We start from the raw sequence: 72,089 nt of genomic DNA, 5'->3' as shown, positions 1-72,089 counted from the left end.
CAAAACCCTAAGGATACCAGCCGGTCGACCGGCGGCCGGTCCCAGACCGGCCCAGACCCCTTACCCGGCTCCTTTTCTACTCTCCACCACTCTTTTTCTCCTCAGTTTCTAAAAAGCACACACACACACACACACACACACACACACACACACACACACACACACACACACACACACACACACACACACTCTCTCTCTCTCTCTCTCTCTCTCCTCTCTCTCTCTCTCTCTCTCTCTCTCTCTCTCTCTCTCTCTCTCTCTCTCTCTCTTCAAACATAAACACAATCACCATCTTTTCTCCTCACCAACTCAACCCCAAATTGTAACACCCCGGCCCAAACCGGGTCGGGAGCGGTTACTTATGATAGCTCACCAGGTTGTGTACATGGCCCACAGATCAACACGGGTCCTTTATAGCGCATTTTGTCCTCACTCATGCGCATCCTAAGACTACTCCCAGTCAAGCACGCTTAACTTTGGAGTTCTTTCGCATGGATGACCATAAAAGAAAGTGCACTTTGTTGATATGAGTAGTACTTCCAATCCCTTTAAGCACTAGACATTTAAGCCTATCACTGGATCTCTTCAATTACCGTGGGGTGTTACACAAATCCTTAAAAATCTTCATCAAATCATCAATATTTTGAGCTCAAACTTCCTTTTAACCATATAGTATCACTCCAAGCTCCATTTTTCATCACAAAAACACCAAAAAAACACCAAACACCATCACTTCCAAGTCTCCGGTTAGAGAAATCCGAAAATTCAACATCAATTTTTTGGTAAGTTCTATACTCTAGCTTTGTTTATTTAAGGTTTATTTGTCTTTTTTAAGCCTTTTGGTGGAAAATTGGGGTTTGACTTGGATTATTAAGGTAAGATAGCTATTTGAGATAATGGCACCAAACAAGAGGGCTAGAGCCGATGCAAGCACTAGTGGAGCCGAGATAGCACCCGACCCAACCTTCCCGGAGGTCACTTTCATTTACGAGGCACATAAGGTAAGGTTTTCTCACCTTAAATCTAGTGAAATTATCCCTACTAGATTTATTTGTTGCAATACCTTGAGAAGGCTTGGATGGGATACCGAATGTGAGAGTCTATTTAATGGGGTCGGGATGGGAGCTATGTACAAATTGCATCGCCAAACTTTTGCTAGGATTACACTTGAATTTTTGTTCTCCATTGAAGTGGAGAAAAATAAGAATACAAGTAAGATAACCGGTATTTCTTTCCCGTTAATGAACAAGACAATTCAAGTGACCCTTGAGAGATTTGGGAGAATTTTTTGGTTGCCAAGTACGGGGAGCCACCTTCCCCCGACTAGGTATGATCAAAAGGAGTTGTGGAAAGCGATTTCGGGTGAAAATATTGATGATGAACCAAAAATGAAAGAAAGTCATATTCATAGCCCTATCATCCGGACTTGGCACCTCTCTATGGGGTGGACCATATTTGGGAGGCATGAGCCTCACAATATGCGCTCCGATAAGCTCTACATTCTTGGGAGCTACCTTAGGTAACACCCCAAGGCATACCAAATCAATATTGCCCACCTATTGATCCTCCATTTGCAAAAGCTTAGTAAGAACATCTGGAACAATTCACCGATCGTGGTAGGGGGTTTGACAACCCAAATTGCCAAGGAGACGGTAGGCTTTGTAGAGTCACGACATCGACCGGTAGAGGGGGTCACCATCATAGATAGTAACCATTTGACCTCACTTTTCTTTACTCGGTATGATTGGGATGATAAAAAGACTTACCTCGTGATTCGCAAGAGCTTGACTTCAATTGCTCTCCCAAATGCCGACATGCTTACCCTTGAACCGGACAAAGACAAGTATCTCCTTCCTATTGCAAACCCCACCGCTCCTACGACCCGACAAGTAGCCCGTAGCACTCTCTCCTACGGAAGAAGAAAAGCCCAAGGGCCAACCAAATCATCGTACAACTATGATGTCCCAGCTTCCACCGACACCTATTCCTCCGCCCCACCCTCCCAATACCAAACCGTAGATCCCAAAGTAATGGAGCTCATGGAGAGAATGAACCTCGGGATTGGGAAGGTGAAAACTTCTCTAGATGATTTTCGCACCCACGTCGACAAACGCTTTGAACAAGTCGATGACTCCTTGGGCCGAGCACACCAAAAAATTGATAGAATCTACGTGGATCAAGCCCTAGGAAACTACCCACTCTATGAGGACTACGCTTCCCGAATCATGGTCCCTTCCCCCCCCCCCCCCCCCCCGATGGCCCTTTTCCCTCTTACTTCAACTTGACAAATGGAGGGTACACCGGTCCGGGAATTCATGGCGGGCTCAACTTGCACCCCGACTACTATAGCGCCCCTTCCTTCCAAACTAGTGGAGGATATGATTAGAACCAAGGAGGCGGCTACGGTGGTTTTGGGGGAGGGGGGGAGGGGGCTACACCATCACCATCGGTATAGATGCTCCATACAACCCTCATGACAACCTAGGAGGGTTTGGCGGTAGTGGTAGTGGGCAAGGAGGTATTGGTGGTGGATTTGGGGTGGAAGGTAGTGGCTATGAAGGTAGTAGATTCGATGTGGGTGATGATGGTTATGGCGGGAGCGGATTTGATGCTCATGATAGTGGTTATAATGGTAGTGGAAGTGGATATGGAAACTTTAGTTACCAAGGCGGCTATGATGATGGGGGCCGCGACAAAGGAAAATGTGTTGTTGATGTAGATGATTATGATGATGAAGATGAAGAAGAGGAAAGAGAACTAGTAGACTTTGGCTCAGATATCGAATGAGCCTCGATCTTTGCTCCCACCTTGAAAATCCAAAGCCAAGTATGATCTCTCCCTTAATCCAAATTTTCTCATTCATATTTAAATTTTTGTATGCATTTAGCTTACATGTAATATATTTAGATTAGAAACTCATTTAGTTGCATTCATTTAGGCTTGCATTAGATTTAAAATTTGTAATATATCGTCACATAGAGGAATTGCATTCACTTAGTATACTTTGCATTGTATTTCAATATTGCATATATATTAGATCATGCATTGCATACTTATTTGAAAATCACTTAAAATTTGAAAAAATCAAAAAATTCACCAAAAACATGTATTTCATTTCCGAATTTTCTCCACACATTTATTCCCATAGGAAATATGTAAATAAATAAGTGTGGGAAGAAAATTCCATCATTTAAAAATAGAAAAACATGTTATTTATTTTTATAAATTTGCCTCCTACCCGCACTTCCTCCTTCACCAGAAGATGTATATAACAAGTGTGGGGAGGAGGCCCAAAAAAAATCAAAAACATGTTATTTAATTTAAAAAAAAAACCCACAAAATACAAAAAACATGTTCTTTATTTTGCAAAATAACAAGAATCCAAAAATATGTTATTTCTTTTTCCATTTCCTTCCTACATCTCGTTCCATCGACGACGATGTAAATATTAAGTGTGGGGAGGGAAATATCCACTTTGTGCATATTGTTTATATTTGTATATATAGTTGTTAATTTGAGAAAATTACAAAAATCCCTAAAAATCGAAAAATTCAAAAATTCCAAAAATGTTGCATTGTATATATATATATATATATATATATATATATATGTTTGGCTAACCTTTGGCATAAGCATTGACCATTTGAGGTAAAAAGGAGCTAGAAGACCGCTTGGTAAACTCGTACTAATCTCTTACTCCCTTACCGTTCTTTCTTTATATATCTTGTATATTTGAAGGAGGGTGGGATTTTGTGTCTTGGATGTTCCTTGGGGGAACATTTGGATTGTTGGTGTTGATATGCTGTTAGGTTTAGTCAAATTGTTACACGTCTCCTTTATGTCATTTCCATTTCTTGCATGCACTGTCACATGTATATATGTGTCGTATTTCCTTCTTGTTGCACTTAGTTTGTATATAATGTTTTGCTTGAAACGTGGTCAAGGGAGGGAAGCATATACCCCAAGGATGAGTCAAGTCCCAATCGTGCCTTCCTCCTCCCCGTGGCTTCCACCCATGCCCATAGGTTAGCCGTGGGAAATTTGGGACGGACTAACGAGTCTAGGCCACCCTGTGAGACCATTGACCGTAGGCTAGACCTAAGTATCGACCTAACTACTCATATGTGAGGATTAGAGCCTCCTAGGGTTGGTACATTCATACCCAACCCTCATTTAGGATTGTGAGTAGGTTTCCTCGTGGGACGTGTCATGTCTAGACGCATAAGTGTGTCATTCCGTCCTTAGATTGTGATTTGCAATTCATTTTTTTCCACAAGTTATGAAATAAAATTTGTTTTCATATGCATATGAACCTCACATAGCCAAATTGCCTTATTTTGTCCCTTCCATTATCTCCCTTTTTTATTCACCCCCTTTGAGCCTTAGCCTTTCCATTTGGCAAACCCAGTTAAAGAGCTACAATCCATAACCACCCTTCCTTGATCAAGAATTGGTCAGTTTTGTAGTAGTGTTTTAGGAGGTGATTTGGGTCATAATAGTGGATAGTGTACATGCCCACTTGGGTCAAAATTTGGTGTGCATTTGGCATTGTATATGAATAAGAGGTGTTAATGTCGAAATGAAAAACAAAATAGGAAAGTGAAAAAGTTTCGAAAAATTCAAAAAGAGTTAGTTGTGTTGTATATATATATATATATATATATATATATATATATATATATATATATATATATATATATATATTTGTGTGTTAGAAAAGAAAAAGGCAAGCAACACCCCTCCTCATCATTAAAAGGGGTAGAAAAAGCCGTTTCTAAATATAGGGGCAATTTGATGTTTTTCCAAAGTGAGTCGGGTTTACACAATTTTTGCATAATTTTGGAAACCGAGTTTTTGTTAGGGTGTAGAGGTTGCTCATTTGTTCAAATAAGAGCAGTATTTTCAAATTTTTCCAATTTGAGTTGGGTTTATGCAACGTTTGCATAGTGTTGGTCTTCAATTCTATGTTAGGGCATAGACGTGTCACATGTGTTGCAATAAAAAGTGGGATGTGATGTGTCGACAATTCTTGATTTGAACTCCACATATCCAAACGGTGCTTGCACCAATCCCGTTTCGTCCTACTCCCTAGCCCCCTTACAACCCTTATTTCACGATTTGTGCATTGTTACATTTTGCATCTCATTTGGACATAGGACGGTCTTACACATTAGATTGCGGGCACGTTCTCACGAGTCTAAGTAGGAGATTGGTTTGGCTCCTTTTGGTACAAAAACACCCGAAATTCTAATAAGAGACGAGTGAAAACCATGAGGATGTCGTTGACTTAGGTCCCCTTAGTCATAGGTCTTTTGGTTGAATCTTGTGTCAGCTTTATAATTCTCGGAAGTCTAGTCCTTCTTTCCCCTTTCCCGCTCTAGAATCCGTTTCTTGAGCTTTGTTGGACACATTAGGGTTGCCTAGGCCATGTCTAGGGGGTTGGCACCTCCATTGAGACCCTGAGATGGTATTTCCCCGACCGAGACCATGTTTTTGAGCTGAAAATTCGGCCACTTAGATGAGGAAGTGGACCATTTTTACTAGAGGCATTCTATTACTTGCTTTTTGTGCTTACATGTTGGAAGCATCGCATTTTTCTTGCAATACCTCACTTGCCTCATGAGTCGTGCTTTACCTCATAAGCACAACTACATGAGTTGAAAGCGTGTAGAGTGCGCTAATACTCAATCGGCTTATATAGTAGAATCATTGAGTGATGCTTATATCGTGCACGCACTCTTGATACTTACCATAGTAGCGTCTTGCATATTGATTTTAGACTTACTCGGGGACGAGTAAGAGTTAAGTGTGGGGATGCTTGATGAGTGCCTATTTTGTGTCAATTTCTCCCTTATTCTCTATGCATTTTTCCCGAACCTACACAGTTTTTGACCCTTATAGCTTGCATTTTGTAGCTTTAGTCCCGTACTACGAGTTTTATGTCCCTCCTTGTAGGTTCTGCATCGGGAAGAGGACTAAAGAAGCTAGCAAAGGACCTCACAAGGCAAGCATAGGGAAGAAGATTGAAGGGAAGCGTAACAGGACTCCCAGCAGTCCGGCCGACAGCTGACTCACTGGCTGAGAGTCCCTCTATACGTATATTGGAAAGAAGAAGTGAAAGAGGACTCCAAGCCGGCTGGCCGGCAGCCGGTCAACCGGTTAGTAGTCCTTCCTTGGAGCCGGTCCAGAGCCGGCAGCCGGTCAACCATCTCATCATACCTGGCAACTTAATTTGCATTGAAAAGTTCCAGCGGGTTTTCAACCAGTCCCAGGACCCGCGGCCGGCTGGCCGGCTTAGACTCCTCCTCCCCGCATTTGTATTTCCTTGTAAATTTTAACCTAAATGTTTGTAAAACTATAAATACCCCTCTCATTATTCATTTTCGACACACAACCCTAGATCTGAAACTTTCCTTTAATTTATACAATCTTTTCTTAATCAAAGCAGTAATCTTTCCTTAATCAATATTAATTACTTAGTAAAATTAGCTTAGTAGTAGTTATCATCAATTGTTTACATTTGGTTATTGGGTTGTAATTGTGAGATATTGAAGAATCTCTTCATTAATTCAATCAAAGCAACCATCTTTCCTTATTGTTGGTACATTTCTCTTCTTATTTACTTTGTTTAATCAATAGTTTACATATCAATTTCTTATTTTCATTGTTATAATTTACACCATGCTTTCCATTGTGTTTAGTTATTTATCTCAAATTGTTTGCATTTACTCTTTAATTATGTGTGAGTAGTGACCCCTTAGGGTTTAGGGGGATTCTAAGTGGGAATTAATGGAATGATTGGGTGATGAATTTGTGGGTTGTGGATAAATTGTTTAGTCCTCCTACACATGCATATAAGGTGTTTGATGATTTGCTTGAGTGAAAGCTCTTATCTTTCTTCATTATTTGCTTAAGTCCTTTGTCTATGAAAGTTTATGAGGGATTTTGATATCATGATTAGGAGAGGATTGTATGCTTGATGATAGTTAGGTGTCATCCTTAGGAAGGCCAAGACTTTGTGCCAATTACCTTGACTAAACCTTACTCTCAACCCCTTCATTCACCCATGATTCATTTTTACCTACTTAGATGAACCCAAAGACCCTAGACTTTAAATCGATTGTTTACACCTTTTGTTAGCTACTCATTTTAGTTTATTATTAGTTTAGAATCAATCCTTCTTGTTTTCCAACTAGACTAGACTTGCATTGAACTCAATATACACCCCTCCATCCTCATGGTTCGACTCCGATTTATACTACTAAATTGGGTTATAAATTTTATTGGTGATAAGAAACTACGACACTACATACACCATATTTCTTACTCATCAAATGCACTGCAGCCTCACCCCTCAGATAGTACACCATCTGTTCGATAACCAACTCCGGCGGACACTTCACAATCTCAAGGAGACTCTTCATCTCATGGTGCCAGTTATCAAGCAGCTTAGGTTCTCCGGTGCCCTCGTAAGTCGACGGGTTAAAGCGGGCAATGATAGTGCTCAGGTGGGTTGCATCCACCGGTTTCTCAGCCCCCTTACCCACATTCTTAAGAGCCTCTAAGAGTTCTTCCTGCTGCTCAATCATACGGGCTACCTCATCTGTGGTCATCTCAGATGCTTGGATATACGCTGATGACCTCTTTGGCGGCATTTTGAGTTGATAAAAGCAGGGAAACGTAAGCACATAGCCTATGACTCAAAATAAACATGACCCTCCGCCAAAGAAGTACTCAGCCGAGTATGGTGAGATACTCGGTCGAGTATGGATTGCTCGGTCGAGTATTACTAATACTCGGTCAAGTGTTCCACTTCAGTAGCCAACGTTAAAAACACAGAAAACATACTTGGTCGAGTATAAAGTATACTCGGTCGAGTATGCTCTATTACTCGGTTGAATGATCACAACCAGTAGCTACTGCTACCAATACCCCAAACAACACTCGGTCGAGTGCCTGGTTACTCGGCCGAGTACCCCCTAATCGGTCGATTACCCGCCCTGCTCAGCCGAGTCATGCCAAAAACGAGCTGTAAACTATCGTAAACATATGTAAACATGCTTTTCTATCAAGATATATACATATGTACCACTACCCTTTTGAAAGCCACGTATTAAACAGGTAACATGCTCAACATTTTTCATGCTTAAGATCTATCATATACGAATTCACAATTCTCCTTTCATATATTACCATGTTCCAACACTTTCACCATTCATCAAATAACTTCACAAGATTCAAGTTATAGGCATCACACACACATGACTCAAACATACAACAGTTCCTAAGACTTCCCCATGTGACCGGCTTGAGATTGTAAGGGTCTCAATATGACTTCAGGACGTCTCCCAAGTCTTTTCGGTAGCTCCAAACAACTCTCCCCGGGTTCATTGTATTTAGACTCCCTACATTCATTGGGTTCATTGGTTTTAGGTTCCGGAATCGTCGCTCTGATACCACTTTGTGACACCCCCACATACCAAGGTTCCTTACCAGGACCACCATAACATGAGAGACCGTCACCATCTCGGTTGCCCAAGGTTAGTATATAAAAGTTACCCATCCAAAACACAATTATTAAAGTATAAATGATTAATGGTTACATGTTCCAAAATCAAAAAACTAAAGTAAATGTTACTAATGTTCAATAACTAAAACTGAATGATAAATCTCTTGACAGCGGAAGCTAGACTTGAGTGATGACTCCCCATGACGGCCCCATTGCTAGTAAACATCATCGCCTGTCACATTCTGCTCACCATCCCCGAATGGATCACCACAGATTTTATAAACCAACAACGGGGTCAGTTACTGTATAATCAAAATAAGACAAGTACGAAAAGATAAACAACTGATTATCATCCACCTCCAACTCCCAATCACAACAATTAACCGACTACACACTAAAGTGTGTAGCCCTGCCAGTGGGGGACCGCAGCCGTACCCACCTAAGCCCCGCTCATCAACGAGCGATAACCTTGTTCATTAATGTGCACATCTTCTCCTGTGGCGGGTTCCACAGAGGCGAAACTAGGGCGTGAAGCCACTCCCGCAAGTGACTCCACCCACCCGAGGACGCACCTCGCGAACATCACCATCAACCATCATAACTCCAACACCCAAATCCAAATCAACAATCAACAGATAATCACAATATCAAATCGTACAACAATCACAATGAAATCTTATAACAATTAAACAGTAAACTGAGTAGGGAAACCCTACCTTAGCACAACTGCAATGAGACATACAAGCAAGCTAGAATGGCTCCTCTACGAAGTCTTCACCTAACAACAATCACATAATTCCAATTACCATATGCAAAAACCCCATTTTTCCCCAAATCATAAATTAAGGCAAAACCCTAAAAGATAAAATAATAGAATTAATGAAATCAAAGGCTTACCTACACGAATGATACAATGAATGATGAAGAAGACTTGCTAACGATCCACACACTTGAGAGAGATTTGGACCGGATTCGAGTGACGTTGTATTGTTAGGTTTTGTAAAAGTGATTAGAAACTGTTAAACGCATCTTAAATAACACTAATCATCTCTAAATCAAACCGCGGAATTAATACCTGTTAGACCGGATACTCGGTCGAGTATAGAGTATACTCGGCTGAGTATCCTCTACTCGGTCGAGTATTCCGATACTCGGCCGAGTATTCCTGGGCAGTAAACTGTCCAGAAACACACGACATCCTTACTCGGCCGAGTAAGCCATATTTGGCCGAGTAAAAGACGTAGAAAACCGTGGTATTACAGACCCAATAAAATTGGAACTCCATCGACCTCCTGTGCCATATCCAAAACATAGAAATCAGTTGGAAAAACCAGCTGATCTACCTTAATCATTACATTCTCTACTACTCCCTTAGGGTGAACACTAGACCTATTAGTAAGTTGGACTACCACCCTAGTACGCTTTAAAGGACCAAGCTTATGAGACTCATATACATGGAAAGGGAGGACATTTATCGACGCCCCTAGATCTAACATGGCTCTTTCAAACCGTGTATCACCTATGGTGCAGGGTATAGTGAACACACTCGGATCACTACACTTGGGAGGGGTCTTACTCTTAAACAAAGCCGACACAAATTCATAAGCTTTGCCCTTCGGCTTTTTCAAACTTCGTTCCTTTTGATTTCTTTTAATCGTACAAAGTTCTTTTAAAAACATTGCATGCCTAGGAACACTCTTAATCAAATCAAGTAAAGGAATATTTACCTCGCATTTACGAAAAGTTTCGTAAATATCGGTGTCATGCTCCTTCTTCCTTGTGTCCTTCAAAGCCTCGGGAAAAGGTGGGCGTGGCTCATATGTAGGCATGGATGGTATCACCTCCTTTGAATTAGATGCATCATCTTTTCCTCCATCTTTCAGTAGCTTATCATCTTCCACCACTAACTCCTCTTCTTCTTGGATAATCACCACCTTAGGCTTAGCTTTTGGCTTTTCAATCTCTACCAATTGTTTTCTGTTTCTCGATGACACATCACTCACATTCTCTCTAGGATTTAGAACTGTCTGAGATGGTAAAGCACTCGATAGTTTAGCTTCCAACCAATTGACCGTACTAGCTAATTGACTAACTTGATTCTCAAGATTCTTGAAATTCTGCTTATTTTCTGCTCTATCTTGAGTGACACTAATGGTAAGAGCCCGAATCATGTCCTCAGTAGACATTGATGAACTCGGTGTAGCTTGTTGTGGTGCCTGATGTACGGAGGTTTGCTCTTGTGATCGCAGAATAAACTGACCTCTAGGAGGGCCAGATGATGGGCTAGCTTGAGAATTTCCCCAACGGAAGTTGGGATGAGCTTTCCATCCCTCATTATAAGTACTAGAGTATGGATCCCATATCTTGTTTGGACTACTCTCCCATACACCATTTACTGTCTGATAACCACCCTCTTGCATTTGAGGGCACAAATCGCTAGGATGACCCTCAGTAGAGCAAATACCACAAATAACAGCCATTTGTCTGCCAGATAACATATTACGGAGTGTGGACACAATATTATCAACTTTTTCCTTCAAGCCAGGATTATCACCCATAGCACTCACTCCTCTCCGTGAATGTCTTCTCTCAAACTGTCTAGAGGTCTCAGCTAGCTCTGTGATAACCTCCCAAGCTTCATCTGGATTATTGTTGGCTATATTTCCTCCACAAGCAAAGTGGATCATACGGCAGTTATCTTGGTTCAGTCCACCACAGAAATACATGATGAGATCATGTTCAGAGTAACCATGTAGGGCAGCTGGCACAGAGCTGCTTAAACTTCTCTAGGAACTCATACATAGTTTTCCCGTCTTGCTGCTCAACATTACTGATGGCTCTTTTCAGATGAGCTGATCGAGAAGGAGGAAAATATTTCTCCAAGAAGGCCTTCTTCATACCTACCCAAGTAGTGATACTCTCCGGTGGTACATAGTTTAACCAGTCTCTCGCACTTCCTTTCAAGGAGAAAGGAAAGGCTCTCAATTGCAACTGCTCGTCTGTAATAGCAAATGGCTTCATACTAGTGCACACAATATGAAAATCCGACATATGTTTATTCGAATCCTCAATACTCGTCCCACTGAAACTTGGTAATTGATGTATCAAACCAGATTTCAGTTCAAAGTAACTCCATCATCCAATGCTGGAAAAGTGATGAATATTGGCTGAGCAGCAAGATTTTTGAGCTGTGAGCTCCTTTAATGTGCGGGTCTCTCTAGCCATATTCAAAGACTTTTTGGATTCTTCATAAATTTCAGAATTGTTAGAATCGGAATGCAGATCAACGAACTCGCTGCCTTCAGGAATAGCCATTATTGCACCTCGTTTGTTCTTCCGTAACCTGAAAAGAGTATGCTCAATTTCTTGGTCGAAAGGCTCGAGGTTCAAGTTAGAAGAACGAGTACTATGCATAAAATAACTAAAAAAACAATAAAGACTCTACACTAACACACAAAAATTAAACTATTGCCTTCCCCGGCAACGGCGCCAAAATTTGGTGAGCCGAAGTAGTATGCTCCCAAAGATAAATAATAAGTCCTATTACCTTAATCTATATAGTAGAGGTAAGTCGGGTGTCGAATCCGCAGGGAAGGCGATGTAATTAATGTGTAGAAAGTAAAGAGTACAAGTAACAATAATATGGGGTTTTGTTAATTGAATAAGCTAATGACTAATAAGACAAAGTAATAAAGATGATTAATTCAGATGATTAAAGGTCTTGGGTCAACAAAAATCCACTATCAACAAACTAATTGGTCTTCGATTGTCTTTAATCCAATTACTCTCAAGTAGTCTATTGCAGAAATACAAGTTTCCTTTTTCCTCTTAAGTTTAGTCAACTAACTCGAAACGCGATATTAGAAGACCCTAATTATTGAACAATCTAATTCACGCATCTAGATTTAATCCAACAACAGCATTAACAATCCAAGGAAGCAATAAAGATAACGATCTTTAACACACGCGGTTAACGATTCGAATTCTATGTTTAGTCTCTACTTCGTCCTAATAACGATGAAATAACGCATATAAATTATTACGTTAAAGTTTGCTACTTTAGTCTAGATTAATTGAACAATTACGGATTCAATTTCTAAACATGCAATAGATTGATAAAAGCAATTACTAATTGATCAGATCAGCAAAAGAACAATAATCATAAAATTAGAGCAAGAGACATAAATAATACACGAGAAATAAAGAAAGAAAGAACAATCTCACAATTAATTAGTCGATAGCTTCAATTGTTGATCCAAGAAAGGGAGGGTTAGTTCCTCAGATTTTTCTAAGTAAAAGATGAATTAGGGTTCTAAGAGTTCTCCCCAAATTACAAAGTATGAATGATAATATGAATGATAATAACTAAGTAAAACAAATAGGTCTTTTATTAAAACAAATAACAAAACACGGAATTAAAGTTCCCGTCCGTCTTCAATACTGGGCGGCTAGCCCAGAGTCAGGCGGCTCTCCCGCGGCTCGCCCATTGCTCACCCGCGGCTCGCCCATTGCTCGTCTATGCTCCGTACACGCATCTTTCTTCACTTTGGTTCCTAGTCATTGTCAACAAACTTCACTCGGTGCCGTTTCACTTCCCGCACTCGGCATAACTTTGGTGTAAATTGGCCATATAAGCATGATATAAACATGAGACATAAATACATATTACGTCTCATGAAACACCGGTTTTAGCTCTTGAAATAGCACTTTATCAACCGACAAACCATGTACAAAACCCGTCTTATCATTCTGCTACTCTTTTTTATATTCTAAATACACTCTTGATTAGTGTTTTGGTATTTTTCTACCGAATTAGGTTAAATTAGGTGAAAGTGGTCTTATGCGTTATTTGTGAGATTAGCGATATTTGTATGGACAATACGTAACTAAATAAATATGTAAATAAGAGATTAGCGCAAGAACTTTGGTGACGCGAAAAACCCAATATGGGAAACGTCCGCAGGAAGAGGACAGTACCCTTCCAAGGATTGCACTAGCTTTTTAATATGGAGGACGAATACAATAATGGAAGCACGGCTATTTTGCTAGTACAATGTATAGGGTTTTGTATGTGAATGAATGTTCTTTCTCCCTTTCTTTGCTTTATATAAAGGACCCAAACCCTAGTAGGGTTTAGGTTGCCTGCATGATAAGTTAGCCGAATTACATCATCGTTGGGCTTCTCCTGCTGCCAGGTCACGGCTTGCTAGCTGAGGCCCAATGTTCTTCATTCCGCCAGAAGTCCATCTGGCTGCTCCATGCTTAGGGGCTCCTCAAGGCTGTGAGACTATCTAGCCCAATTCGTCATACATGATCATCGTATAATCTGTATTATTAATATACATCTTACAAAAATAAGAATAAAAATAAACAAACGAATGAGACGGGAAGAGTATTTATTATGATAACGAACGAACCATCGATTAATACTAATACAATTGTGTTTATGATTTCTCCCTAACCTACATTCTAAAGGAGGATCCATACTCTGTGAATAAAATCTAATCGTTGGGTATGGTATCTTAAACCATACTTTGGCCCTGTTCTTTTGGACTTAAAGTCACTTAATTTTAGTTCACTTCAGATCCTATAAGTTTAATTCAGTTCAGTTCAGATCCTATAAGTTCAGTTCATATCCTATAAGTTCAGTTCAGTTCAGATCATATAAGTGCAGTTCAATTCAGATCCAATAAGTTCAGTTCAGATCCTATACGTTCGATTCAGTTCAGATCCTATAAGTTTAGTTCAGATCCTATAAGTTCAATTCAGAAAAATTCAGATCCTATAAATTTAGTTCAGAAAATATATATACGGAGTATTATTTTTAAAGACCGATACAAAAATATTTGACATTAATTATTCGATACATACATTATTATTTCAAACAAAAAATCACTCATCTCATTAATAATTTCAGCGTCACATTAGATTCGGGCATGTTTGATAAAAAGCGGAATAAGATCATATATTAGGTACAAAACAACATAGTCAAAAACATTTGACGAGGTAATGGATCTGCTGTTGAGAGTGATAGTGAAGATGAAAGTGATGAGGATTATGATAATATGGAAATAAATGGTTAGATAAAAAGATATAATATGTGATTTATTTTTTATCGTAATGTAATTGTAGTATAATGTATGAATAAACCAATGTATATAAAGCGGAATAATGTTATTATTTTACCTTGTGTTTTAGACTATAATTTTTTTTATCAATGTTCTCTCTTGGCAAGTAATAATATTATATTAATAATGATACTAATATTATATCGTAATAATTTTTTTTTCTTCGCTGGGAGAGCTGGATACGGATGTTGTGGCTTTGCTCAAGCGGATCCAGAAATTCTCTGTTTCTCGGGATGCAAGGGCTCGCGCAACCGCTTACATTTTTACTAGATTTAGCTTTGTTATCGCTAAGGGAGTGGGGGGCCAGATTGTATCTCGGCTGCCCACTAATTTCTTGTAAAATTTTTGATTATTTTTAATACAAGTTCCGGTTTATAATAAATAATAATAATAATAATAATAATAATAATAATAATAATAATAATAATAATAATAATAATAATAATAATAATAATAATAATAATAATAATAATAATAATAATAATAATAATAACAATAATAATAGTTAAGTTAAATAAAATTAAATTAAACTAAATTAAGTTAATTTAAGTTCGGCTCATATAAGTTCGGTTCAGAAAAGTTCAGGTCTTATAAGTTCGGTTCAGATCTTATAAGTTCAGATCCTATAAGTTGAGTTCAGTTCAGATCCTATAAGTTCAGTTCAGATCCTACAAGTTTAGTTCAGTTCAGTTCAGATCCTATAAGTTCAGTTCAGTTCAGTTCAGATTCGTTTCAATCCAAAAAAAAGAGGGCCTTTATCAGTAACTTAGCTGCGATGAATTGAATATGGCAGTGTATATAAACTAGTATAAACAAAGTAATTTCATAAATCAAGTTGCTTGATTAAGCTAGTTGTTTAATTGGGTTGCAACTTCCAAAAATTGTTAGAATGGAATATGCCTCAGTAAAATTGAATTTGACCAATCACTTACATCAGCGACGACTCTTGATCAATCTCAAATAATATTCCCTCTGTCCCGTTATTTGTTGTTATTTTCTATTTTGGGTATCTCAGTTATTTGTTTTTCTTTTTATTTTAAGAATGAATTTGATAAGTAATTTGATCATTCATACTCAATTTATTCCACTTGTCATTTAGTAATTGGCCCTCTCATTTCTTTGGTCTTTATGCCAAAATCAAAGGACAACAAATAACCGGGACGGAGGAAGTACGTTATTACGAACAATAATTTCTAAAGTCTCGATGAATGCTATAATGCCACTTTATTAGGATCATGTTCTCAATTTAGGTCAGATTGATAATTGGGTTTTTCATAATTAAAATAGTAAGTCTCCTAATATAGTAATAAAGTGTTATTTCTTTTGCGTTCGAAATAATCTAGGTCATTATTAGTTTGTGTATCAACTAGACAACTAGTTATTTTGAAATTCCTAGCACCATATTTATATAAAATTTTATATTGATAGATTGAATGGGTTTTAAAATTTATGTAGTTTCGGTATGGAGTATATTAATCTTCTGCATATATTGCATGGTTGAGTTTTTTTTTCATTTTAATTTAATTTGATAAACTAATTGTTGAATTAGTGCTTATCTGGTATTCGTTCGTGCTAATTATTTATTTACTTTTGATTAAACTACCATTCACAAACAATAAAAAGAAAATAAGAAAATAATTGAGACAAAGGGATACTAACTTTCGCAAATTAGTAAAGTACCCTGTAATATTAAAGATGCCAACATAGCACATACTACCTCCAATCCGCATCAAACTACCAATTCATTTCTTAAAATCAAACTTGCTCAATGTTTAAGGAGCTTCTTTGCCTTCTTATATGTTTTAAACTTATATTTTCACCATTACTATTGCCCTAATTATAAGTCTAATAATAGTAAGTATTTTTACCCCGAATACTATGGAGTGCGGAGTATATTTTATTTTAATTTATTATTTAAATATGAAAGACGCAATACCATCAAAACATATATAGTGTGAAGTAAGGCTCTTTATTGTACATAGATTAGATAGGAGGTTGTGATATTAGTATATACTACTCCGTATAAGTTAAGAATTTGCTTCAACACCTATAATATTCCCTTTGTCCCGGTTATTTGTTGTCATATGTTATTTTGGGGTGTCTCAGTCAATTGTATCCTTTTTATTTTAAAAATGAACTTGATAAGGAATGTGATTATTCACACTCAATTTGATCCACTTGTTATTTAGTAATTGATCCGCCCTCATTCTTTGGTCTTTGTGCTAAAACCAAAGGACAACAATTAACCGGGACGGAGGAAGTATAAAATTAAGGAGTTACTCATTCTCTGTCATCAATTGATTCATGATCTGATTTTAGCGTACAACATCCTTAGGCTTATGAAGTGTGTTTTATTAATCTTATATGTTTTCATTTGAGTGCGGTTCAGACGTATTTTCATAATTTTACTATAAATTCATGGTTAATGAGTAGTCTCTTAGTCTAGGGTTTAATTAAAACCTAAATGTACCATGTATGAATTGATCTCAGTTAATTTCCCAAGTTGTTGATTCACATGCCTGTACGTTTAACTAGGGCTTCTTAATTCTTAGGACTATTCTCTATTGACAGCCAGTTCTAAATTACGAATTGATTATTACTTCCGATATGATTGTAATTAATTAATACTCGCTCCCGGCCTCAGTTACAATTATTTGTTTATGTTCGATTATATGCTAGCGGAGATGTCAAACTCTAGGCCGGCTTTGTATCCGTCATGGATTCGCGTGTAGCTCAACTACCGCATACTGTTGTGATTGAGTCATGACTCATGAGTGTAAATAAAGAGATAAAATAAGAAACAAGTCTCAGTACCAAACCCAATTACAAGGACGGAGCTTAACGTAAGGTGCATTATAGAAAGACAAACATACGTAAAAGCTAGGGTTTAAGTAGATAACTAGATATGCATGCATGGCGGATGGCAAGACACAGTAGTACGTACCGCCATGCATGCATGCTTGGAAGACTTCATGACACGCATTATTATTTAGGTTGATAACAAAACTACGTAATTAAGAAGCTTGTAATTGTCCATTCATATGATTACGAATGGACATTGTATGTTAATCAATAAGGGCGGGTGAAGTTGGGGATGTTACAGGCATTGATGAGAACAGCCAGCTCTTTGTTAAGATCGGCGGTGCTAAGTAAACCGCCAAGAAGGCCTCCGAGGCCAAGAAGGCCACCAAGGGTAGAACCAAGAAGGGAACCAACGAGGCCGGTGCATATGCAGACTTGTGCATTAGCAGCCACAAGCCCACTGTTAAGGCTACAACAAGGAGTTCCGGCTTGGTAACCCAAAGTCACACCCACCAACGGTATCTGTACACATACGTCGAGTGTTGGGCACGGTGTTGTTGTCAGGGGCGTCTAAGGCCCAGGGCAGCCCAGGGTGGTCGAACTGGGCCTCCAAATTTTTGGCCCAAGTTCATAATCCTTCTCAGTGTAAAAAAAAAAAAAAAAAAAAAACAAAAAAAAAAATTACAACTGAGATATTGGTAAAATCACTCATTCACTCCTTAATTTTCTCCTTCCCAATATGTCCTTTGAGATTTCCACGCTTCTAATTCCCAAATAATAACTCCAATAAATTTCTGATATATTATATCTTTTGAGTCTTCACACAAATATGATGACAGAGATTTGCCATCACTTCTCATCTCTCAATTACCCTTCAATCAAATTACCCGCCGGATAAAAGATCTTGTTCATCTATTTCAAGTCGTATGGTTTACAAAGACGAAATAATCTGAAGATAAGGTAGAAATTGCTCTCTAATTTTATGAATTTTAGTTTTATTTTGTTTGTAATTTAAGATTGTTAGTAATTTAAGATTATTCGGGTTAATTCATTATAATTTTGGTCGATTCTTTATCAGATGGATCAAACCAAAATTTAGTTTGTAATTCATACAAGTAATTATTTTGGTTAATTCTTTATATTGGTCTGGAAAATTTAGTGATGGCATGGAGTCGGACCGAAATCTGCTCCTCCACTGTTGCAATGTTGACCACATGACCTTTAAATTGCAGTGATAACATTTTAACGCCTAAAGTAATTAGGCATACTTTCAGTTTTCAGGCATATCTCCTTCTATTTTCACTAATTTTGGATTAATTATGCTAATCAAAATAATTGCGAGTAGTTAGATTTACTTGAGCATTCTCATAATTCTGTAGATATTGGTTGATTTCACTGAATTATTTATGATGTATTTTGTCGAAGGTTTTCGTAATTAAATTTACAAGTTTTATTGACAGTATGTTCATTATTTTTATAAAGTTTCGAGTGTAATACTGTAATTTATAGGGCCTCCTTTTCTATTTTCGCACCGGGCCTCGGACGGTTTTGAGACGCCCCTGGTTGTTGTTCCTGGTATATATGTTGCATTTGCTGTCACAAATGCAAACATGGCTAGGTTTACTAGCATCATTGCTGCTACTGCCTTGGTGTTGGAACCCATTTTTAGTATCGAAATTAAAATGGATTAATGTTTTTGTGTTTTTAGTTAGTTTTTGTTGCTTGGAATTGGTTTTGATGATGAAGTCTTCCTCTTCTACTGCTCCTTTTATAGACTGCATCCAAGGTTAGTCCGGTCATTTCATTCTATTCCTATTTAGTCACCACCTTAATACTTAATTACCACTTTCATTATCATATGAATATGTACTTAATAAACCCTAATTCACGCCACCATTGACATTGTTTTGTGCATTATTATTGATCCTATACTTACGCAGCTGTATTCATGCGTCGCGCGCGAGCAGTGCAAGTGAACGAACCCCTTTGCTTCTTTTTGTCCTCTTATATGCCTTTGATTTTTTAAAGAAGCTTCCCTTAGAACTACGGAATACTCCATATAGATAGTCAATTGCAAGTTGGTACTCTATATACGATAATGCACAAGATGTGCTCAAATTCGACTTGTTAGATATTCGAGGGCTTTTAGGATTTGAACCCATGATCTTTTAGTCATGCTAGTGCTAACGTTGATCCCAATAAAAGCCTTAAGTTAAAACCTAAAGTTGATGATTGAAGGCCCGATCAGTGGTTTTATACCTAACAACGAACGTTTTATCTTTTTGAAAATAAGAATATGAGATGGCGCCACTAGGTAAATTAAATCTGACAATTTTTGTACACAGAAAGTACCGTAATCATACGTTATTATTAGGAACTTAGCAGCGCGATAATAATGAAAATGGCAGTGTGTAAGCTTAGTGATTTCAGAAACCACATTGCTTGGGCAAGCTCGCAACATGGTGACTCTTTTTAGTTTTTATCAATCCCAAATCCCAAATTTTATAAAATGAAGTTGTACGAACAATAACTTGAAGTCACAATTTGAATCAATGACATATTATCACGATAGACGGGTTTGACTACTAAGCTAAGACCTCTTCGATAGTTTGTTTGAACATGTAATAAATGTCGAACTTTTTAGCACTATTTATTGGACATATTACTATAACTTCGTAAATTACACAAATTCTTATTTATAACGGGGTATTGTCGAAGGTTTAAGACGGCTCAAATAGTATGATGAAAACAAAAACAGAATGAATAGGTAAAAACAACAAATTCTCTTATAGACTTAAGTGGATTGATATTTAACCTGCTTAAATGTTAGACAGAGGTTTCAGATACCGTACGTACCCAATAATAGAACAATTAATATTCCTTCTCAGCCTCATCAAGCAACTGACCGTTAATTAGATTGATGTTACCAAATAAAATCCAACCATTAAAATGAAATGGAGTTGATCGAAATTGTCCTTAGAGACAAGGGGAGGGGGGGCGGGGGGTGATGGGGGTGAACCCTCACTCACATTAATCTTGAAAAAAAAATAAAGATATATGTATATGTGTGCGCCTATATTTTATTAAACCTTAATGGTTCATTGGTAGAAACAATCTCCCACCACCTTTGAGGCAACCCAAGTTCAAGCCCCTGCATTGCATTTTTTACTTATCAATTAAAAATGTTCTTAGGAAGGATCGAACATGTATCATCTTATTTGTTATTGGAAAATGAGTTGGCGCCACCCGGTGACACTCAACCACCATGACAATGACGATATAGTGATATTTTAAAGAAGCGTAATCGTATTTAAAAATAAATATTTCGGTGAGCCTTGCTACAACTCTCCATTATATTATTTTAGTATTTATCAAGCATTAATTAAAACTTATATATTAATATAAGTGTTTTGGTATTTTTCTACCGAATTAGGTAATTAAATTAGGTCAAAGTGGTCTTATGCGTTATACGAAGATTTAGTGATGATTGTATGAATGATATGTATGTAAATTGAGATGTAAATAAAGATTAACACGAGATCTTTGGTGACGCGGAAAACCCAATGTGGGAAACAACCGCGGGAAGGGACGGTACCCTTCCAATGTTTGCACTAGCTTTTAATATGAGGATGAGTACAAGGGAGGTGGCACGACAATCTAGCTAGTACAATGCGTTATGTCTGCGTGTTGGTCTCTGAATGAATCTTTCTCCTCCTTCTCCTTGATTATTTGTAGGACCCAAACCCTAATAGGGTTTAGGTTGCTTGCGCAGTAAGTAAAGCTGTATCCTGGTCTTATTCGACTTCTTCTAGCTGCTAGCCCATGATCTGCTATCCGGAACCCAATTCTCCCTGATCTCCCTGACTATCCTTAGCTCACGGGCTCCTTGTGGCCATTAGTTCATTCGGCCCAATCCATTATGCAAGCCTTGGTGGACCTACTTCTTTATAGGCCCAATGTGCATAATTTGGCCCAAACAGTTTGCCCCTAATTCCTTGCGAGACACGCCTTGAGACGACGAGTAAGGAATTACCATTTGAATCTCGCGTCGTCTTTTACACAGCTTCCCAAACACTCATCATTGCCCTACTTCTTCAACTTCCTTTTTATTTTAACCATGGGTAAAGCCCAACATGCCCCTTCGACTTCTGCTCTGACCACCCTAACACCGGACCCCGTCTTCCCATCTCGCGACCTTTTCACACACCCCCACAACTGTGGCTCCACGTTGACGGTTGCGGATATTCCCGCAATCAAGGAACTATTAGGGCTAGGTGATAGGGTGGATATCGCCATTCCAAACCTCGGCTAGAAGGCGGACGCGTCTCGTGAGGGATGGGTCTGCCTTTATCTTTACCCTTTAAAATACGGCCTCCGTTTCCCCTTTCCTAAGTTGATGTAAGACTTCCTCCGGACCAATGGTTTCGCCATGGCCCAAATCGCCGCCAATATATGGAGGGTCCTTCTTTACTCCTTATCAGCCAGCCAAATCATGAGTAGCACCATCAGTCTCGGTGAATTGGCTCATATGTTTGAGATCCGATCATTGGGGAGAGGCCAATTCTCTTTCCGTGGCCGTGGTGAGGCTCCTTTCAGGCACGTGTCGAAGTCGAAAGACAAAAAGTGGTTTGAGGAGTTCTTTTACTTGAGGAAAGACTCTATTCAGCCGCCTGCCGATTACATTTTTGAAGACTGGGTCATAACTTCGAGTAAGTGACTTCTTTGGCACCTCTTCGATCTTCACGTGCTCACTAGCTTACTTGCTATTTTTGTATAGGCCCACACAACCTGATCCGCCTGGGGGATTCTGCGTCTGCCCGCAACAAGATGTTCTACATTCCTGTTTCTGACAGAAAGTTTCCTGAGCTGCTCCCTGGTTTCTCACCCGTCTCCTCCTCCAATCCTCAGCAGTCATCGCACAGCATGTCTTCTGGTAGGCCTTCTTACATTGATATATTCTTGATCTCATTTGGTGACTCATGTCGTCTGACGTCTCGCTGACTGCAGGTGCCAAAGTTGATCCCTTGGAAGCTATCCTCCAGAGTGCCAGGAGGAAGAGAGCTGCTGGGAGCCCTGACACGTCTTCTGCTTCCAAAAGAAATGCCCATGTTGCTTCTTTTCAATCTCCTCCTACTTGTTCCAGCACTGCTCGCCCCGCTTCTAAGCCTTTGGAGGTCAACCCTCCGTCACGTCATCCTCTCACTCCTCCAACGAGCCCTACTACTACTGGTAGAGGCATCACTGCCCACTTTCCCGAAGGTTTTGGGAACGTGGCCCAGGTGCCTTATTGGACTACTATGGACCAACTCCTCTTCCCTCCCCTGGTCGAGACATTCAAGCAATTCTCTCCTGAGGAGATGGCTGAGAACGATGTGCACAACGCTTTCATGGTATGCTTCCTTTTTCTGCTGCCTTTGTCTGCCCTAGACTGTTTCCCACTAGGTCTGCTAACTTTGTCTTCTGCCAACAGGCCTTTCAGCCAGCCCTCTATAACAAGAAAATGACTGACGTGGTCCAGACTACTAGTGATACCGTCGTTTAGTACCAAAATTAAATTTATAATTCCAAACTAAAACTATAGCTAGTGATAGTAAGGGTCGAACCACAGAGAGACAAGGTTGATTTTGTTTGCTATTTTTCAGTCTACAAAGTAACGATAAATTGAGGGTTTTGAAATCGATTGATTAACTGGCTAATTGCTAAAATGAATATTCTTAACAAGATAAAAAGAGGATCGGGAATTTCGGTTCACCATGGCAAGTAACAGGTCAGTCAAGCAGAAGAGATCTCATAATACGGTCTCAGGGAAAATAAGCTAATCTTGCGATCGAAGCTCAAATAACCTCACGGTCTAAAAAATTCCCTAGAATTTATCAAAGTTTTCACTCAAGAGAAATTCTAAATCTAGCGATAAATCAATTTACCAATCTTTCGACCTAGCAAAGAAGTCCATCAAAAGATAACAAGACCAATACGGAAGAATTCATGCTACACAACTATCCTAATTCAATACCATGGCTCACCTCATTCCCAATCAAAGAATTACCTACTCATAATCATGACTACACTAATTGCGAAATTAATAAATAAGAACAAATTCAACGTGATGGAATCTAACTAGAACAAAGGAGAGAAATTCAATTACTGAAATTAATTGATGAAACAAGAATTAAATTGACAAGCAAAATAGGAAAAAGAAGAATTGCATAAAAGTCTTACTAATTGAATATCAAGAACAAAGCATTCGAATCCAGGTTTCCGTCTCAAGCTAGATCTGAAAACTAAGGTTTTTCCCCGAATGAAAACATAACCTAAAAGTTGCTGCCTTCTACTGATAAAAAGATACTGAAAGTTAATTACAAGTTGGGCTTTTAAAAGTCTAACACGGAAAATTAAACATCAGCTCGAAATCGTCGTCGATCGATCGTCAAAGACACAGATCGATCGGCAACATGCGAATGAAGCAGTGGCTCTGTCGAGCTCCGAGTGGTCGATCGATGAAAGTCTTAGTCGATCGACCGAAAATGCTGTGCAGTGGCTCCTTGATGCTTCCAAACAACTCTTCACTCCTTGCACGCATCCCAAGGTGAGTGAATGAACTTTCCTTCTTATTGGCTTCCTTGAACTCGCTTCCGGAGGACGAACTTGGCTTGATTTAGCCTACTTCCACGCATTCCTACAATAAATCATGGAAAATGCAAAGTAAACCGTTTCGGGAGAAATAGTAGCCTTAAGCTATCAATTATGCATGGAAATACGTGCCAAAACCACAGATAAAGTGTATAGAATATGCACGTATCAAATCTCCCCAAACCAAACCTTGCTTGTCCCCAAGCAAGCACTATGACCCGTATAAAAACTAAATGGAAAGGAGAACATTTCAGAGCTAACTACAAGTCAATGCCAAACCATTTAATGCCCAAAGTCAACTACTGCAAAGCTTAAATCAAGCGAACAAATTTATGCATATCATAGAATTAGATCGGGCGTTCGACCTTGCAAGACTCACACAATCGGACTCTCCCGGATCGCTCTTCTCTCAGCAAAGCAAATGGTAAGATGATATGTAAAAGAGAGGGAAGAGAAATATAGTCTCTCACCTAGACTGCGACCGACAAAACATGTATGCTTGACTAGCATGAATAATGATTCTATTTACCGTACATACGCATAACCACCGTCAAGGACTATCACATGCCGAACTATTGCAAAATTTGGATATGTGAGGCTAAGTGGGAAAGAAGGGGCAAAACAATTATGGAAAAGTGAAGGTAAGAGCCAAGCTAGTACCTAATGAACCATTAGTAACCGAATCCCGTTCTTCCAACTCAACAAAAACAATTAACCATGCCTTTATTGACTAGGCAACACAAAAATCCAACGAACGCCTCCAATTCAAGAGGTAAACACATGAGGCGTGTCTTTATTTCAGCCAAGACTTATTATTTTCAAGACTCTCTTTTTTTTTCATTTTTTTTTCATTTTTTTTTTCAAGGTCTGAACTGGTGGTCGATCGACCAATGAGGGCTGTCGATCGACCACCCTGCACACTTCAGAACATTCTGCCAGGTAACAGCCTCCTCTTTTTTTTTTCATTTTTTCTTTCTTTTTCTTTTGTTTCTTCCTTTTTTTCAGGCTGAAGTAAATCCGTCACTTCTCAAAAATACCCGCTCCAACATTACAAGAGCGAACCAAAACAGCTTAAATCAACAAATTCCTCTACTACTTCCTAGCTTGGCACAATGGTAGGCTAATTATGGGATGTAGTTGAGGGCAACTGGCAATTTTGGCTTATAGTGGAGTTAGTGGGGTAAAATGAGAAAGGGGATGATGCAATAATTCTCCAAACATGCAATACCGACCACAAACCGATGCATATAGGCAATAAGCAATCAAAACTCATACACGTGCAAAACATGAAATGAAGGGAGTAACTACTCTCAATCCTAAATTAACCGGTCATAAATGTCACCAGTTATAGGCTCTATATCTCAGAAGGTATAAGTAGTTTGCCAAAAGTAATGAGTCAAGTCTAATTGCCCGAAATAGATTCCATAACAAAATTTGAGATATCGCTTTTAATTCTTGCTAAGCAGCTATGAAGAGGCAAGGAATGGCATATTTGACTAATAGAGCAGAATCATCATTAAAAACTCCAATCCGACTCAACTATATGCAAAATAAACGTGATATTTTTGGTTTTTTATGCATTTTTTCAATTTTTTTCTTTGTTTTTGTTTTTTTTTTTTGAATGGTGAAAATAAAAACAAATGCAAACAGAAATGCACTAAACATGTGACTGAAATGCAATAAAAAAAAACAAATGCAGATGCAAAACAAAAGGCATATGCAAATACCCTCCCCAAACCAAAACGCACAATGTCCCCATTGTGCTCAACAGCAAATCACCAGCAGAAAAATGGGAGAATAAAAGCGTAAAAAGTAAAAGGAAGCGAAAAGAGAGAGGAACACAACTCACAAAATACGACCTCCCCAAACCAGCCAAAAAAACAGGAGGTCACCAAAGATCTAATCTCCACCCTCGTAGGAGGGGTCGCTGTCCTCGTCGGACCCCGACTCACTCTCCTCCTCCTCAGCAGCAGGTGTAGCTCTCCTGGAAACGGAGGGAGTGGCTCTCCTGGAAGTGGAGGGACCAGTAGTGGTGGTGGTAGGAGGGGGTCTCCTAGCAGCCTGAGGGTAGCCACCCTCAGGGGGAACAAAGTACGAAGGGTGAGCCCAGTCACCCTTGGGAAGCATCCCCCCCGAGCTAGCTCGTCGTAGACCGGGAACAGGGCGATGGTCGTGTCCAATCTGTGCTCGTTGAAGCTCCTGCACAAATCACCCAAGACACGTGACATTGCCCTCTGGTCCATGACCGGAGGGACAACTAAGGGAGTAGGTGGTCGAAAAGTGGAGGTGCCAGCAAGTGGAGCAGTGGAGGTAGGGGGTGCCTGTGAAGAGGAGGCATGAGCCCTCCTCGAAGTACTAGCAGAAGGTGTGGCCGCCACCAGAGGAAGCCTGTAACTAGGCAAGGGCGGCCTAGCAGCCCCCTCAACAGTGGTGAGGGGCAGGACAGGAGGGTAGCCCGTGACAGGAATGCGGTCACAGATGAAAGAGTCAATCTTCCACCGCATCTGTCTATCGACCCAATGGACGCCCCTCGCGTAAGGGAGGTCCATAAAACGCAGCTCAGGGTCAATGGGGTCCTCCTGTCGAGGGAAAAGTAGGACAAGGCGGTTGGCGATATGTGTCACCAAACCGCCACAAGCAATGGTGGTCAAGCTGCCCTCACTTGCAGTCTGAAAGTGAGCGGCGGTCAGATAGGCAATGTTATAGATGCGGGCTTTCCGACGCTCAACGTTCAGATAACCCGCCAAAATTGAAAGCTCAATATTGTTCACATTATTAGACTCTTTACGGCCAAAAATGGTATTACCCATTAGCCGTAGAAAATAACGAAGAGGGGGCAAGTGGACGGAAGTGCCCGTCCTCCTCAACCCGTAAGTGTCACCGATACAAGACCACATGGTTCGGTGAGTGTCAGAGGGGTCCGAGGTTCTGCCCTCGGAGCAAAGACCCAGAAAACCCGCAAAATCAGCAAGTGTCAGAGAATAATTGACATTAAAAAGGCGAAAGGAAATGCAGGGTTTGGTCTCATCAGCCTCAAAGGCTTTGGAATCAAAAGCGTAAGAGGAAAAGAATTCAAGGGTCAAAACATAATATGTGAACTCAGCCATGTCCACAAGACCTATCATACCCGTCCCATTTAGCAGGGACACGACCGACTCATAACAGCCTAGTTTCTCCAAAGTGTCTTTGTGGAGAAACCGGGTAGCTGTGACCTTTACAGTCGAAACAAAGAAGGAGAATTTAGCGCGCTGAATAGGTTTTTCAAAGATAACCTGCGGATAGTCAGGTAGACTATCCGTAGTGGATTCTATCATCAGAGGCGGTCCGCGTGGCCGCTTAGCAGGCCGTTGGCTCGATTGTGCCTCTTGCATTGGCGCTTTTCCCTTTGTCATTGTTATTCCTGCAAAAGAGTTAAATTAGCAACAAACAACCAACTTAAGTTTCAAATTCCAGAAACCCGCATCAAAATCAGACCATCCACGCAAATTAGGGTTTCGAAATTTTTGGGGCAAACTGAAATAACCGTTCCTAGGTGCTAATTAGTGTCGAAAATCAAAGGGTAAGGCTAGAATAAGCAATTAAAGCATGTAGATGAACAGAAATCACACCCTAAAATCGTTTTCCCCAAATCGATTTTTTCGTCTCAAGGGCACATTACTCGAAAATTTTGCATGGAACTTCAGCAAAACTCGAACAAATAGCATAAAGATAAGATTAGAAACATACCTTGATGAACTTTGAAGATTAAAGCAATAAAAATCAAGTGATTAAGACGGGAATGAGGTGAAAATCGCAGCAGGGGGAGGAAACTTAGGGTTTCTTTTGTTTTTTCAGATTTTTGGGAAGTGAATGAATGAGAAAAGAAGGATGTAAACTCCCCTTATTAACTTCCTTCAACTCAGCGGACGGTCGATCGACGATTCACTTGGTCGATCGACTGATCCTTCAAAATCATTGCTTCTGGACTCTCTTTGGCGGTCGATCGACTATGTGACCCAGTCGATCGACCACTACCCTATGCACAGTAGCCTCTGTTCTCCTCGCTGCAGTCGATCGACTGAACCTCCTAGTCGATCGACTGTTTGAACTGGCAATTGGAATTAAAATCGTCAAAATTCATTTTGCCATTATAACTTCCTGTCTTTCTCTCGCAAAAATCCAGTAGACCACTTACGCACTTTGCACAAAATAAATTCCTGCAGAAATTATCAAAGGCGTACAATTTTCCCAACCAAGAAATTACAAAATTAAAGAAAATAAAGAAAACAAAAGCAAGAAAAGTAAAAATGCAAAATGAATGAAATAACAAAAAGGAAATCCTAAATTACAAAATAACTACAACCTGGGTTGCCTCCCAGTTAGCGCTGGTTTAAGAGGTCCCGCACGACCTTGTTACCTCACTTTCCATCATCTGATAGCGGATCGAAGTACAAGACCTCGACCTTCCCAACATATGCATCTGATCCATGATAGAGCTTCACATATTGGCCATTTACCTTGAACCTTTCTCCAGCAGAGGTCTCCAATTCAACAGATCCGAATTTTGTGACAGCTGTGATCGTATAGGGGCCGGTCCACCTGGATTTCAGCTTACCAGGAAATAAACGGATACGAGCGTTAAAAAGAAGTACCTTATCGCCAATATGGAACTCGCGCTTTATGATTCTCTTGTCGTGCCAGCGCTTTGATTTCTCCTTGTAGATCCTTGCATTGTCATACGCCAGCAGCCTAAATTCCTCTAGCTCATTCAGCTGTGTCATGCGTTTCTCACGAGAGAGGTTAGGATCCAAATTCAAATCACAAATAGCCCACCAAGACTTACGCTCCAACTCAACAGGTAAATGACATGTCTTACCATAAATCAATCGGTACGGTGACATCCCGATTGGCGTTTTAAACGCAGTTCTATAAGCCCATAAGACATCAGCTAACTTGAGACTCCAGTCTTTCTGTGATTTAGAAACAACTTTAGCTAAGACTTCTTTCAATTCTCTGTTAGAAACCTCAACCTGGCCACTAGTTTGGGGATGATACCCCAAACCTCTACGATGTTGGACACCGAATTTAGTCAATAGAGCACTAAGTTGTTTCTCTTTAAAATGCATTCCCCCATCGCTAATGACAACCCGAGGGACACCAAAACGAGGGAAAATAATCTTTTTAAACAATTTAATCACGGCTTTTGCATCGCAATGGGGAGTAGCAATAGCTTCCACCCACTTAGATACATAATCTACAAATACGAGGATATATTTATTACCTTGATTTGCTCGGAAAAGGTCCTTGATAATCGATGCCCCAGACATCGAAAATCTCGACCTCAAGAATGCCTACCTGTGGCATCTCATGTCTCTTGGAAATATTCCCGATCTTTGACAAGCATCGCATTCAAAGAACAAAATCACATAATCTGCATGCAAAGTTGGCCAATAGAAACCAGATTGGAGTACCTTAGCTACGGTCCCGGACGGACCGTGATGACCACCATAAGCAGAAGAGTGGCAAGCCTCTAGGATATCCTTCACCTCCCACCGAGGTACGCATCTCCTGGATGAGACCGTCTCGCACATTCCTTGAAAACATAAGGATCATCCCAAAATACTGTCTAGCATCATAGACAAACCGCTTCTTCCGCCGCCATGAAAGCTCGGGTGGTATCCTACCCGTCACAAAGATAGTTAGCAAAATCAAGAAACCACGGTGGTGGATAAGACCCCAAGTAGTAATAGCTAACAAACTCTCATCGAAAGGAATCATTAATAGGCAAAGAATCCTCCCTTTCTCACACCACCGCAGACGAGATAAGTGGTCAGCTACCACATTCTCTGCTCCTTTCTTATCTTTGATCTCCAAATCAAACTCCTGTAAAAGGAGTATCCACCTCAAAAGCCTTGGCTTTGCATCTTTCTTAATAAAGAGAGTCTTCAACGCTGCATGGTCAGTGTAAACAATAACTTTAGAGCCTAACAAATAAGACCGAAATTTGTCTAAGGCAAAAACAACAGCTAGAAACTCTTTCTCAGTGGTAAAATAGTTGACTTGAGCCTCATCCAGAGTTCGGCTCGCATAGTATATGGCATTCAAAGCTTTATTCTTTCGCTGTCCCAGAACTGCACCGATAGCATAATCGCTAGAGGTGGCAATCGGGTGGGTCGAGTCGGATTCGAGTCGAGTTAAATCAGGTTCGGGTTATCGTGATGTCGGATTGATTCGAGTCGCGTACGTTTGTGAGTCAGATCGGGTTTAGTCGGATTATTTCGGGTTATGACTTACCTCGGGTATCGGGTCGGAATGTGGAACACTTGGTCGGGTGACGGCTGTTATGGATCGGGTCAAGTCGACTGAAAATCATGTAGCAGTTCATATTGGGTCAAAAAAATTCAATACTAAATCTTATCGAGTTATAACGGGTCACAACTTGTCCAATTTTTATACATTCTTTAATACTAATTATACAATAGTATACATAGATAGTTACTTAGTATAAGACATTGTAGTCAAATTTTTAATTTAAGACTAATTACCATTTGATGATTGATTATGAATTTATAAACTTAGCATCTCATTTATATAATATTTGAATGTGAAATACCAATAATAATAAATATTTATATAATTTTATGTTACCAATTTTTTGGACATACGATTTACGATAAAATTTGAACCAAATATATAAAAATAAAAAATAGCTAGATAAAAAAAGAACGTATGAGAAATATATTTTGACTACCGGAACATAAATTCACCCAAATTCAAATTAACCTAACTGTAATGAACCAAACTCGAATTGACCCGAACCTGAAATGTAGCTTATAAGTTAGTTAAGTTTATTTAAGTTAACTTTAAAAAATGAAGTTACTTTAGTTAACTTAAACATAATTATCTTAAGTTAACTAAGTTTCCTATCTTAACTTAATTTAAGTAAAGTTTACGTTTATGTCAAGTTCGAGTTAAAATATGTTTAGTTAAGTTAAATGCAAATTTAAATTTACTTAAGTTGAATTAGTTCAATGTAGCTCAATTAAGTTTAGTTTAGTTTATTTCAGTTGAATTTAGATCAATTTAGTGCATTCCAACTATATTTAGTTCAGTTTAAATCAATTAAGTTCAATTGAGCTACAATCACTTCAATATAGCTCGATTTAGCTCAATTAAGTTCAGTTAAGTTTAATTTAGCTCAATTAAGTTCAATTCAATTCAGTCCAACTACATTGAGTTCATTTTAGAACAATTAAGTCCACTTCAGCGACAATCAGATCAATTTAGCTCGATTTAGCTCAAATTAATTTCTGTCTAGTTCAATTTAGCTCAATCAAGTTCATTTCAATTCAGTCCAATTACATTTAGTTAAGTTTAACTCAATTAAGTTCAATTTAATCTGTTCAATTTAGCTCAATTTTGCTCAATTAAGCTCAATTCAGTTCAAATTAACTCAATTAAGTGCAATTTAATTCAGTCCATTTACATTTAATTCGGTTTAGCGCAATTAAGTTCAGTTCAGCTACAACCAGTTTAATTCAGTTTTGCTCAATCAGCTTCAGGTAAATCTTCCTCAGCTCGGATTCGTTTCGGTCTATATGAGTAAGACCTGCGTCAAATAAACTTAATGTATAACAATATTAAATAAAGTAAATATTTAAAGAACTCGTTTTAAAATAAATTTGTATAAAACCGTCTTACTTAAATATCTATGATTTTCGATCGCCCAATATTCTTACTAAAACGTGGGAAATACCAAAAATTGTCACTTAAGAGTGGTTTATAATGGGTTTGTCACTTAAGAGTGGTGGCTTTACTTCACAAAGACACGTTCTATGATAAGTTTTTGTTTGCCGTATATTTTTCATTTATGTTCATTTGAAAAATTTTGCCAACTCAAAAGTTAGCAGTTTTTGAATATGAAGAATAAATGGCTAAACTAACCTAATCTCAACTATGTTTCGGTGAATCGACAAAAAACTTACATTAATCTATCATATACAATGAAAAAAAGTATACATGCACAATTAAAATAGAACGATAAATTAATTCAAACACATAGATCTAAGAGTTAAAATAAACTAAGTGTTAACACTCGTATTATTCTAGTGTACTCGTATATTTCACATTGACATTCGCATGACAAACTAAATAAAAGTACCAAAAAAAACTTAATTTATAAATTTAACGTTAGTTGTAGTCTTATAGACACAGTCTTATTCAGGCTTGCATCGGTTAGTCGAGTCTTACTCGGGTCGGGTATTTTCATTGTCGGGTTTAATCGGCTTCGGTGTCATGAGGTTCGGGTTATATCGGTTATCAGATGATATTAAAAATCGGGTTATGTCAGATCGGACTGGGTCGGTTTCAGGTATATGATTTTTTTTGTATTTTCGGGTGCCGGACGGGTTCGATATCGAGCGGTTCGGATCGGTTTTGTCGATTCGGGTCGGGTTTTGCCAGGTCTAATAATCGCTGGCATCACACATGATCTCAAATGGGAGGTCCCAATCAGGCGGCTGAATGATTGGCGCAGAAACTAGGGCCTCCTTTAACCTGTTAAAAGCGACATGGCACTCATCAGTAAATTCAAAGACAGCATCCTTAAGAAGCAATTGTGTAAGTGGTTTAGCAATTTTTGAAAAATACTTAATGAAACGCCGGTAGAAACCAAATGTGACCTAGAAACTCCTCACTCCCTTAACATTCACGGGAGGAGGTAATTGCTCAATCACCCGCACCTTTGCCTTGTCAACATGTATACCTTTATCGAAATCGATGCCCTAACACAACTCCCTCATTGACCATAAACTGACACTTTTCCCAATTTAAAACAAGATTAACATCTATACAACGCTGCATGACTTTATCAAGGTTAGCTAAACAACGATCAAAGTCACCGCCATAAACGAGAAATCATCCATGAATACTTCCATAATATTCTCTATATAATCGGAAAAATCCCCATCATGCACCTCTCGAAAGGTAGCAGGGGGCATTACACAATCCGAAAGGCATTCTACGATAAGCAAAAACACCCTGTGGACAGGTAAAAGTAGTCTTACTCTGATCGTCCGGATGAATAGGGATCTGAAAGAACCCTGAATATCCGTCTAGAAAACAAAAAAATTTGTTAGAAGCAAGTCTTTCAGTCATTTGGTCAACAAAAGGGAGGGGGAAATGGTCTTTCTTAGTGGCGGCATTTAACTGTCTATAATCAATGCACATCCGCCACCCCGTCACTACTCGAGTTGGTATTAATTCATTTTTATCATTTTTAACCACGGTAGTCCCTCCTTTCTTCGGGACCACCTGAATCGGGCTAACCCACTTGGAGTTGCCAATCGTATAAATAATACCTGCATCAAGTAGTTTCATCACCTCAGCCATAACAACTTCCCGCATCTTTGGGTTCAACTTGCGTTGACCCTGTCTATAAGGCTTGTGGCCTTCTTCCAACTCTATCCTGTGCATACAAACATCGGGGGCGATGCCCTTAATGTCATCCAAAGAGTAACCCAAAGCCTTCCTGTTTTTCTTAAGTACACGCATCAAAGCAGCATATACCGGTCATCGTTAAGCTTAGAGCTAACAATAGTGGGGTAATCGCTCCGTATCATCTAGAAAAACATACTTAAGATTAGGGGGAAGTGGCTTACGCTCTGGCACCTTTACCTCTACAAAGATAGACAGAATCGCTTCAATGGTGTAGCAAGTGTTCACCAAGTTATCGTTAGCCGTGCTCAAAAGCATCTCATCTTCTCCTTCATTGAGCTCGTAGCTCTCCATTGAGGCAACCAAAGCATCCGCTCCTCAAAGATTCTCCATTGTATTACTCCGCACACTCATCTAAATGAGTTAGATCAGCTAAGGGATCCTTGGCTAAGGATTCCCTCCAATTACAAGTAACAATCCTGTCAACAACATCAATAGAATAACACGTATCCTCATCAAGCGAGTTCGATTTGCCTTGTGAGCAAGATCAACTCAATGGTGTCATCCCCTACCTCTAAGGTGATGGTTCCGCGTTTGACATCTATCACAAATTTGTATTTAGGAACGGTCCGCCTAAAATAATAGGTATCCGACTATCCTCCCAATGTCCAAAACAACGAAATCGACAGGGATAAAAAACTTACCCACTCGAACGGGTACATCCTCTAGAACACCTATAGGTCTCTGAGTCGATCTATTTGCCATTTGAACGGTAATATCGGTCACCTTAAGTCTACCAATGTTTAACCTTTCGCAAACAGAATACGGCATGACACTAACGCTGGCCCCTAAGTCACAAAGGGCCTTCCCAATTACGTGGTTACCTATAGTGCAAGGAATTGAAAAACTACCCGGGTCCTTTAATTTAGGTGGCACATTAACTTGTGAAAGAACATTACATTCCTCCACAAACGCAACATTACCATCATCACGAAAATTTCTCTTACGATTCAAAATATCTTTCATAAACTTAGCATAAGAGGGTACCTGGGTAATTAAATCAGTGAAAGGAACCGTTACCTCGAGATTCTGGACCATCTCCAGAAACTTACCAAACTTACGCTCCAGCTTGGTAGCCTTCAAACGCTCCGGATACGGGACTGCAACACAGGCCGTAGGATCAGTAACCTTCGGCTTCCGTAGGTTTAAAACCCCCGTCAAATCATCAATGAGTGGTGAATCATGCAAACTAGTTGACGGATTTGCATCCTGCTCTGGAGATCCCGTCGATCGACTGGTATGGGTGGTCGATCGACCAAGTAGCCGGGCGTGAAATAGCCTCTGCCCAGAATTATCGTCATCAGGTATCTCAGTCGATCGACTGAGGATGTTGGTCGATCGACTGGATGTGCTAGGTGTGAATAGTTTCTGACCAGAAACTATTTTGTCTGACACTTCAGTCGATCGACTGGGAATGCAGGTCGATCGACCTGAATTACTGGCATTCAGACTCGTTTTTGCATCAGAATTCAAACGAGCTTCTTCATCATTCCCCGAGTCTTCCTTTGGCTTGTCGGGACTTTCATAAGAAAGGCCACTTCTGAGATTGATGGCATTGATCGTCTCAACCGGCCCTTCACATTTAATTGAAGAATTAGCGGCTTGCTTAGCCTCCATATTCTCCAATTGTTTCACAAAATTCTGTGAGGACTCAATCCCGGCTGCTTCCATATTCGCCACTTGAACCAAAAGGAGTTGGACCATCTCTCTTAACTTCTCGATCTCATCCGAGTTTTGAATAGGAATTTCGACTTTCCCCTTGGAAGCTTCAGAAGTCTCGAGCATCTCGAGACGGGTAGAAAATGGAGGTTATAAGTGTCACAACAAAGAATCATATCTTCACTTTGCTTTCGTGACTTACCACGTGAACTCCCAAACTCAGCTTTATGGACTGCCATCTCCTCAATGGTGTTCCAACCTTTACTTTGACCTAGATTATTTTGAAACTCGCCATTAGCAAAATGTGCATCCAAGATGACCTTGTAATCATCATATAAAGCATTGTAAAATAGATTGCAAAGATACCATTCTTGAAACCATGATGAGGGACAACTCGGACCAAACTTTTGAAACGTCCCCATGCTTCACAAAAATCTTCGTCGGCTCCTTGCTGAAAACTCGTGATTTTACTCTTCAAGGCATCAATCTTTGAAAGCGGGAAGTACTTCTTGTAGAAGGCTAGTGCTAAAGATGTCCAATCGGTGACTCACACAAGCTACTCTATCGAGGTAGCGATACCAATCTCGCGCCGAATCCTTCAAGGAGTATAAGAACATGAACCCCTTTACTTCATCTTGAGTTACCCCATCCGGTATAGGTATTGAACAGCAATAGTCCGTGAAAATTTCCATATGTTTCAAGGGGTCTTCATCCGTAGACCATGAATCGATTCCGTTCCACTAAATCAATATAAGAGGAACGAAACTCGAATTTACCGGTAGAAGGGGTAGGTAACTGTTGCCCCTTTGGAAGGTGGTGCTCCTTTGGCTGAAAATTATCATATATCGTAGCCATAACTTCCAAAATGAGAGTACTCAAGTCTTCCTCTCAAAACCCGTCCTCTAATCGTGCAAAAGCAAAACTAGAAGCGAGGGTAAGCAACGGCCTCAAGGAACAAAAGTTCCCCGAGACAAGGAAAATAAACTAAAATAAAGCAAAATGTAATTACACCGTCTCCCCGGAATTCGGCGCCAAAATTTGATACCGTCGTTTAGTACCAAAATTAAATTTATAATTCCAAACTAAAACTATAGCTAGTGATAGTAAGGGTCGAACCACAGAGAGACAAGGTTGATTTTGTTTGCTATTTTTCAGTCTACAAAGTAACGATAAATTGAGGGTTTTGAAATCGATTGATTAACTGGCTAATTGCTAAAATGAATATTCTTAACAAGATAAAAAGAGGATCGGGAATTTCGGTTCACCATGGCAAGTAACAGGTCAGTCAAGCAGAAGAGATCTCATAATACGGTCTCAGGGAAAATAAGCTAATCTTGCGATCGAAGCTCAAATAACCTCACGGTCTAAAAAATTCCCTAGAATTTATCAAAGTTTTCACTCAAGAGAAATTCTAAATCTAGCGATAAATCAATTTACCAATCTTTCGACCTAGCAAAGAAGTCCATCAAAAGATAACAAGACCAATACGGAAGAATTCATGCTACACAACTATCCTAATTCAATACCATGGCTCACCTCATTCCCAATCAAAGAATTACCTACTCATAATCATGACTACACTAATTGCGAAATTAATAAATAAGAACAAATTCAACGTGATGGAATCTAACTAGAACAAAGGAGAGAAATTCAATTACTGAAATTAATTGATGAAACAAGAATTAAATTGACAAGCAAAATAGGAAAAAGAAGAATTGCATAAAAGTCTTACTAATTGAATATCAAGAACAAAGCATTCGAATCCAGGTTTCCGTCTCAAGCTAGATCTGAAAACTAAGGTTTTTCCCCGAATGAAAACATAACCTAAAAGTTGCTGCCTTCTACTGATAAAAAGATACTGAAAGTTAATTACAAGTTGGGCTTTTAAAAGTCTAACACGGAAAATTAAACATCAGCTCGAAATCAGGTCGATCGACTGGTCAGCACAGTCGATCGACTGAACATGCGGAACAGTGGCTCCTGTCTGAGCTCCAGTGGTCGATCGACTGAAAGTCTTAGTCGATCGACTGAAAATGCTGTGCAGTGGCTCCTTGATGCTTCCAAACAACTCTTCACTCCTTGCACGCATCCCAAGGTGAGTGAATGAACTTTCCTTCTTATTGGCTTCCTTGAACTCGCTTCCGGAGGACGAACTTGGCTTGATTTAGCCTACTTCCACGCATTCCTACAATAAATCATGGAAAATGCAAAGTAAACCGTTTCGGGAGAAATAGTAGCCTTAAGCTATCAATTATGCATGGAAATACGTGCCAAAACCACAGATAAAGTGTATAGAATATGCACGTATCAACCAGCCGTGCCACCCACGCCAAGAACCAAGAGCTTATTGGAACTATCACCGGCCTGGAGCAGCAGGGCCTTAATCTGAGAGAGCGTGTGACGGAGCTGAAGACGGAGCTATCTGAAGCTAAGAAGAGGCTGAAGGAGGAAGCTGACCAGCTAGCATGCACTCAAGAATTGTGCAATACTTTCTCTGATGCCCTTGTGCGTGCTGACGAAAGGATCAACGAGCTAATCACCCTGGCCACCAACATTGTCGCCTATGCTACCTGGTGGGGCAAGATTAGCGGGATGCGTGCTGTGTTGACTGATCCTCACACGCTTCAGTCAATAGAGGAGGAAGAGAGGCAGCTGGAGACCCTCTACCCTGTTCAACCTGACTTGAGCGTGCTGATGCCTGAGGTTGGTGAGGTGAACTCCTCTGCATTGATGGAGCAGACTGCTGCTGAGGAGGTTGGCCCCTTCCAGGAAGCTGTCGTTGCTGTGGAGGTCAACGAGGCTGCTGGCGATGGGAAGGTGAAACCTGATCTTTTACCTGAAAAGGGAAGTCAGCAGGAAAATGCAGGAGAGGCGTCTGAGAGGGAGGTCATTGACCTGGCCTCTAGTTAAAAATATTTTAAGTTTTTCATGATTGGTGGTCTGGCCCTGTGATGGCGCAGACTTGTAAGTATTTTAAGGCAAGCATGGCTATATTTTGAAATGATCCTTGCCCGGTTTTGGCAAGTCGTCTTTTATTCATGCAATGACGTTTTTGTTGATTTTATAGACTTAGGCACATATTAGGTGGTCAGACTTAGCTCCGAGAGCCGTTTTAGACTTGTGAATACCGTTGTGCGAGCCCTATGGCTGATTTAAAGTTGGAAGTGGCCGTGTCAACCTAGGAGGTTGATTTAGACCAGTCGTGTCAGCCTGAAAAGGCTGACTTAGACTTTGCTAGCTGCCGTGTTAGCCCAGGGGGCTGATTTAGGCATATGCCGCGTTCTGATTGGAGGTGGTCGTGTCAACCTAAGAGGTTGATTTAGACCTGTCGTGTCTGCCCGAGAAGGCTTATTTAGACTTAGCTAGCTGCCGTGTCAACCCAGGGGGCTGATTAGACATGTGTCGCGTTTTGACTACTTAACCTTGTTCATGACGCAAGGTGTGTTCATCATGTTTAGAGCCAATAGGGGCGTACCTTAGGCAAGTTTATCGTCATTCTAGGATCAGTGGAACGTTATTGCAGGATCCTGGTTGCTCAGAGATCTCTGCGCTCCTTGTGTTTGTGCATGCATGCTGGGGCCCTGACTACGTCGAGTACTCGGTGCCGATATCTATTTTTGGGGGTGGTATCCGGGGTAGCTGCGTGAGCTTTGAGCTGTCGGGCAAGCTCCCCTTCGTATGTTCCACAAGTCGGATGATGAGGGTGCTCCTATTGGAGAGTTAGGTTAGGCATATTGGAGTGCTATGTGCCTTGTCACCCCGCGTTTACAGTTGACAGTCCTGCTGGCAACACTTTCAACGTCCCATAGATGTTAAAGTACAACATGGTATTTTCAAAAGAGCCCAAAATAGAGAAAATCTACTAGAACAATGTGAAGTACCTGGCGCTATCTCATGGGGTTTCAGAGCAACCGTGGTCCCAGGAAGCTACAGACCACACTGCTCCAATAACAGTTTTAAGTTTTGAAGAAATGTAAAAAAAGAAGTAAAATAAAGTTTGGTAGTACGCCTACTACTGTTTTTTTTAGGGTTTTTGAATACAAACTATGTACACTAAACTCTACTTGTTATCAAAAGTGATACCTCTTTAGGTGAAGTATGTTCTATGGTTTGTGTATTATGTGACCATCTATGGTCATCAATCTGTACGCCCCATGGCCAACAACGCCTTCAACCTGGTATGGTCCTTCCCATTTATAGGCAAATTTGCCTACTTTGCGATTTCTGGTGTTTTGGAACACCTCGCGGAGAACCAGGTCTCCTACCTCCAGGAGCCTGATTTTTACGTTCTTGTTGTAGCTTTTGGCGACTGACTGTTTGTAGGCAGCCAGACGTATCTTTGCACTTGCGCGCAGCTCATCTATCGTGTCCAGGCTCCTGATCATCTCTGCATTGTTCAGTTCCCCTGTTATACATCCATACCTGTGGATTAGAAGTAGAACTTCTGATGGAATTACTGCTTTTGCGCCAAATACCAGGTTGAAGGGTGTCTAGCCTGTCACCGTCTTTGGTGTGGTCCTGTCTGACCACAGCACCCGTGGCAACTCATCTGCCCACTTTCCCCCTAACTCCTCTAACCTCCTCCTCAAAATGTCTATAATGATTTTATTATTGGACTCAGCTTGCCCGTTGGACTTGGGAGTCCTGGGTGCTGACTTCTTTAGTGAGATGTTCCATCTGGCACAGTATCCCTCCACGTCATTTGACACGAACTATGACCCATTGTCATATATGATTTCTGATGGGATACCAAACCTGCAGAGGATATTACATTTGATAAAAGAAATGACTTGCTTATATTTTACCTCGGTGAATGCTTCTGCCTCTATCTCCTTTGAAAAATAGTCTGTCATTGTCAGCATTCACAGTCTGTTTCCTGGGCTCTAGGCAGAGGGCCCACGATATCCATTCCCCATGTCGTGAATGGCCAAGGGGAAATGATGGTATGCAAAGGTTCTTTTGGCTGGTGTATCATTGGCGCTGACCGCTGGCGGGCGTCACATTTTTGAGCATATTATGCTGAGCCTGCCCTCATTGTAGGCCAAAAATAGCCTTGTCTGAGGGATTTGTTTGACAGACTTCTGCCTCCTGTATGGTTTCCGCATTCGCTACTGTGGAGGGCATGCAATACAGTTTGTGCTTCTTGCTTATCCAGGCACCGTAAGTAGGGTCCTGCCGGCGACTTTCTAAAAAGCACATTTTCAATCAGCGTGAATTTGGTGGCTTTCATTTTAAAACCCCTTACCTCTTTTTTGCAATTTTGCAGCTTGCCGTGTCTCAGCCAATCCAGGTAAGGCGTACGCCAATCCAGGTAACGCGTACGCCAATCCGGGTCAGCTGTCTGGTCGTCTGTGCTTGATAGAACTGTTGCTTCATCTTGGTGATCTTCTAGCTTTCCTTTGTCTACTTCCTCCGTCTTTTGGATTGATGGCTCCAATACATGCGCGATGGGGATGTTAGCCAGCTCTGTTGGCTTGAAGGTTGCCCCCGGGGTTGCTAGGACGTCAGCCTCTACATTCTGGTCTCTAGGGACTTGTTTGAGCTTGCAATCTCTGAATTTCTGCTTGAGCTCCTTTTCTACTTTTAAATAGGCTATCATATTTGAATCCCTGGCTACATATTCATCATTCACATGGTTGACTATAAGCAAGGAATCGCTATATACCTGTAGGTTTTTTACTCCCAACTCCAGAGCTAGCTACTTCCCTAGTATTAAGGTTTCGTACTCTGTTTCATTGTTAGTTGTCTTAAATTCACAACGAACGGCTTGTGCTATCAGATCCATGTGTGGAGATCGCAAGATCAGGCCTACCCCTTCCCCCCTTTGATTGGAGGCTCCATCGATGTGCATTTGCCAGACTTCTGCTTCCTTATCCTCTTTGAGGGTTAGGATTTCCTTGTCTGCCAGGTTTTGGATAGCTGGGCTGAAATCTGATATGAAATCTGCTAATGCTTGCGACTTTATCGCCGTTCTTGGGTCATACCTAATGTCATACCCACTGAGGTGTACGGACCATTTCGACATTCTGCCTGACAACTCAGGCTTTCTCATTATAGATTTTAGTGGGTAGTTAGTCACAACATGTATGGTGTGGAACTCAAAGTAAGGGCGCAGTTTATAAGATGCAATTACAAGTGCACGTACCAGTTTTTCGAGAGACGTGTACCTGGTCTCTGCTGGCAGCAGAGACTTGCTTACGTGGTAGACTAGCCGTTGCTCCTTATCCTGCTCCCTAGCTAGGACCGCGCTTACTGCCACCTCTGTGACGGCAAGGTAGAGAAAGAATGGTTCTCCTTGCTCTGGTTTTGATAGCAGTGGTGGGGTGCTAAGATAATGCTTCAACTCTCTGAACGCTTTCTCGTGCTCTAGGTCCACTCGAATCTTTGGCTCTTCCTCAGTATATCATAGAATAACCTGCATTTATCTGAGGATCTCGAGATGAACCTGCTAAAAGCTGCTACCTTCCCTGCTAGTCGTTGCACGCCCTTTGGCTTTTCTGGCGACTCTAATTGCAACACTGCCTTAATTTGCTCTGTGCTGGCTTCTATTCCCCTTTGAGTTACAATGTAGCCCAAGAACTTTCCGGATGAGACTCCAAAGGTGCATTTGGAAGGGTTCGGCTTCATTTTGTATTCTCCGAGTGTGCTGAAGGTTCCTGCCAGATGCCGCATGTGATCCTTGGCCTTCTCTGATTTTACTACCATATCGTCAATGTATACATCCATGGTTCTTCCTATTTGTTCTTTGAACATCTGGTTGACCAATCTCTGATACGTAGACCCCACATTCTTCAAGCCGAAAGGCATAATGTTGTAGCAGTATATCCCCCTTTTGGACATGAATGTTGTCTTCTCTTGGTCTGCTGGATCCATTTTGATTCGGTTGTAACCAGTCTAGGCGTCTAAGAATGTTAACATCTCGTGTCCAGCTGTCGCATCTACCATTGCGTCAATGTGTGGCAGCGGGAAGGGATCTTTTGGACATGCTTTGTTGAGGTCGGTGAAATCCACTCATACTCTCCACTTTCCATTCTTCTTGGGCACTACTACCACATTTGATAGCCATTCTGGATATTTTACCTCTCTTATTTTGTTCGCCGCTAGCAAACTATCCACCTCTTGATTGATCACTTTATTCCTTTCAGCTGCAAATTTCCTTCGTCACTGCTGGATAGGCTTGCACTCTGGATTTACACTAAGCTTATGTGTTATGATAGATGGGTCTATTCTTACCATGTTGTCATGGGACCATGCGAAACAATCTATGTTGGCTTGCAGGAACTCGATTAGATGTTGTCTGAGGTCACCTGTGCACCATGCCCCTATTAGCACCGTTCTTTCTGGGTGGAGCTTGTCCAGGTTGATTTGGTCCAGCTCCTCGGCCGGGGGCTCAATGTATTCATCCTGGACATGCTGCTTCTGTGATTGTTATGCTGGAGGACTGGTTGTGCACTTCAATGCCTTTTTATAGCAGCCTAGGGTGTGGGGAACTTCACACATGGGTGATATGTTGAGGGGACTGCCTTCATTAGATGCAACCATGGTCTTCTGAGGATAACGTTGTAGGTAGATGGTCCATCAATGACCAAGTATCTTACCTGTTTATTGATTCCTCCTACGTAGGTTGGGATCATGATCTCCTCTAGTAAGTTAGCCGTTTCTCCACTAAATCCCACCAGCGGGATGGTCTTCTTCTACCATTCCTTTTCGTTGAACCCCATGTTTTCTATGGTTTTCAGCATAATTAGATGACCGAGCTACCAGTATCTACCAGAACCTTCCTAACCGTGTAATTGGGCATTGACAGTGTTATGATAAGTGCATCGTGGTGTTCCTGGCTGTCATGGATATCTTCCTCATCGAAGGTGACAGCAGGCAGGTCACTGTGGGAAACTCTGCAGGAGGTCTCTGGCCTGTCTCCCTTAGTTTCAGTAGCATGTCTCTTTGCCGCCGAATATGTCAGTCCACTTAGGTCTGAGCCGCCTGTTATCATGTTTATTATTTTGGTGCATGTGGGTGGCGCAGCGGGTTTTGCAGAACCCACCTTATCCTGCTGCTTGCCCCCACGTGGTAATATGTGGCTCAGCTCCCCTTGCTCGTACAGGCATCTGATCTCCCTACGTAAAGTGTAGCAATCCTCCGTAGTATGTCCAATGTCACGATGAAACTCGCATTTTTTTCGTACTTTCTTTTTGCCAGGATTGTCCTTCTAGTGGTGACCTGGGCCATCTTACTCCATCTCCCATTTCCCATAGTGCCTTTAGGATTCCTCCGACGCCAGTTGTGAATCCATACTCTGCCAGCGTCGGGAGCTGCTGATTCTCCTATCTGTTGTCAACTCTGTTGATTCCCCTACCATATGGTTTGTATCTCTCCTCTTTCTTTCCAATGGGTTGCTTTCTTCTGGACTTCTCGATAGTCGACGTGCTAGATATGCTCGACGTGCTCGGTATGCTGGCTCTAGCTAGCACGTCTTCTTCCAGTCTAATTGCTGTTGCTGCTTTTTCTTGCACTACCTCAAAGCTATGGAAAGGGTGCATAGTCAGCTGATTGTATAGGTCCGACTCGTGGTGTCAGCCCCTCCTGAATGCTTCCACCGATGTTGACACATCACACTCCCGTACTGCCACCTTTTTGTTATTGAACCTGGTGTTGAATGTTAGGTTTATATACCTCTTATTAGACTCCTCTAATAATGAACTAATTAACTTCTTAATTATTTGTTCTTTAGATCTAGTGCATGCATAACAAAATAAGAGATTTATAAGAAAACAATGTCCCTTACATTGTTAATTTCGGTTTTGTGGGCACAAGTAAGGTCTCCTACCTTCACTTGTTCTTGAGCTATGATGAGTATTAAGATGATCCTCCAAAGACTCCAAGTATAGAAGCCACTCCTCTTGATTGCACCCAAGATTATCCCTTATCTCTACTAAATAATATGTGCTAGATATTTGTTTAGTAGTTTACCTTAAAATTGGTTACTAATACTCATATATTACACTAATAATATTAGTAATTTGATTGAACAATTTAGATTGAATCTTCTCATATTTTAGATGAAGATTAAAGAGTAGAGAGAATAATGCATAACATTTGCATATATTTTGAATGGACAAGAATATAGAGAATGAGTAGAGAACAAAAGTCCTCTAAAGTGGAGGAGGTGTACCGGTCTTAGGAGGGGTAGAGGACCAATACATGGTCCTTCACTTTTGCTTTTGTTCTTATCAAAACCTTAGGCATGTAAGGCTAGGTAAGTAGTGTCATGATGATGTTATTTTAGCTTATTAAAATAAATCACCACCATCCACTAAACCTTCTACATTTCGGTCCACTTCCATAAAATGGACTACCATTTTATTTTGTCAATTTGTCATTTGTCACACAATATGTTACATGTAGTATGTTACATGTTATTAATTAATTTAATGCATATTTATCACATAAATATCATTTTATAAATTAATTAAATTACATACAACAAATTGACTAGTGATACTTGATCACATAAATAAAATGGGTCATATAATTATAATTCACAATATCTTGTAATTATAATTAACCATTCATTCTTATCTCTATCGTTTCTCAAACAATAAGCAATTTTAGTAATAAAGCATTTTTATTACTAAAATAAATCTTATTTAATCTCATTACAATAAGATATCAATTTTCTCTCTCACAAATGAATTGTTCCATTTTAAGGAATTGATCAACTTGTATCGTCATACAATTAATCAACTTTACTGATTATGGCATTATCCTTTAGGTGTGACCTTAAGGGATCAACTGACCACCACCGTCCCTCGACAGTAACGTCAAACTCTAGCAAGCCAATTGTTACCGATTAATGTTGATCAGTTGACTATATAATGAATCATTCCTTATGTATTCTTTATATGAGATTTAATTATGATATTAAATCATGTGATCTCACTATTGTTGAGGACACATTTTCCAACAATCTTCCACTTATCCGAGACAAGTGTGCGTCACCAATTCTTTTGTCCTATTACAATCTCCCACTCAATGCAAGGTGTCTTGCAGGTCGTACTTACATTTGATCATATCTTGAGTGGTTTCCTCGATCTGGAGAGTAACTGTCTGACCGGAATTATCTACCATAGATACCTTCCGAGCGTGGCCACGCATTTCCAGTTAACTACTCCTCGAGTGGCCTTGAGATTTCAAACAACCCTGACAAGGGGTGGACAATTCTTATTGCACTATTCCCTTTGTTCAGCCACAGTTCATCATGACCCAAAATATACCCAGTTTGACCTCATTTACGAAGTCGTAGAGTATAAATCAAAGCTAATAAGAAATTTGTGCCAACTTGGGCGAATAGTCTCTAGTCAAAATAATTGACTCATAAGAATAATATAGTAGCTCTTGCCATGACCAGGCTTTATGAATTACCAGAACTCTATAAGCGGTCACTGCCAGACAGAGTTTCCCATACAGTCTGCCTATGTGATCGACTAGTCATCCATATGACTCTATGGCAGTTGAACTTGCCATCAATCGCATCACACTCTAGTCACTTCGAGACGTCACCTCATATAAGTAACTAGGGGCGAATACCATGTCAATCCAGTTCACTTTAATGGGGTTCAATTTGTCTCTACAACCCATTTGGATACAACAAGGTAACGGGTGAGTTTAATAAAACTCAAATGATAAATGCGATTATCACATATGAATAGTAAATACACTATTACTACTTCATATCTTATAATCTTTAGTGTATTATTAACACTCGTTGAAATGCAATAAAAGCTTGGCAAGTAGATATACCCTATATCCATATATTCCAACTTTGTCAATGGTTATTTCCTTCAATTCAATGTTATTTCTAATAACCTGAATTTATCTCTAAGTATTTGTCTATTCTTCTTACTAGACTTGGGCTCTTTTACTTGAAAGATGCTCCCACTGTTATCGCATAACTTGTGATAAAGTCATTTGTAGAGGGATTCACTCTTAATCCCTAGGTTGACCATTTTTATCACAATTTACTTAGATTCCTTTTGTAGAATTTGCAATGCGCAAAACTAAAACACTTTTCTAGTTTCTTACTCCTAAGTCAATAAGACATCCTAGGATTTCAACAAATCCTTTTCGGTTTGGAAACTAAAGTTTGTGCAACCCTTCAACACATAACTTAGTTCATCATCCAAACATATGAACAAGTCTTCAATTGTTCTTTAAGGCTTTCACAAGACCATATTATGGATTAAATTGTTATTGACTCATTATGCTCCTAGTATATGATTCATCACAGCACGTGCGTCTGTTAGCATACATTTTCGTTCTAATGGCGGAAACATTAGTAATCGATTTCATGTGATCAACAACTTAATAGGTTCAGTGAATGACTATGACTCCATCATAGTAATTCCACTTTCATCATCATGAATACCCTATTAAACCTTGTTGATTTTAAAAGGATCTTATCATCATAAGACACTTAACTCTATGCCAATATTCTCTCACATAGATTCACTAATCTTAGAATATATCGCACCTTTTCCTAGTCTCCCAATCACTCTTTCACAGAAGAGACCATTGGTACATTATTCTCAATAAGTAATATGTTATCAACATATAAGACATAGAGAAACAATTCTAGCTCTAACTTAACTTCATGTATAATCATGATTCTTCAATCATGTGAATGAAACCATTCACTATTATCACATGAACGAAAAAATATAATCCTTTAATGCTAGCTTAAGACCATCTTGTGATCACTTAAGATAGCTACACACAATATGTTAGGATTCTTTGATCTTCATCTGAGGTTTTGTGTTTCAGACACATCCTTCTCTAAATTCCCATTTTAGAAAAACGAATTTTATTTGCCATTTTTCATTAAAATGAAATGCGGCAATTCCTAATATAATTAATCTTGATCAACATCTTCATGTCAATCTTATGCATTTGAGTACTCTAAAGCTCTATTTAACTTTAAAGAGGCCCTTGCTTTAAAGTAAATATACTCTTGAGTAACAATTTTCGGATTGTAATGCTATGGCTCGTATGTAACAAGGTCGATTTGGGACAAGGTCATAATACCATTACTTTCGCAAAGCAATATTTTAACCAATAAGACATGTGCGATAAACTCCCACTGAGCTATACTCCCACTCTATCTTTATAGATTATAGTTCAACTATACTCCCACTCTATAGTTCTATTACTTTCACAAAGTAACACAATAAGACATGTTTGTAACGATCCAATTTACTCCCACTCTATCTCTCATAAATACATCTATCTTCTTGAGAGATAGTTTTGTGAGTTACAAACATATATATATATATATATATATATGGTGGAGTATTATGAGTTTATCTAGACTATGTATTAGCTTTCAAAAGGCCATCCCTTACATGACAGTTTGATTCATGTAATATACGAGTCTTATCCATGTCATCTGTTTAATAGACTCTCTATTCTAGGTATCTCATGGTTGACCATCCGTTTAGAATTACTTGTCCGTTTTGGATTGCAAATTCCCAAAATTGAGTTCAACAACTCAAACCAACTCATATTAGTTTGATCTTATGGGTAGTGACACTAGGTGATAAGCCATCTTTAATAAATCAAATTTATTACTTAGATCTTTGCCACTACGATCGGATCGTAATGCTTTAGTCTTTTCTTCAATTGGTTCTCTACACCATTTAGAAATTTCTCAAATTTTTCAAATGCTTCACTTAATATTTGATTAAGTAAATATACCCATATCTACTTAAATCATCGGTAAAAGTGACGAAGTAGTCATAAATTCTCCTTGTGGTGATGCTCATTAGAACACATACGTCGGCATGTATTAGTCCCAACAAATCACTTACTCATGTCCCTTTACCACTAAAGGAAGTACAAATCATATTGCAAAGGAGACAAGTTTCGCATATTCCATATGATTGAAAATCAAATGGTTCATTAAATCCAGTCGACACTAGCATTTAATGCGTTTCTCATTTATGTAACCTAATTGAAAAAGTCAAATGTACAAATCATTTGGATTACTAGTTATGAGTCTTTTGGATCGTATTATGTAGATATCATTGCTTGAATTGGAAGTGTGTAAAACTTGTATATCATAAAGATAATTGACATGACTCACAGCTATGTCTATTTTCAATAAAATACAACAATTGTCTTTGATGGCAAAATATAAATCCTATCAAGTCTCACATAGAAATGGAAATAATGTTTTAGACATAATCGGTACATAATAACAACTATGTTGATTACAACTCAAAGCTTTTAGCTAAAACAAGTACATAAGTCCCTCTTGAAGTGGTGGCTACCCTAGCTCCATTTCCTTGTCGGAGATTCATATCACTCTTGTTTAGCTTTTCCACATTTCCAAGTCCCACTTGGAGTAATAAGTCCAACTTTGATATCTCCCAAATACTTGGGGCAATTTCGCTTCCAATGGCCCATGACATTACAATAATGACATTCCTCATAGGATTGGGCACCCTTCTTGGTCTTGGTTTTGGTAGTCCCACTATCCATTTCCAATTCTTTATCAGGTTTGGGTTTCTCATCCATCTTTGCCTTTCCTTTATTAATACCAATACTCCTTTCATTGCAAGGACACTCTTTCTAGAACTCCCACTGAATTTGATATTTCTCCTTGTTTCTTCAAACATGGATGCCTTGGGTTTTATTAGATTTTCTTCACAATATTTTCTTTCCAAGGTGGTGGGCAATAATATTGGAGTGGGTAAGAAGCAAAAATTTCTATCCTGACCAATGCCAACGCGTAATTCTCTAATCGTATCATTGTCATACTCGGAACATTTTTCATCAAATGATTGGAGCCATGTATCAACGGTGATAGGTGTAGGAGTATTAGATGAATGCATTGCGTATAATTAACTACAAAAACGGAAATGGAGGAAATAATTAACATCTATCGTTTCTATAAACTCGTGAATTACACTACAAGTATTGCATTTATATAGTGACCTCCACCCAACTATATAAATGATTCCGAGATCCAAATTCATATTAATACGGGTACGGTGATCCGAGTCATCCCTTATTAATATAACTCGGTGGATTAACCTCTTAATCGATTCTACTTTTAGAACTCTCGGTCGATAAAAAATACTCTAATTTTCATCGTTAGCCCGGAACACATGCGACTACGGTCACGAATACTTCCGTGGAGCTCAATCCAAATTTCGATGTAATAACATTTTATTACCCACTTACCCAACGTAACAAGGTTTGTATTACGGTGAAGCCGGCTTAACTCCCTTATGAAATTGGGATTCATGGTTTCTACTATTTGGTAAGGCTATTTCTCAATTATTATTTGTGAGAGGTCTTGTCAATTTATTATCTATCACGTTTTAAGTGAACTAAAGCGGTGAACTTCGATAATTATAATTGACACGGTCGATGACTCGACTTGATATGCATGTTGTTGTTTATGGCGATTTGGCAATGCATGTAACATATTAAAAGAAATGCTAAGCAATAATAAAGTTCCTAGTATGACCTTCCTAAAATAGAAAATCTAATAATCTATTACATATTCAGAAACCAACTCCATTGGTCCCTTGAATCTTCAAGTGGCACACCTCCCAAGACACTGTCTTCGTCGGATCATCTTTTCGAATGGCACCACCTTTGAAGATACTCCATAATTACAAATAATAATAAAAATACAAATCTATTCCTATTATACATTTGTAAAATGGAAAAATTAATAAAAATAAAAGTGATACGAGATCACATTAAATTACAATCGAATCAATATTCCCTTTCATTACGGGTAATATCGATTAAAACTAAGGTCATACTAAGATAAAATTACATAATTCCAAATTACATAATTAAAATACATTCAACAATTGAAATATGAAGCATTATAATATGTACCTATCATGCCAAATGATATGCCAAATCGCTCTTTTTAACTTATGTCGTACAAATAACCCGGTTTTATGGAAATGCGTGATAATAACCTTTTAAAATCACTAATTAACACTTAAATCACATATAAGCTCAAGTTAATTATCCTAACACTTTTTAGAACTCAAAAATTAGTCATCACTCAATTTTTGACAACAATTCAACTTGATTTTTTTTTATGCTCGTTTTTTACCTTAAAATCATAATATTTATGAAATAAACCCAAATTAAATTATAAAAATTTTAAAATTTGAATTTTAAATTTTTTAACATTCTGGAATAATCCCATGACACTCATAATGTCAAAAATCATGTTTAAAATTTTCGAATTAATTTTGAGAAAATATAGTTGCATTTTATCGGTTTTATCTTATAAAATATTTAAAGTATCCGAAAATTAATCCAATAATTTTTACAACCTTAGATATAATTAGTGGGATATTTATACAACTTAAAATAATTTTCTCATTCCATGCAATATGTTTTAGCTATTTATGCCAAAATAGTCACTATTTATGCCATTTTTACACTAAAAATTCATAAATCATGCTAAATTAGATCATTTAATCTTGAAATTTACATACACTCTTTAAATTATTCATGTGACAACATATTAAAGTTTCAAGGCCCAATTCGAAATATAACTATTTTTAACCATTTAACCTCTTTTAATCCATTTTTATCTCATAAAAATCATAAATCTTGCAATATTAATCCAATTAATATTTTACACACAACTTGTAAAATATGAATGTGAGGTCATATAAAATTTTCAAGGTCATAGACTTAGTATAACTATTTTTAGCATTTTAATTCCCATTTTAGTCATAAAAATGTAATAAAATGACCAAAAATCATTAAAATAAGCACTAAATTTCCATAAATCATAAAAATGACCTAAAAATATTTTAGGACCATAATATATAACATGCATGATGATTTCGTGGCTTATACTTATAAATCACAAATTTTTAGTTTTATATGTTAACTTTTTAACTCGGAAAAACAATAACCGATTATGCATGCAACATCCTTATGCTCCGATACCACTTGTTAGGTTTATGTACCTCTTATTAGACTCATCTAATAATGAACTAATTAACTTTTTAATTATTTGTTCTTTAGATCTAGTGCATGCATAACAAAATAAGAGATTTATAAGAAAACAATGTCCCTTACATTGTTAATTTCGGTTTTGTGGGCACAAGTAAGGTCTCCTACCTTCACTTGTTCTTGAGCTATGATGAGTATTAAGATGATCCTCCAAAGACTCCAAGTATAGAAGCCACTCCTCTTGATTGCACCCAAGATTATCCCTTATCTCTACTAAATAATATGTGCTAGATATTTGTTTAGTAGTTTACCTTAAAATTGATTACTAATACTCATATATTACACTATTACCGCATTAATATTGATTATTTCACTACTCTCGTTGTTGTTTCTACCACTTTCACTAATCTCGGTGATAATATTATAACTTTTACTATTCAAATGATTGATTACTATCATATAACTATATTCAATGTTACTAAAATTCTTTTCTTTACTGACGAAATTACTTTTACTACTTAGGCATGCAATTTTAAGAAGATTATATATTTATATAAATATATTACATATATGCATTAAATCAAATCGAAAGAATTATGCAATGTTATATATTATGGAATCTAACTTGAATTATTTATAACATTCTTATATTATATTTTTGTATGTTAACTAATTAACATCTCTATACATCTAATAAACTATAAAGTTTAATAAAATTGCATATATTTTAAATTTAATATATAATTTTATGATGATAATAATTAATACCATAAGTGTGCATGTTTATAGTAATTAATTATTTTATTTTAAGAAAATTGACCATCTTCTAGTCTTCTATAAATATTTAGGAAAATTACCAAGCATCTTCTTTCTTTTAGTCTCCTTGAAATTGACCATCTTAATTAATTATTTTATTTTAAGGAAATTGACCACCATGTTTTAGTCTCTTACAAATGTTTAGGAAAATTACCAAGTTTCTATATAATTTAATTTTAACCCAAACTATATAATATTTGAATTGAGATCCCTTAATCGGGTCCATCACACGGTGCTAGTGATTTAAAACTATATAGTATAATTAATTTGTATAACTTTCTTTAATTACATTGAAGTCCCTTGGTTTCTGGATTTAATATATAGTATTGATATGAAATATTCTTTCTTCACTAAATTTTTTTGAGACGCAGTCATTTGATATCATATATATTAGGGTTATTTAATAGAAATACTCCGAACTATTAGAGTTCTTCTTAAAATACTCTGTACTTTATTTTAACTATGAATATTACCAACTAATGCAGCCCGTCCCATCGAACAGAATTGCTCTCTTTTTTACCCGATGCAGCAGGTAATTATGTGTTAAACGGACCCACTTTTTCCTTTAATAAGAACTTCATCTTCATCTCTTTCATTTTCTGCAATTATTTATGTAATTTCTTCCATAAATTCTGTTTCTCCTCTCTAATGTTTTTAATCTTTCCTTAAAATTTCTTCCATAAACCTTTATCATCCTTTTTTCTGGGGTAATTAGCTTGACTAATACTATCAGTTTCACAGTTATAAGCTTTAATTAGGATCCCAAATTCATAAAAGCTGAAACTTAAAAGTAACCCAAATTGTCGAAATGTAATCGAAAGAAAAAACAATACATCAAAACACAGAAATAAATCCATTAAAAGATTAAAACTTTGGATCGACTTAATATGAATAAACATCTACTACTCACAATTGAATATTCAACGACATAACCCAGATCATGATTTACCCATCAATTAGATTTGCCCAATTTAAATTCATAAAAACCCAATTCAAATAACCAACAAAATTGACAATTAACCATTTAACCAACATTAAAATCAGTTAAAAAACACAAAATATGAGTATTTTATTAGATTTTAATATACAGCAAAATCATAAAATAAAATTATCTAAGCAAAATAGGGAATTAGAGATTAAACGAGAAGATCAGTAAGGATAAAATTTAAGCCAGAAGGGGTAAGTAAATAAGGGTGAATAAAGATAAAGAAATAATGAAGGAAATAGAAAGTTTTATACTATATATACAAGAGTAACCGGTAGAACAGGTAGCCTGTCCACCTGTTCTATTAAATGAGAGGGTTGCATTAGTTGATAGTATTCATAATTTTTTTTTTTTTGGGAAAGGTTAAGTAATATAAATCAAAAGAATAGAGTTATGTACAACTTTGCATCAACCACACTATTACATCAACAATAGAACAGACTGCAAAACAAACAACAAACTAGCGAATACTATTCATAGTTAAAACAAAGTATGTAATATTTTGAGAAGGAGCATAATAATTCAGAGTATTCCCATTAAATAACCCATATATTATCAATTTACCCTCAAAAATTTACATTAATTACATATCTTAGTTCCGTCACAGCTTAGGCATACTATTTGTACGACTTCTCGAAGTATTTATTTTTCAAATGAAGGACGCTTCTTACAAAATCGTACACATCTAAGATATAAGCATCGCAAAAGGACAAAATTAAAGAAGCAAATGAATTCGTTCATGGAAAGTAACATGGATATTGAGTTTACTTACAGTAAGCGTAAGTATTGGATCAACACGCAAAACAATATTTAATTTTAATTTTAATGCCAATTTTAATGGTGGCATCAACTAGGATTAACTATATTCACAATAAACCTCCCATTTCATTTTGGCACAAAAATTAAGAAAACACACTACCCCACCATATAATTAAATTTGGACCACACAAATACACTACTCCACCATACAATTAAATTTGGACCACACAAACACTTACCAAAAAAGGAAATAGGGAGGTTTATTATGAATGGGAGGGAGTATATAATAATGAAAGTGGTAATTAATTATTGAGGATGTGATTAAAGAGGAAAGGAGTGAAATGACAAAATTAACCTTGATAAAGCCTATAAAAGGAGTAGTAGAAGAAGAAGAGTTCATCATCAAAACCCAATTCCAAGCAACAAAAACAATACTAAACACACAAAATTATTAATATTAATCCATTTTAATTTCGATACGAAAAATGGGGTCCAACACCAAGGCAGTAGCAGCAATGATGCTAGTGAACCTAGCCATGTTTGCATTTGTGACAGCAAATGCAACATATATACCAGGAACAACAACACCGTGCCCAACACTCGACGTATGTGTACAGCTACCGTTGGTGGGTGTGACTTTGGGTTACCAAGCTGGGACTCCTTGTTGTACCCTTATCAGTGGGCTTGTGGCTGCTAATGCACAAGTCTGCATATGCACCGGCCTCGTTGGTTCCCTTCTTGGTTCTACCCTTGGTGGCCTTCTTGGCCTCGGAGGCCTTCTTGGCGGTTTACTTAGCACCGCTGATCTTAACAAAGAGCTGGCTGTTCTCATCAATGCCTGTAACATCCCCAACTTCACCTGCCCTTATTGATTAACATACAATGTCCATTCTTAATCATATGAATGGACGATTACAAGCTTCTTAATTGCGTACTTTTGTTATCAACCTAAATAATAATGCGTGTCATGAAATCTTCCAAGCATGCATGCATGGCGGTACGTACTACCGTGTCTTGCCATCCGCCATGCATGCATATCTAGTTATCTACTTAAACCCTAGCTTTTACGTATGTTTGTCTTTCTGTAATGTACCTTACGTTAAGCTCCGTCCTTGTAATTGGGTTTGGTAATGAGACTTGTTTCTTTATCTCTTTATTTACACTCCTGAGTCATTACTCAATCATACAGTATGTGGTAGCTGAGCTATGCGCGAATCCATGACGGATACAAAGCGGGCCTAGAGTTTGTCATCCCCGCTAGCATATAATCGAACATAAACAAATGATTGTCACTGAGGCCGGGAGCGAGTATTAATTAATTACGATCATATCGGAAGTAATCAATTCGTATTTTAGAACAAGTTGTCAATAGAGAATAGTCCTAAGAATTAAGAAGCCTAATTTAACGTACATGCATGTGAATTAAAACTTGGGAAATTAACTGAGATCAATTTATAGTACATTTTTGTTTAATCAAACCCTATATTAAGAGACTACTCAGTAACCATGAATCTATAGTGAAATTATAAAAACGAGTTTGAAATTACAATCATTGCTATTGCCCTTATAGGCCTTATTGTTACGGTGAGTGATCTTACTGTTGGTGGTGTTTGATATCTCGTCAATTTTAGCCAACTTGAATTGGCAGTACGAAAATATATATAACCAATTCAATTTTATTAGGTTCAGGGGTAGCGGAAAATATTAAGCATATAATTATTAAGAAAAAATGGGAGTCATGAAAAAATTAAATGTGTTTCATAACCTATATAAATTCAAAATACAAACGCATAATCAACAATCAAATGAGCGCTCGATATTAACTTAATATTTTCATTTTATAACTCAAAACTTATCTTTATTTTATTATTCGCCTATAGTTTGGATCCCTGTTTGGTAAACAACGGATTAGTTTTAGCATAAGCAGATTGCAAAAGCAGATTATAAATGGCAGATTTTATCAGAAGGTTTGACTAGCATATTATAATTAGCAGAATTAATTTGAGTGTTTGGTAATTGGCAGATTACGAATAGTAGATCGTTACTTTTCTTTGGAAAATGGAGAAAAATTTTCTATTTTACAATATGCTAACCAATATCTTTGGGGTAAGCGATATTGTAAAACAAAGATATTGACCCCAAATATCTTTGTTTCAACATCTTTGTTTACCAAACACTAAAATTAGCATATTCATTGGTCAAACATGCTAAAACCCTTGAATATGCTAAAAATTGGTTGGTATGCTGTTTACCAAACAACGCCTATGTAGCTTTACGAAACATAAATGCTTAACATTGCTAAGTACTCGTAATGCGTTAGAATCATCACATTTATAATTTGACAGTTGTTCTTTATTTCATTTTCTATACAATTTTGATAATTTACGATTTACAAAAATATAGAAATTATAACATAATAATTAAGTAAAATCGGCCTAGTACACAAATAAAACGACATCAAGAATATTGCAAAAAATAACCAATTAATCAAAAGGCCTCACCCATTACAATAATCATTTAACAAGGCATTGTAACAATGAAGAAAAAAATTAATTTATACCATTTGCAACGTGTGGGGTAGGATGGCGGAAGCGTCTTGGTTCGTATTTTGTGTTTATTCGCGATTAATCGACATTTTCGGCGATTTGAACGGATGAATATTTTTTTTTTTGGTTTTTTTTGTGTGAAAATTTGGAGATATTTACCAAACTAGACCTATAGCTTGATAATGGTTGGAATCCTCGTAACGCGACAAGGAAATTCCCCTTAAACGTTGGAGCGCGTCCGCGGCTTAAGTCGAGATTCGAAACGCGTCGATCCCAATTTTGTCTCTACACTCGTGTATGCCACACAAAATGCTTTGACGGTTTCAGAGAAAACTTCTCGAAAACAATTTTTAATTTCAACAACAATGATCTAAAATGAAATACAATCTAGCCTTTTATAAGGCCCCTAAACCGACCTAAAGGGATTGGGATGACCACATTTGACCCGTAATAAATACTCCCTCCGTACCACACCAAACGTAATGTAGTGGAAAATGGAGTATTTAAGAAAAGGTGGAAAAAGTAAGGGTAAAGTGGGGAGAAAATAGGTGGGGTATGTGATTGTGGGTTGATAGGTGGGGTATGTAATGACATTTTGTGTAAATAACAAATGGTATAAGGATAATTTGGTAATATTGTGGGCCAAATAAGGGATGTTACCTTTGGTGTGGTACGTCCGTTTATAGTAAGTGTTACCTTTGGTGTGGTACGGAGGGAGTACAATTCTACCTAGTTCTTAGCATAGTCTCCTAATTTAATTTTATGAAGAAAAAAATAAGTTGACAACATAGATTACAATGCAAGGCAAATAACAAATTATCTTGAATTCCCGCAATGAAGCTTCCACACGGCAGCCACCCGTGGGCTTCACTTCCTTTTCCCCTAGTTTTGCATGCTTGCTCTTATTTGTCAACCCGTAACTTGATTGTCCGCCATATTTATTATGGGCTTATTTGGACTGGATTTATTCGTGATTCCCGCTAAAATTTATTTGAAGCCTCGAACCCCCGCCAACCGGTTAGAGTACCACCCTTTTACTACCACTGAAACACACTAGTTTCATTGTAGATTTTATGCAGTTTGTTTTATTTATTCGTTCACAAATGCTCAGATTTGGGGTAGTAAAATATCATCGTCAAATCTATTTTTTTTGGGTTTGGCTACCCCTTGCTACCTACTGGGTTCGCCCATAATTAGGTTTATTATATGTCGAGTTTAAAATAATATTCACTCATAAAAACTTCTCTTGTACATAATTCGTACATATAATGATCAAAATCTGAAATCTACAAGCAAGACTTCAAAAATTCATTCAAAAATAATGATGGCTCATATAACATGTAAAATCAAACCCTAATCAACTCGAATAGACATAACAATAATTAACCCTCAATTACAATCCGACTCGACCAAAAGGACAATGTTGAACCATCATAAGCCCAATAACTTGTGGTCATAGCCAGGGGCCTCTTTTCGGGGGTCCTAGGACACCGCAAACGGAATTTTGTTTATGTAATTTAGTCCAATTTTTAGGTAAAAATAAAGTAAATTTATATTTTCATGTGGAAATAGGTATTAGGGAACCCACAAAGAAATTTTTTTTTGGATCCGCTATTGATCATAACGGCCTTTTCGACCCAAAACAAACCTAACTAGAACGGTTTCATACTCTAGTATGGTAGTGCGCATACTTTTTTTTTAACCAAAAAAATGGGTGCACCGCCATACTAGAATGATTGTCGGGTGGTATATATTGACTATTGAGTTTGAGTTCCACAATGAAAGTCTTTTTCTTTTTGAAGCTATTTTATAAATTAATTATCAAATTAGTGCTTATTTTAAATTATTTTTCGTCAATGGATTAACGCCATCAATTTCATTTTTCTTCTTTTTGGAAATCTGAGGGCAAGCCGCTACATGAAGTGTCGGTTTTAGTCCTAGATCAATGATTTTGAAAGATAACATAAAATGACAGATACTAAAACGAAATAACATCTAGGATTCGAACTCAGATATATATATATATAGTACCTTCTAGTATAAAAGGAGACTACCAACCAGGTAATTGCACCAATTCAACTCTAATTATGTGTTATGTTGGCATCTTTAACATTACCTTTACGAATTTACGGAAAATAGTATCCCCTTTGTTTAAATCTTTTTTTTTTTTTATTGTTTGTGAATCGTATTGTAATCAAAGTAAACAAATGATTTACACGGGAGAATATATAATAGGTACTCATTCCATAATTAATTTATTAAATTACATTAAAATTCATAAAAAAAAAGAATCCCGCCCACCATGCCATATATGCAGATATTAATATACTCCATATCGAAACTACATAAATTTTAAAACCCATTCAATCTAGCAATATAAAATTGGAAAATGTTAAATACAACCCAATACCATTTAATATCCTTCTAAATTTGGTATTAATTTAGAAATTAGGGAGTATATGAATATATATGGTGGCTAAGAATTTCAAAATAACTAGTTGTCTAGTTGATACACAAACTAATAAGACCTAGATTATTTCGAACGCAAAAGAATAGTATATTAGGAGACTTACTATTTTAACTAGTATAGATTATGCGCGTATGCGCGGTATTTTAGATAAAAACATTAAAGAAAATTATAATAAAACTGATATTTAACTCAATTTGAAATTTAATTGTAAATTTATTATTATGAATAGTTTGTATTAACAGTGGAAAAGGGAAAGTTCAGTATAATCCAAATGTAAATATAATATAACTAGTGTGAATCCCGCGCAAATGCGCGATTTTTTAGATAAATATGTTATAGAATTTAACAATTAAACTAATAGTATTTAATATTATTTTTAAAAGAGTAGTTAGGTAATTTACATTGTTTATTTAAAAATAAACGATGATTTATGAAAATATTTGACAATAATAATTGCCAATTTTTATGGTATAAAATTAATTAGGAGACAAATATTGTACAATAGTAAATATATAGATAGTGAGACCAATTAATTAGGATGTAAATATTCTAAAGTAGTACATCACTTGGGCGAGAAAAATTTTTGAGATTTCTTAATCTTTTAGTAGTAGGGGGATTTGTAAAATATGTAGATTGCGTTGAATATTAAAGGATTTCACATGATTAGATAATGGAAAATATTTTCCTTATAGGAATTATACTTATTAATAATTGATATTGATATCGTATGTATGATGTTGATATAACAAATACACAAATTGTTGAGTAAGACGGTCTTTTACTATAAGACCAACCTACTAATAAAAGCCCAAATAAATTACACTCAAAAAAAAAAAAAAAAAAAAAAAGAAGAAAACTACTTGCTGTAGTCTGCAACTTCCCAACTAGATAACCAACGAGAGCACCTCTTCATAGTTCTACACTTATTATACACCAGTAACACCACCATTAACAATACCAATTTTTGGTTTTAATAAGACAACTAGGGAGATTGTATTATACACTTTGAATTTTAAATGACAAATGAGTAGTTAGTTATTCTGACTTTGAATTTGGTGGGTTTTAAATTAAAAAATCATGGTTCTAATTTGAAAACTTTGAAGTGATTTTAATTTATCAAAGGTAAAATTAAAATTGAGCACTTTAACTCTAAAACATAAGATTTTAACTTAAAAACATCATGATTGAAGATAAAAATTTTGGAATTAAAACTCAAAGTTTTCAAAATAAAACCATGAGTATTCAAGTTATAACCATAAATTAAACTTTTCAAGTGTTGAATATGAATTAGAAAATTTTGAAACTTTGAAGATCATATCCCAAACCTAATAGATGGTGATTGTTATCGACTCTGATTATTGGCGATCTTCATCTTTCGTTTCAGTTGATTGGTGGGAGCAGAGGGAGAGCCGAAGGAACATGATGGGAATGATGGTTGTAAAGGCTGGGACGAAGCAGATCGACGAGGCAGTAGCGGAGGCGGTGGTTGTGACTAAGGCGGTGGAGGTGATGAGAAGGTGAAAAGGTAGTGAAGAATTGAAGGATATAGATTTGGCAGTAGGAGAAGAGCGTTATTATTTTGTTTTTAACCTTTCTTTATTTTGGGCTAATTTTTCTATTGGACCCGTCCTATGCTATAGGACGGTCCTATAGGAGAGTTGTTGTAATAAATATAATTGAGTACTAAATCTTTTGTTGTTTTATTAGTTTCACTGGGGTCGAAATTATTATGGCCCAAAAAATTATTATAGCCCAATAATTATCTAGTTTGCCATCTAAATATATGGCCCATTTTGAAGTTTGTAACTTTGGCGGAAAAACTACTAAGAGTTTTTATTCTCTTAGTAGTAGGGGAGATTACGAGTACTATATTATCAATCTGACCTAAATTGAGAACATGATCCTAATAAAGTGGCATTATAGCATTCATTGAGACTTTAGAAATTATTGTTCGTAACAATGTATTCCTCCATTCGTTCTGATTAATTGTTGTCCTTTGGTTTTGGCACAAAGACTAAAGAAAGAGAAATAGACCAATTACTAAATGACAAGTGGAACAAATTGAGTGTGAGTGATCAAATTATTCATCAAGTTCATTCTTAAAATAGAAAGGACAACAACTCACTGAGACACCCCAATATGGAAAAGGACAACAAATAACCGGGACAGAGGGAGTATTTGAGATTAATCAAGAGTCGTGGGTGATGTATGTGATTGGTCTAATTCAATTCTACTGAGGTATATTCCATTCTAACAATTTTTGGAAGTTCCAACCCAATTAAACAACTAGCTTAATCAAGCAATTTGGTTTCTGAAATCACTAGGGTTATAGTACAGTGCCATATTCGATGATAAGGAGGAACTTAATTAGCTGTAGGGCTGAGCAAAAAATCCGATTATTCAAATCGATCTGATATCCGATCAGAATTTATGGATATCCGATCCGAAAGTTAAGTTTGGATCGGATATCCGATCCGAAATTTTTGGTTTTGGTTTGGAAATGGATATTAGAATTAAAACATTTGGATATCTGGTCCGATCCGAAACACTAGTTTTCGATTATAATTTTGAGAAAATACAATTTAATCTGATACAACAACTTAATTAAAGTTTAAAATATTAGAGAAATATGTAAGTGGTGCTTAAATTTTATGTCTGGAACACGGGAGTAAGAATAATAGAGAAAATTATCATGTAAGACAATGAATATGATCGTGTTTCAAACTTAATTTTAAATTTAATTCGAAAATATGGATATCCGCATCCGACCCGATAATTTTGAATATCGGAGCATTGGATATCTGACACATTTGATTTAGGTGTGGATATCTGACTTCAAGAATTTCTAATATGGATATCCGATGCGTACTAGTACTTTGGATCGAATATCCGATCCATGCTTTGTCCTACTAGATAGTAGTAATAACCCCAAACTTCCAAAATTTGTTAACATTATCGATTTTTATTATCTAAAAATTCATAAATATGAGATCTTAATATAAATGTAAAACAACATAAAGAAAATTCGCTATCCCAAAATTTCAATTTTAGGTCCGCCCATGTTCATTAATCACTACCCTTCGATGTCCCTTCGGTTTATAAAGAGCTACGATAATATCGTAGGAGTCATATGGTTTCCAGACACTACGTCATAATTGTCAAAAAATGAATATTCACTTTGTCTTAATCATTTCGACCCTAGCTAAACTAAAAAATTTGGTTTCGCCTCAAGCTACAAAGTACTATTTTTTGGATAACAAGGAAACCTACACTGAGTATACATGATATCCTTAAGCTCGGCCTTAGGAGATTCATCCAAGTTGTTAACCACTAAACTCCACCCTTACGGACACCTACAGAGTACAATGTACGACTATCTGTCTATTTAATTATTCATAAAATGAAGGACCATTCTTGAATTGAAGGAATTCGAAAATCCCCACATCCAATATCCACAACAACCACCCACCAAAGACCCATATTACAACCAATGTCAAATGCCACAATATAACCACTTCCACACCCACATACAACAAGAAGATGAGCATGACTTTGACATTCAAAATGTGGTTCTTCAAATGATGGGAGACAAACAAAACTTCTTCATAAGTGCTAAAAGAGAGCCAAAATAGGAAGTCTCCTCTTCGGAGAAGACAACATCAAGCACCTCGGCTATGAGGACATCATCAACATTGCTCTGAAGGATAACCAGTTCGATCCCACTGCCTTAATCTCTGATGCTGACCCAGAGAAAGCTATACAAGGCGGGAGGAAAACTGTCAAGTGGACCGATCGTCAAATTCGCATTCTCAAGATCACAACTAGAGAAGACCCTATGTTCAAAGAGGGAAGTGAAGATGAAAAAGAGTCCGAGTCTGAGTCTGAGTCAGAGTCTGTCTTAGCTCCTAGCACTCCTGATGTCCCAGTCAAAGTCCCCTTTCCACTGTTTTATCACAAACTTGTGGCTGCCTCAGAGGCTGAGTCAACTAGATAGGGTCATCCCCACTCCCGCAGAAGGTAGCAACCTGGAGCCTGTTCCAGGGGCCACCTCCTCCACTGTGTCGCCTCTGACTGCCCATGAGATGTCTGTCCTATCCGAGCTTTTCGCTCAGGTCGACTTAATGAACGCTAAGTTTGCTTACGACTCGCCTCAATTTAACTCCAATGCCATTCTGAACGAATATGAGGAATTTGACTTGAGTGACTACCCACCTCACCTAGCCAAAGAACTTGACAAATGAGAGGATAAGATACCCATCATTGAAGAGACCGTGCCCATCAACGTAGGGATCGACAACACACCTCAAGAACTTAGGATAGGGACCACCCTTGACCCCTCGGAAAGATAACAGTTCATCGACCTTCGGCACGAATACAAGGACGTATTCGCATGGTCTTACAAAGACATGCCTAGGATCGACAGAGAGATTGCAGAGCACAGGATACCCATTAAACCCGGAGCTAAACCCGTGAAGCAAAAGTTGCGCCGTATGCGCCCTGAAAATCAAGAAAGAGGTAGACAAACAATTCAAAGCCGGATTCATCAAAGTTTCCGTACCCAAGAAACATGAGAGAATTCGGGTTTGCATCGACTTCAGAGACCTGAACAAAACAAGTCCAAAAGAAGACTTCCCTCTGCCACATGTTGACATCTTGGTAGACAATACCGCCGAGCACGCCCTTTTATCATTTATGTACGGGTATGTTGGGTACAACCAGATCAAAATGGCTGAGGAAGCCATGCACAAGACTGCATTCACTACACAGTGGGGGTCATATTGCTACACTGTCATGCCCTTTGGTCTAATCAACACCGGAGCAACCTACCAAAGAACCGCCACCACTCTCCTACACGACATGATGCACAAGGAAGTGGAGGTGTATGTTGATGACATGATCGTCAAATCAAAAGAGCGGGACGACCACATCAGCGCCCTTCGAAAATTCTTCGCTCGTTTTCAAAAATACAACATGAGACTAAATCCTCAGAAGTGTGAATTCGGGGTCACCTCCGGAAAACTCTTGGGACACGTCGTCAGCAAAAGAGGCATCGAAATTGATCCTACCAAAATCAAAGCTCTTCAGCAAATGCCTCGGCCTAAGAACGAGAAGGAGATTCGGGATTTCTCGGTCAATTCCAATACATCAGCCGCTTCATAGCCAAACTCACTATGATTTATGAACCAATCTTCTAGAAGCTCCGATCACACCGATTGGGACGACGATTGTCAAAAAGCCTTCGACAGGATAAAGTAAATCCTATCCAAGCCTCATGTCCTCATGCCACCTCAGCAGGGAATCTCCCTATCCCTATACCTGACTGTCACGGACACAGCCATGGGAGCAATGCTAGCAAAAATAGTCGACGACGAAGAACAAGCCATCTACTACATCATCAAAATTTCATCGAGTACGAAACAAGATACACCCAACTGGAAAAGACATGCCTTGCCCTGGTTTGGTCAACAAAGAAGTTGCGACACTATATGCTCAGCTACACGGTTCACACGGCTTGCACGTTGATGTGTCGTATTTTTATATTATTTTCACCCCTCTTTTAGCTCGATTTTACATGACAATTGCACTTTATAAAGTGATTTTATGAGCTAATTCCGTGTTCTAGGTGTCTTGCATGCATTATTGTGTTTTTGTAGAAAATGAAGCAATTGTCGGCTTTTTCCTATCATTTTGGCACTCACAGAGGATCACGAAGCAACTTGAGACGAGTCTTGGCCATGGAAGGTCGTTTTGGGAAGATTCTTGCAACCCGAGGAAGAAAGAATGAAGATTGCTTGCTAGTTGAATGAAGAAATGGAGCTATGTTGGAGTTCTAGTGAAGATTTGGATATTTCGAGCAACCCCAAGCATACAATTTACTATTTTTTATATACTTATTTTCCATAATTTTACATTGATTTTAAGCATTATAGTGTATTTTAATAATAAATTCCTTCCTAGAACATTTTACTGCAATTATATAATTATTTGTAGGAAGGAGCTATTTTGATGCTGCTGTTAGCTAAACAACTAAGCGAGGCGACAAATTAAAAATGGCAAAACAATTAAGGACTTCAAGCTCAGACTCAAAATCTCCAAGTCCACAAAATAAAAACAAAGCCGTCCAAAATAAAATGAAAGCCAAGTATTGAATAATGTTGACAAGACCATCATTTTACAAATGATAAAATAAAGAAGTATATTCGTAGAAGTTGGTGCATTGAACATCAAGCCTTAAAGCATTCAATTTGATGATGTTACATTGAAGGATTTTTACGAGAAAAACGCATGCCAACATTTATATGGGTGAAGAGTTATTCTGATAATTACAACATGAAACATCTCAAATTAATTCTTTAATTCATGAAACATTCAATATTTGAAGAAACTTCATGCACTAAAAGCACAAACCGTAGGAATAAGTTTATATGTAATGTATTTACATTAATTATTTGTTCTAAACATATATGTATAATTAAATTTGAAAGCTCAAATGATCGCCTATATAATGGAGGTGATTTGCTTTTGAGAAGGTACGAAAACATAGAGACATAGACAACAAACAATAAAATAATTAGTTCCATATTAAATTCTATTCATTCTCTCATTATTTACATCAATTATCTTTATTATATTCTAGTATTGTTTATGCTATTATTTGACCAGTTTATATATTGTTACCATGTTCATCTTTATTCATCTTATTGTTGTTAGTCTACTCGTAATTATATGTGAGTAGTTTCTTAATCTAGGGGAGGGAAAGCCATGTTTGATTAGCCATTTACACATGTTGAATTAGAGAATTATATTATCAAATTGTTGCTTATAATATATGCTTGTTTTATATTGTTAATCTTTGATTGTTGGCCATAATCGTTGATTAATTTGTTATTCATTTCCTAAGAGCGAAAGTCGGGAATTGAATTAGGCAAAGTATGTTTTAATAGTTCGATCTAATTTGTGTGAGAGTTCGTTAGTAATCGTTCTATGGTTGGGTAATAGACCGAGAGGAAATTGCTAATAACCTAAACAACATTTGATTTTATGTTCATCTAATTTGACATCGATTTATGCTAATCTACATGTGTGACCCCATTCCCCCTAGATCCTTATTCATATTTGTTTACAACTTATTTTTCATCATTGTTTTTACTTTAATCAAATCAAACCAAACCAAACCAAATCGTGACCGCCCTTGATAGAATTCTACTCATAGCTTGTCATATTGCGTCCACCGTCTCCCTGAGATCGACCCCTACTTCCCTAACTACATTAATTTGTCGTTAGCTAAGCCTAGGGTATTTTATCTTTGTTAGGTACGCGATAAGCCTACCAAATTTTAGCGCCGTTGCCGGGGAGCACGGTTTTGTTTGCTTTGTGACTAGTTGATTTCTATCTTGTTTTTCTTTGTCTTAAGGAACACTTGTTCCTTAATACCGTTACTCACGATCTCCACTAGGTTGTTGTCTTATGCCCAGTCCTCTCGGATTGGTGAATTACTTCCAATCGATCCGGAGCCCGAAAGAACTTTGCATAGACGAATACGCTTCCTTATGGAGATTTCTGAAGCTACATCTATTGAAGGACTTGAAAGTGTGAGGAGATATTACGAAGAAGATCTTGAAATTCTTGAGGAAGAGGGGGCTTCTAGTTCAACACCACCAATCAAGAAGATGGTTCGTTTATCCGATCACTCCAAGCCCACCGCGGGAATGCTTGCTAGGGGCATTGTTACTACCCAAATTGGTGCGACAGATTTTGAAATCAAGCTGACTTTCATTAGCCTTGTTGAGAGGAAGCAAGTTGGTGGGAGTCCAACGGAAGATCCTAATTTACTTGTTCAAAAATTTTGCGACTATTGCTCGATGATTAGGCAACCGGGGGTTACACAAACTCAAATTAGGGAGATACTTTTCCCTTTTTCTTTGAGAGACAAAGCCAAGTTATGGATTAATAGCCTTGATAGAGCCACAATGGAGATTACCGATTGAGATTCATTGGCTCTTGCATTTTATCAAAAGTATTTTCCCCCGGAGAAGACTCAACAATTGAGAAGCCAAATCACGAGATTCCGTCAAAATGGTCATGAAAGTTTGTTTGAAGCATGGGAAAGGTATAAGTGTAATACTACGGCTTTATGAGTCTTTGGGTACTCTATCGAGTGGGGCTTACTCTGTCGAGTAAGTAGTTTTTGACGCAAAACAGTAGTCTGCTTGTAGGGTACTCGATCGAGTAAGTTGGGTACTCGATCGAGTAAGGGGCACTCGATCGAGTAAGTTCCTTACTCGATCGAGTAAGTGAGTTTTACGGGCTGAGTTTGACGGGTTTTGTTAATGATGCGAGATTGGTATAAAAGGTTGTCCGTCACTTTTCTTAGTGTCTTTTATCAGTTCTAAAACCTAGGGGAGGAGAAAGGGAGTTACGTAGCTTGGTATTCATCGCATCATTAGCAAATCCCGGAGCTAGAGGTGTCGGTTTCCTTTGTTCTTTATACCGTTGTGATCCTTGCGTCAAGGGTAAGTTCTACATATCATTTTTATAGCATTTGGTTAATGTTGGTTAAACCCTAATTTGGGGATTTGGGGGTTTTTATGTTTTGTGTGGTTAAGGTAGTAATTGTATGAATGTATGTATAGGAGGAGGATTCGTAGAGGAGAGATTTTGAGACAGCTGCTAGATCGTCTGATTCTGTGATTGCTTTCCAGGTAGCGTTTCCCTACTCAGTATTAATTACATAATGTGTGGTGACTGTGCTGTAATTATTGATCGTTTATTGATTCAGACGGTTGTGATTTTGTATTGTTGATTGATTCAGACGGTTGTTGATTTTGTGTTGTGGCTACTGTTTATCTGTCAGTGATCTTCGGGGTACGTCCCTGGCTGAGTGGAGTCACTTGCGGGAGTGGCTTCACGCCCTTGATTCGCCCTCTGTGGAACCCACCACAGGAGGGGATGTGCACATTAATGAACATGGGTTTATCGCTCGATGGAGATGAGCGGGGCTTAGGTGGGTACGGCTGCGGTCCCCCACTGGCGGTGTGGAGTATCTGTTGCGATGGGTACTCTGGCAGGACTACACACTTTAGTGTGTAGTCAGTGATGTGGAGATTGATTATGGAGACTGGGGTTGATGTGATGATTGAGCTATTTGGCGTTTGTTTTGTTGTGATTTGTGTTGTGTAATTAGTACTGACCCCGTTTAATTATTTTAAAAACTGTGGTGATCCATTTGGGGATGGTGAGCAGCTGTTGAGCAGGTTTGATATGATGCATATGGGCTAGCTGGGATGAGTCATCACTTGCAGTTAAAAGAGTCTTCCGCTGTGTCAGACGATGTCATTAGTTATTCAGTTTTGCTAGTAGACAGTTGTGGGTTTGGTTTGTATTTGATTTAACAGTTTTGGTTTGAGACATGTAATCACTTAAACTATATTTACTTTTAAAGTACGTTTCTTTATTGTCTCATGATTATCATTGCCTCGGGTAACCGAGATGGTGACGTTCCTATACCTGAGTGGTCCTGGTAAGGCACTTGGAGTATAGGGGTGTCACAAAGTGGTATCAGAGCGACGATCTTGAAACCTGTAACCAATGAACCTAATGAACATAGGGAGTCAAACTATAATGAACCCGGGTAGAATTTGTAGGAGCTAATGCAAAGACTTGGGAGACGTCCTAAAGTCGCTAACTCGCCCTACAATTTTGAACCGGTCACCATGGGATGTGAGTCGGGACCGCTATGTGTTTACCTTGTGTGCTATGTATTCATATAGTAATGAGTTGTATGAATCGGTGGATGCATGTATGTAGAGGATAGGAGATGTGTAGTGAAGGAAGATGATGATATGATTATATATGATGTTAGTTGAATATATGAATGGCATGATAGATGATTTGTGATCTGGCATAATAAGGAACATGTGAATAGAAATGTTTTATCGTATACAGATATTGTGGTTGTGTAAAGTCATATAATGAAGTTACATATATTTGTTTATTGTTGTTCTTATGCATACGTTGGATGAATATGGTCGGTGAATGAGTTGAATGGTTGTGTTGGGTGAATATGTTGAACGAATATGGCGGATGAATATGTGGTAAGATGGATGGATAGGTGGAAAAAGATGAATAACCGTTGTATGTTATGTGATTTATGATTAAGCATGTTGTATGATGGAAGTGATTTTATAATGTTGTTATGCTAGTAACATGTGAATAGGGGATTTTACGTCGTTTATTATGTTATTGTTGTACGTAAAGTTATAAAGTAAAAGCATGCAGGTAGTACATGATTGATATGTGAATGTTATATGAGCATGATAGATGTTATTGTTTGGCTTTTGTTAATAGTAACAAGTGATTAGAAATACTGGTTTTATGAGTATTGAGTTGTTTTTGTTTGCTTGTTGTTGTTTAAGTTGGTTGGAATAAAAATCAAGTAGTTGTGTTTTTCGATTATAGAAAGGTCGTCTTTAAAATGTTACAACTTGAGATGTATATATGATTTTAATGTGATTCAAATTGGTGGTGATATATTGTTCTTTTACGATTCTAACGATATGTCACACGCCCAAAACGACTAAGAAACGAGTGAGTTATGACCGTTTTACGAAAATTAGACAGTGTTGAGAAATGCGTAGGGTACTCGATCGAGTGGCCCTCACTCGATCGAGTGCACCTCTTGTTACTCGATCGTGTAAGCCTTACACGATCGAGTAGTCCTGGTAATTTGTTTTACGTGCTTCTGAACTTTACCTACTCGATCGTAAGCCACTCTCTCGATCGAGTGACTTGTACTTGATCTAGTTACCTCAGTTTTGGGTCATATGCTTATCTTTTGACTTCGTTGCCTATTATGTTTAATTCAAAGGTGTTATTTGGCTTCCTTATGCATTGTTTTACGTATGTGTTGGCCCTGATGCGTAAGTTACCCAATCTTGTGATGTAAGGAGTGGTACCAGTGGTGAGTATGAGCTCGGTGGGGAGAACATGAGTTATATGTGGTTGTGATGGGTAGTGGAAAAGAAAATGAAGATTGGTAAGGCTTATTATGGCATGGAGTATGTTTTGCGAGATGAGATGAGTGACATGATTGTGTGTTGAGTAATGTAAAAGTAAGTGAATGTGGGAAAGGGATGATGTGAGTCTAAGGAACATCAGAAGGAAAAGGTTGAAAGGAAGGATGTGGATAATGGCAACTCGAGATGTGTAAGGAATTATGGAGGGAGATGGTTAGATTGTGTTGGTTAAGAGTGTAATACTCCGTATTTATAAGTCTTGGGGTACTCTATCGAGTAGGCCTTACTCTGTCGAGTAAGGGTAAGTTGCGAAATAAAATAGTTTCTGACCTGTTGGGTACTCGATCGAGTAGCTGGGGCACTCGATCGAGTAAGGGGGTACTCGATCGAGTACCTTGGGTACTCGATCGAGTGTCCGATTTTACGGGGAGTTTTCTCGGGTTTTGTTAATTATGCGATTAAGGTATTTAAGTTCCGTCGTGATCTGGAATTGGGTGCAGTGGTGTTTGCTCTCAAGATTTGGAGACATTACCTTTATGGAGCAATCTTTAAGGTATTTTCTGATCACAAGAGTCTCAAGTACATCTTCACGCAGAAGGAGTTGAACATGAGACAGAGGAGGTGGATGGAGCTGATTGGCGATTATGACATGGAAATCATCTACCATGAAGGGAAAGCCAATGTTGTAGCTGATGCTTTGAGTAGGAAGAGTGTACATTCCCTGTGTACAGCTCTATCTTTGATTAGGCTGAGGGATGAGGTAGCGAGTTTTGGGATACATATGATGCAGAAAGGAGATGCCATGGGTGATATGACAAAGACATCCGGAGTTTTATGATGATATTCGGGGTAAGGTGCTTTGGATCCTAAGATAGTGGAGTGGAGAGTGGAGTAGAGAAAGGGACAAAGTGTCCGGTTTTCTATTCATAGAGATGGTAGTTTGAGGTTTGATGGTAGGTGGTGTGTTCCTAATGACGAGGAGTTGAAAAAGACTATCATGACAGAGGCACATTGCACACCATATTCAGTTCATCCAGGTGGAGACAAGCTATACAAGGATTTAAAGAAAACGTTTTGGTGGCCTGGGATGAAGAAAGAGACAGCTGAGTTTGTGTCCCGTTGTTTGACATGCTAGAGAGTTAAAGGGGAACAAATGACGACCACAAGGTAAGATTCAGTCTTTAGAGGTGCCCGAGTGGAAGTGGGAATCCATTTCCATGGATTTCATTGTGGGTTTGCCGAAGAGTCAACAAGGTAACAACATGATTTGGGTGATAGTGGATCGTCTGACCAAGTCAGCTCACTTTGTTCCAATGAAAGATACATGGACTAAGGTACAATTGGCTATGGCCTATCGAAAGAACGTGCTTAAGTTACATGGAGTCCTTAAGGACATAGTGTCCGACGAGATGCGAGGTTTATATCGAGGTTTTAGAAGGAGTTGCAGAATCGTTGGGAACAACTTTGAAGATGAGTACAGATTTCATCCTACGACGACGGGCAGATCGAGAGAACAATCAAGACTCTTGAGGATATGTTGCGAGCTTGTGTGATGGATTTTGGTGGCAGTGGGAGCAGAGGCGGACTTGATAGAATTTTCTTACAATAACAGCTTATCACACCAAAGATAGGTATGGCACCGTTTGAGGCTTTGTATGGGAGGAGATGTAGGAGTCCAATCTGTTGGGACGATAGTCTTTGAGGCAAAGGGTTTTAGGATCGAGATGGTGCATGAGATGGTGGAACAGTTTAAGATGATCGGGAACGGATGAGAGCAAATTTCAGATCGACAAAAGAGTTATGCAGATCTACATCGTCGGGACATAGAGTTTCAAGTTGGGGACAAGGTTCTTTTGAAAGTGTCTCCTATGCGTGGGGTTATGAGATTTGGGAAGAAAGGCAAGTTAAGTCAGAAGTTTATAGGGCCTTATGAGATCTTAGAGCAAGTTGGGGAAGTTGCTTATCGTCCGCTTTACCAAAAGTTAGAGAGAGAGTGCATAATGTGTTTCATGTATCGCAACTGCGGAAGTATGTGAGTGACCCGTCACATGTGTTGGAGGCAGAGAGCTTAGAGCTAGATGAGTCCTTATCATATCTTGAGGTGCCTAAGCACATTCTAGACCGAAAGGTTAGAAAGACTAGGAGTGGTGAGACAGTTTTGCTTAAGATCCTGTGGTCTAACCACGAGACCGAGGAAGCTACATGGGAGCCAGAGGAAGCTATGAAAGAGCGTTACCCTTTTCTTTTTGATCTGGTATGTATGGTTACGGGGACGTAACCTTGTTTCTTTTAGGGGG

General features: G+C 38.3%; 3 protein-coding genes and 1 non-coding gene across 4 annotated transcripts; 2 read left to right on the top strand and 2 right to left on the bottom strand.

Moving 5' to 3' along the window:
* Positions 1-9,765: 9,765 nt before the first annotated feature.
* Positions 9,766-11,235, bottom strand: LOC141595236 (uncharacterized). Its single transcript, XM_074415202.1, has one exon. It carries the CDS (start codon positions 11,233-11,235, stop codon positions 9,766-9,768), a length of 1,470 nt encoding a protein of 489 aa, XP_074271303.1.
* Positions 11,236-35,576: 24,341 nt separating this feature from the next.
* Positions 35,577-35,685, top strand: LOC141597918 (small nucleolar RNA R71). Its single transcript, XR_012523128.1, has one exon. It is a non-coding gene; the product is annotated as a small nucleolar RNA R71 (small nucleolar RNA).
* A 4,531-nt stretch (positions 35,686-40,216) lies between these two features.
* On the bottom strand, positions 40,217-40,801 carry LOC141595235 (uncharacterized). The gene has a single exon (XM_074415201.1). It carries the CDS (start codon positions 40,799-40,801, stop codon positions 40,217-40,219), a length of 585 nt encoding a protein of 194 aa, XP_074271302.1.
* A 13,445-nt stretch (positions 40,802-54,246) lies between these two features.
* Positions 54,247-54,633, top strand: LOC141595234 (putative lipid-binding protein AIR1). Its single transcript, XM_074415200.1, has one exon. It carries the CDS (start codon positions 54,247-54,249, stop codon positions 54,631-54,633), a length of 387 nt encoding a protein of 128 aa, XP_074271301.1.
* Positions 54,634-72,089: the final 17,456 nt, after the last annotated feature.

This window comes from Silene latifolia, chromosome 8 (assembly GCF_048544455.1).
Source record: "Silene latifolia isolate original U9 population chromosome 8, ASM4854445v1, whole genome shotgun sequence".
Taxonomy (NCBI): domain Eukaryota; kingdom Viridiplantae; phylum Streptophyta; class Magnoliopsida; order Caryophyllales; family Caryophyllaceae; genus Silene; species Silene latifolia.
This window is presented reverse-complemented; position numbering and strand designations above follow the sequence as displayed.

What these genes read in the sequence shown, in the direction of transcription:
- LOC141595236 (XM_074415202.1), bottom strand. Translation starts at nt 11,235, where the DNA reads ATGTATTTCTGTGGTGGACTGAACCAAGATAACTGCCGTATGATCCAC.
- LOC141595235 (XM_074415201.1), bottom strand. Translation starts at nt 40,801, where the DNA reads ATGATAGCCTATTTAAAAGTAGAAAAGGAGCTCAAGCAGAAATTCAGA.
- LOC141595234 (XM_074415200.1), top strand. Translation starts at nt 54,247, where the DNA reads ATGGGGTCCAACACCAAGGCAGTAGCAGCAATGATGCTAGTGAACCTA.